Source organism: Benincasa hispida, chromosome 11, assembly GCF_027475165.1.
Source record: "Benincasa hispida cultivar pf3 chromosome 11, pf3_genome.v1.1, whole genome shotgun sequence".
NCBI classification, from domain to species: Eukaryota; Viridiplantae; Streptophyta; class Magnoliopsida; order Cucurbitales; family Cucurbitaceae; genus Benincasa; species Benincasa hispida.
Genome location: NC_143488.1, coordinates 62,671,456 through 62,743,544, shown reverse-complemented (window position 1 = coordinate 62,743,544; position 72,089 = coordinate 62,671,456). Strand labels below are relative to the sequence as shown.

At 36.4% G+C, this 72,089-nt stretch overlaps 1 protein-coding gene and 1 pseudogene across 1 annotated transcript; both read left to right on the top strand.

The window, feature by feature from the left end:
• The first annotated feature begins 12,392 nt into the window (after window positions 1–12,392).
• On the top strand, window positions 12,393–14,972 carry LOC120091711 (putative receptor protein kinase ZmPK1). The gene has a single exon (XM_039049823.2). It carries the CDS (start codon window positions 12,424–12,426, stop codon window positions 14,836–14,838), a length of 2,415 nt encoding a protein of 804 aa, XP_038905751.1. The 5' UTR covers window positions 12,393–12,423; the 3' UTR covers window positions 14,839–14,972.
• Window positions 14,973–15,595: 623 nt separating this feature from the next.
• LOC150032796 (uncharacterized) lies at window positions 15,596–69,385 on the top strand (annotated as a pseudogene).
• Window positions 69,386–72,089: the final 2,704 nt, after the last annotated feature.

Sequence of the window (72,089 nt, the reverse complement as noted above, 5' to 3'; positions counted from 1 at the left end):
GAATTTAAAATTCTAAATGACCAATTGCACGGTTCCTTGACAACGACGGAAATTTGTTTGGTGCTAAAAATAAGTATTGTTAATTCTATCTAACTCAAAACAAATGAAATTTATAAAACACGCACAACTATTAATACTAACACATAGTAATAGTGGAACCACAAGGTCGATCCACAGAGAACCTCCATTAATTGGCAAAATTGAACTTTGAATTCGAAAAGATAACAATTGGGGGGATGGGGTTGTTGATTGTAAAGAAACTAACTAAAATCAAAGTAAATGTAAGAATTTATAGGAAACTTTTTAGTAATGAGAGAAATGAGATAGATTATGTAATAAATTTTAATAGGAAAATGAAAATTGGGGAATTTGGTAGATTTAGCAAATTCTATCACGGACTTACCAAAATTCATGCACTTAAGTTGTTCCATTGTTCATTATAGAAGTACCCTAATGCCCTAATTAGACAATTAAACGATTAGCTCTAATTTAGTTCTTAATTGCTTCCTAAAGACATTCCACAATTAGTCCCTAAATTGCATAAACTCATGGGTTTTCTTAACTATGACAATTCTTGGAATCAAAAGACTAAAAGTTCAAGATTGATTGTATGAATGTTCTGAATTAGTATGTTCTTTAAAGAAAATAGGAAAAGAAGTCCAAGTTTTTATCAAGATTACTAATCCTTGCAACCTAATTATAATTTTGTTATAGAACCATGTAATTTTGCATACAAAAATTGATCAAAATTGAGTTGTCAATTCATTTTTAAACAATTTTATTTAAAATCTCTGCAAGAACATTCAATGACAAGTAATTACATGAAAGAATTCAAAGAAAAGTCTTAAGAAAATGCTAATCTACATAATTCCCAAGAAAAAGACTTACGTACTCATGGAGATGTAAATTCTTCAAGATATCCATTAAGAATTGCATAATTGGTACAAAGAATAGCTCTTAGTGTTAGTGGGAATTAAAAATCTCTAGAAAAAAAATGAAGTTCTTTCTCTTTTTGTTAAGTCTGAAACTGAAGAATTTATATTGAAGAGGGTTGCAGCGTTGCGACCCTACGATTGTGGAGTCCCACGTTGGCTTACGTAAGTGCGCGCGTGTTTTTATTTTTCCGTTACCTTCTGAAACATTGCAATGCTGCATGGAGCACAATGATGCTGCCATGTTTTGCAACAAAATGTAGCATTCTGTCTTGCAGCATGGAGTAACGTTGGGTTGTGTTATTTTGGGAGCGTTACGACGCTCTAAGCATTGCTGAAGTGTGTTGATTGCTTTAGCTAAGGGGTAGATTGGTAATTTGGCTTTGATCTTCTTCTTAAGTGATTTTTTTGGTCTATTTTGACTCAATTTAGCTCCATATTTGTTGTGATGACTCCATTGTTGTCGGGATTGAATTTTATCTATAAAATATACATTTTAAGCAAAGATATGAAGTAGAATTAAGGGAATTAACATAGAAAACATAGCTTTTTTTAAGACCTAACAATGGCCCTATTTTATTTGCTCATGAAAGATAATCTTTTTCAGATCCTTATTTGTATAAAAGTGTTGTTGGTGCACTTCAATATGCCACTATTACTCGCTCAAAGATTTCTTACTGTGTGAATAAAGCATGTCAATTCAAGCATTCTCCTACTCTTCACATTGGCAATTAGTTAAATGAATATTACGATATTTGAAAGGAACCTTGTCTCATGGTATGTTTCTTCGTGCTCTATAGGAGTTGAATTTGTATAACTGAAGAATGTTACGATTTCCATATATATATATTTATTTATTTATTTATTTGTTTGTTTGTTTACTTACTTATCCTCCAGATAAAAATGTGTTAAGATGAAAATGAACAATAACTATCTAGTTATATAGAAACATATATTTCAATAATCACTTAATTTAGATGGTAAGTAAATATATCAAAATAATAAGCCCCAAAAAATTTTAAGCTTTCATAAAAGTCTAGGAATAAAATTGTTGGGAATCAAATATGACTCTTTGGTTGCACATGAAAATGCTATCAGAATTTTTGGATAATAAATTAACTTTGTATTTAATTTATAAAATTAGTTATGGACACCTCTATAAAATTTTAATAGATTAATTGATAAATAATAAATTCAATTCAAAATTTTGAGCAAAATTAATTATTTAACTACCAAATAATAATATTAATCAAATTATTAATTACTAGTGTTTATAAAATGAGTAACTTATAATTAAAGTTATTTGATTATATAATTTAATGTATCAATTTGATGAATTTATATAATTATAATGTATTAATTGATAAAACAATCAAAACCGGTTTGAAAAATAAATATAATATCTTGTGATAAAAAATGAATATATTAATCAATGATAAACTAATTATAATTATTAAAAATAATCTCATAAAATATTAATCATAATGATAATTAATTAATTACATAATATTGATGCATCCGTTCTTTACCATTTATTATATAATTAATTAATTTATGAATATGGAATAATTAAATTCAAATATTGTAATTTAAAATTGGAATATAATTTTCTAAATTATAAATTTAATATTCATATATTAAATAATTTTAATAATATAAAATAAAAGAATAAATTCACATGTCAAAAGATGAAAGAGAGTGCGCGTCAAGGAAATTCACGCTTTTGGATGGATATGATCCATGGATATAAGGAATGCATGAGAATAGTTTATTTCCATACCTAAAGCTTCAAAATTTATACAAAAAGGGATGGGTATCCCTTACCCATTTCCACCCTTATTCTCATCCCATTTTCCTCAATCCAAATATCCCATAAAAAATTCTTAAAATTCATTTTTATAACGTGGATATTTTAGAACCAAGAAGGCTAAAAATCTTTGTTACTCTGTTATTTTCTGATTTAATTATTTTGTTCGAAGGTATTAAAAGAAACATGGTTCTCAAAACTAATAAAAAACAAGATGACATGTATCTTATAAAGATAAATTACCATCTGAATCAAAATGATTTTTTTTTCTTTTTTTACCAAACTATAGTTGTGTTTTGTACCAAACCCTAGCTTTGAATTGACAGTAACAATCTATTTTATAAATAATTTGAGATCTCCTTATTCATGTGGGATCAACCAAATTTCATCATTCCTAATTTTTATATTTCTGGTCTGTTGTTCCAAGTTTTTTTCCCTAAAAAAATCATTGATTTATTTATTTTGAATGGAATTGGTATAGTCTATTGATGGAATGAATAACACGCTATTTTTTTTTTTTTTTTTTTTAAAAAAAGGAGAATAACACACTATTATATTTTGCTTATTATTGATTCATCATTTTATTGAATATGATTCAGTTCATATTATAATATTATTAAGAACTTTTCTCAAGCATTCAATAATTTGTGCTACATACAAGTGTCAATAATTAATATTCAATAAAGAAAAGTGGATTTTGTCATTTGTATCTCTTTCAAATGAGAACTCCAATTCTAATTAAGAGGTTTGAATATAATTTCTAATTCTTATTTATTGAAAATTCTATTTTAGCTGTCATATCCTTTGAATATGTCACTCGCCAAAAAAAAAAAAAAAAAAAAAAACCTTTGACTGTTGACTTTGAAAGCCATATCTGGTCTCATGGATGGGGGAAGAAGTGAATCAAACCAATTCATATAAAAGATAAATTATGTTGTTATCATTAGGATTATAAATAATGATCATTTATAGTAAATATTAGAGATAATTACTATAGAACTAATTTTGTGGGGATAACAAATTAACTTATCATCTGAAAAATTAAAATGTTAAACCAATAAGTGATTGAGATTTTGAAAGAAAATAATTCATGTGAGGGAATATATAAATAATTTTCTTTACCATTATGCCACTTGAATAACAAGAATAACATAACCTCTTTTTCTTTATCTTAATTTCATTTTTTTTTTTGTTTCTATAGAATTGTTTGTTTATATATACACGTTAGAAACAATTTTGAAATCTTAATTGGATGCTAACTATGTGGGTGTGGTTTTTAATTTTTGAAAATTGCTTTGGTTTAATTACCTTAAAAAAAACAAGAAAGAAAACCTCCCAATTTCTTAGACATCTTTTTATTAAAGATTTACATTTTTAGTCCTATTATAAAAATAAAAACTATTTATTTAGTGTTAAAAATATAAAATATAACAGCGAAATCAACCTTTACTTTTTCTGTTATAGTTCATTTGCAACTACTCTATAAACATCCTAGATATAAAGGATCATTCAACACTAAAAGTGTGTAAAATATTTGAGAAAGAAAGGAGAAACTTATATGAATCTGTAATATCTACAAGAAATACCTAATTTCAGCTCCTCTCGTGGATGTAAGCCTTGAGTTGTCGAACGACGTAAAGATCTTGTGTTCTTCTTCTACTTTCCTTCACTGCATGTGTGATTCGAGTAGTACCATCATCATCATCTTCTTCTTTAAGCTACACATAAACACTAAACTTTTCCTCTCTTTTCCCTTACGTCTGTAAATTCTGAACTAAACAAAGAAAATAAATTTGATATTGATTGATTTTCAATCAGTAAAGAATTGAGTTGTAAAGAGTGATCTTGACCATCAATGTGTCAAGCTAGATTGTTATCAATGTGGTTTTTCTCTCTACCATTTGTTTCCTTTCATACCATTAATCATGTTTTATCCTCAACTTTGGGCTTTAGTGGAAAGTGGAAAGGCCCAACAAGTGGTATCAGAGCCTGCAAGAATAAGAAAGATTCATCAAGAATTCAAGAAAGTTTATCGTGGAGGATTGTAAGCATGCAAGAAGGCAAGAAAATGGTTGTTGCATGGTATGACATAGAGAAATTTGATAGAAAAGAAGATTTTAGTCTATGGAATGCCAAAATCAGAGTTGTATTGGGGAACAGAAGGCTCATAAGGCTCTTGAAGATCCCTCTAAACTCCCCACTACTGTAACAGAAGATGATAGGTAAAATATGGAGTTGATTGTACATGGAACTCTTGTTTTGAATCTTGCAAACAGTGTACTTAGACAAGTAATTGATTAAGACACTGCTTTTAAAATGTGAACAAAGCTAAATGAGTTGTATGAATTTAAACACCTTCCTAATAAACTTTTCTTGAGGGAAAGATTCTTTACATTCAAAATGAATTCATCCAAGACTTTGATAGAAAACCTTGATGAGTTCAAAAAGATTACAGTTGAGTTTAAAACTCAATGTGACACTATTAGGATAGATAATGAAGCTTTTGTGCTTCTAAACTCACTTGTAGAAGTATTCAAAGATCTGAAAACAACCCTAAAGTATGGAGAGATTCAGTCACCATGGACATTATCATTTCAGCACTCAAAATCAAAGAGATGGAATTAATGTCAAATAAAGAAGAGAACCTAGTGTAGAGGGATTATTTGTGAAAGGCAAAAGCAAACATTACAATAAAGAAAAGGAAAAACAAAGACTGCAAAACTCTAAAATAAAGAGAAGTCTAAGATTAGATGCAAATATTGCAAAAAGATAAGACATCTAATCAAAAACTGCAAAACTCTAAAATGGAAAAATGAGCTGAAACAAAAATATGAATCTGAAAAACAAGTCAACACAATCAGGAGAAGCCTCAATAGGGGAAGATTCATTTTCTACTCAGATGCCTTAACCACCTCAAACCAAAAGGAAGAAACTGAAAAGAACCAACAAAGAATCTTGATTGGGTACTTGATTTATGATGCTCCCTTCATATAACCCCTAATAATGTCTGGTTCAACACTTACAAAGAAATGGATGGAGGCTCAGTCTACATGGATAATAATTACTCATGTCCTATATTTGGCATTGGCTCGATTTCCCTAAAATTAGAAGATGGGTCAATAAAGCTACTCATAAATGCCAGACATATGCCCAATTTAAAAAGGAATTTGATCTTATTGGGTATGCTTGACTCAATTGACTGTGAATACTATAAGGTTTTGAAGGATTCTAAACTAGTCTTCAGAGGGGTAAAAATAAATGGTGTATAAGTTAAAGGAGTTCAAAAATTGTAGTATACTTTAGTTGTAACATCCAAAGAACCTAATGAATGAGACCTTTGGCACAAATACTTTCACACATAAGTGCCAAAGGCCTTCAAGGAATCCTACCTAAGGAGGTTCATCAAGACCTATCCTTCTGTGAACATTGTGTAATAGTGAAGTCTACAAGACATAGTTTACTAAGGCTCAGCATACAACTAAAGAAATCCTTAGCTATGTGCACTCTGACCTATGGGGTCCCTCACCTTTCCAATCCTTGAATGGTGCAAGGTATTTTCTGACCTTTTTTTATGATTTCTTCAGAAAATCTAGATTTATTTTCTTAAAAGTAATGACATTGTTGTTGAGAAATTTAAAGAATCGAAGATCATGGTTGAGAAACAAACAAGCTGTCAAATTAAATGTCTTAGGATAGATAATGGGCTTGAGTTTTGTGCAGAAGAATTCAATGTTTTTTATAGATAGTAAGGAATAGTCAGACACAGAACGATGAGGTATACACCTCAACAAAATAGGGTGGGAAAGAGGCTAAACAGAACTATACTTGAAAGAGTGAGAAGTCTCCTATCTGATGCTATCCTATCAGAGAAGTTTTGAGCTGAAGCAACCTCCTATACAGTTTACACACTAAATAGATGCCCCCATACCTCACTAGATTTACTTACTCCTGAAGAAAAATGGACCAAACACCCACTTAATCTAAGTAACCTAAGGGTTTTTAGGTGCAATGGTTTTGTACACCAGAATAAAAGAAAACTGAATGTCCTAGCAGTCAAATGCATGTTTTTGGGGTTCACTGAAGGAGTGAAAGGCTTCAGGGTTTGGCATCCTATTGAGAAAAGGTATGTAATTAGCAAAGATGTCATCTTTATGGAAACAAAAATGTTTATGCAAAAAACTAATACTCCTAAAGAAACACCTCAAGAACTGATAGAAAAAATTGAGGTGGAGCATTCACATATACTTGTATCAATTACCTCTAGCTCAAATCCTGAAGATACAAGTGGCCATATGTCTCAACATGAAGAAAAAGAAGAAGAGGCAGCCACAGATACTGAGCAAGAGGGACCAGACCTAAGGGACTATTCCTTGGTTAGAGACAGGCAAAGAAGGACAATAGTACCACCTATTAGGTATCTGGGCTATATTAACTTAGCATTGAATGCTTCAAAATAGGTAAGTGATTAAGAACTCTATACTTTTGAAGAAGAAGTGAGTTGTGCAATGCTAGAAAGTGGATATAAGCTATGAATGATAAAATAAAGTCCTAGATGAAAAATGAGACTTGTGACTTAGTTCCTCTATCTAAGGGGTGCAAACCTATAGCATCAAAGTGGGTGCACAAGTTTAAAGAAGGCATCCCTAATGTTCAAGAACCTAGGTTTAAAGCTAGGTTGGTTGCTAAGGGGTTTACACAAAAATAGGGAGTTGACTACAATGAGATATTCTCTCATGTTTTAAATAAACCTCTATCAGACTAATTCTATTCATACTAGCTCAACAAAACCTAGAGCTTGACCAACTTGATGTAACAATAGCTTTTCTTCATGGTTACCTAGAAGAAACTGTATATATGTGTCAACCTAAAGGCTATCAAGTCAAGGGGAAAGAAGATCAGTACTACCTACTTAAAAGGTCCATCTATGGACTAAAGCAGTCACCTAGGTGCTGAAACAGGAGGTTTGATGAGTTTGTGTAGAAGACTGACTTCCTAAAGAGTTTCTATGATAGCTGTATTTACATCAATACTAAGACACTTGCTAATCCTGCCTATCTACTTCTATATGTAGATGATATACTACTATCAGGTAGTACTAAAGAGGATTTGAAACAAGTTAAAGACCTCCTAAAATCAGAGTTTGAAATGAAAGACATGGGGAATGCAAACAAAATATTTGGTATTGATATTAAAAGAAATAGAGCAGATCACAAGCTATACATTAATCAAACCAAGTATTGTGAGAAATTGATATAGAAGTTCTATATGAAAGAAACAAAAATAGTTTGCACACCCATTGCATACATTTCAAATTATCAGCAGCGAATTCACCCAAAGAAACAGAGATTGATCATAAAAAAACTAATGTCAACAGTACCTTACTCCAAGCCAGTGGGAAGTCTTATGTATTTGATGATCTCTACAAGACCAGCCATAACCTATGCGACTAGTTTGGTTAGTAGGTACATGGCCAACTTAGGTAAGAGACGTTGGAAGGCCACCAAATGAATTCTAAGGTACCTAAAGGGTACTATGGGAGCTAAACTTCTATACCAACAAGCCATATTGATACAAAACCAGAGTTATTTGGCTTTGTTGATTTAGACTATGCAGAGGATCTCGAGAGGAGAAGGTCACTATCAGTGTATATCTACCTATATAGAAATTGTGTCCTTAGCTGGAAAGCCTCATTGCAATCAATGGTAGCTCTTTCTACCACTGAAGCAGAGTTTATTGCTCTATCAGAAGCTATGGAAGAAGGCCTATGGCTAAAGGTTCTACTTCAAGACTTCGGTATAAAACAGACAATAGTAAAAATCTATTGCGATAATCAGAGTACTATACATCTATCTAGACATTCACAGTATCATAATCGTACCGAACATATAGATGTAAAATATCAGTTTATCAGAGATCAAATAGAATAAAAGAAGATTAAAGTTCTCAAGGTACATACCTCCGACAACGCCTCTGATATGCTAACTAAAGCAGTCACTCAGCTCAAACTCTATAAATGCCTTGACATAATTGGGTTTTAGCTTCCAAAGAAGGGATAGAAACAAGAAATTAACAAAGGGAGCTGGTTTAAAGTAAACGTTAATTTCAAGGTGGAGATTTGTTAGAAAAATAAAATAAAACAGTGAAATCAACCTTTACTTTTTCTATTATAGTTCGTTTACAACTACTCTATAAACATCCTATATTAATGGATCATTCAACATCAAAAGTGTGTAGAACATTAGGGAAAGAAAGGAGAGACTTATCTTAATCTATACTCTCTACAAGAAATACCTAATTCTAGCTCCTCTCATAGATGTAGGCCTTAAGTTGCTAAAGCATGTAAAGATCTTGTGTTCTTCTTCTACTTTCCTTCACTGCATGTGTGATTCGAGTAGTACCATCATCACCATATTCTCCTCTAAGCTACACAGAAACACTCAACTTTTCCTTCCTTTTCCCTCACGTCTATAAATTCTGAACTAAACAAAGAAAAGAAAATTGATATTGATTAATTTTCAGTCAGTAAAGAAATGAGTTGTAAAGAGTGATCTTGACCATCAACGCGTCAAGCTAAATTGTTATCAACGTGGTTTTTCTCTCCCCCATTTATTTCCTTTCAGACCATTAATCCTGTTTTATATTCTGCTTTAGGCCTCACTGGAAAGTAGAAGGCTCAACGCTTAGGTCCCGTTTGATAACGATTTGATTTTCGAGTTTTTGTCTCTAAAAATCAAGCCTATTTCTACCTCCAAATTTCTTTATTTGTTATGTATTTTTTTTATCAATAGGTTAAAAAACCAAACCAAATTTTGAAAACCAAAAAGGTAGCTTTTAAAAACTTGTTTTGGCTAAGATTTTAACCATTGTACCAAGATGCAAAATCATGGTAAGAAATGGAGAGAAAATATGTTTAATTTTTAAAAATCAAAAATAAAAAACAAAATGGTGTTATCAAACTGGGCTTTTTTTTATTATTAATTTTTTTTTTTTATAGTTTTCAAAACTTGTCATGAATTTTGAAAACACTCATAAGATGTAAACAACAAAGCAAATAAGCCAATAAATGGAATGAGAGTTTATATGTTTCATTTTAAAAAGTTAAAAACCAAATACCAAATGTTGTCAAAGAGTCCTAAAAAATGTAGGTCCTATTTTATAATCTTTTAGTTTTTGAAAATTAAGTCTATAAAGTATAAATGTCTATTCAATTTCTAAATTTTTTTATTTACCTTTTTTACTAATATTTTAAAAATGAAGCCAAGTTTTGAAAACTTAAAAAAAATAGTTTTAAAAAAATTTGTTTTTGTTTTTGTTTTTGGTTAAGAATTTAATTGAAATATGCAAATCATAAAAAGAAATTGAGAGAAAATAGACTTAAATTTTCAAACATCAAAAGTTAAGGGACTGTTCGGAGTGTTTAGTTAGTTATTATTATCTATGTTTGAGTGCATGCTACTTCAATCTTCGTAAAAAATATTAAACAATATAACAAATATAGATTTAAAATAAAAATAATATTTTAATGATAGATTATAATAGTTGAAAATACGAAATATTATAATGAAGAAAGGGTCTAAACACCCTTTAAAAAGATTCATCTCACACTTTTTAATTAACAAAATATTAATTTACTAATAATTAATTTACTTATTGGCCCCTCTGCTTTGGCACTTAACAAGGTGAATTATGATAACGGCCTTGTTTGGACTACGAAGTGGGCATTGGTATGACAAAAATGGTGAAGCTATGCTTGTAATGAGAGTCATTTTTCTATGATGGGTCTGGTGAAACTCGCTGATAACAATTATTGTCATATTTTATAGTCTTTTCATAGCTCTTGAGACTAGTATTTCTCTCCACTGGAATGAAACCGATTTCAAAATTCTCTAAAATCTTCTATTTGAGAATATCGGATTTGGGTAGGAGGTTCAAGCTTTCGTTGATGTCATTGGTAATTTCCTTCTTTGTGGTTCTATATATGGCTTTCTTTGGATAAATCGCGAGAGTAATCCTATTGTTCATTATTTAGTTACTCATGCTCGTAGGTTTTGATATTCATTGTGTGGCTTAAAAACAATCCTCTATGAACGTAATTTGCTCTTCTTTTTGATTCCCGACGACTTGGAGCTCTTTTGTTTTCGTTTTCCCTACTAAAAAAAATACCCAGTCAATTTAATTTTAAAAAATCAAGATCAAAACTCCATAAACTATCCATTTATTTTCTAAAGATTTGACCAAAATTTCCAACTTGTTTTTAAGCATAGATTACATAATAAAAAATAATTAAGAAAACTCATAGATGATTTAAATTATATAATAAAAATCAATCAAGTGGATCATAGTTGTTCTTATTTCTATGTCAAAAAAGAAAAAAAAAAAATCATATTTCCAATCATCCACACATTTGACTTGTGCATGGTTTAATTTTTCAAATATTTAAGTTTGAAAATAAGTCATTTTAAAAAAATTGAAACGTTTGATAACAACTTAAAATAGATTTTGAAACACTTTTAATGGGTATTTAAAATCTTTTTATTTTTTAAAAAAAGTATAAATAAAAATGAGTTTTTTTATAAACAGTTTTTTTCTCATCAATACAAACCTTAATTTGATCAAAATTTCTCTATTTATGATTTAAATTTTTATTCTCTAATTATATTTCATCTCTAAACAAAGAAAGAGAAACATATATCTCTGTTTGGGAATGTTAAAAGTTAAAAAAATTTTAACCCTCTTGGATTCTCATGGATAAGTTCATTACTATCACGAGCCTAGATCGCGTCCCAAGTTACGAGTATCATTTGCAATTGATATTTAATTAAGTACATATTTACTGTCTAATTAGTAGGCAGTTCATCCACTCATTCAATACAAAATTGCTTATTGAAAATAATTTAATTTGCTGATTATAACTGGACTATAAGTAGAAAGTTTCTTAACAAATTTTTTAGAACATTGTAAACCTGTTCAACTTTATACATCCCAATATTTTATTTAATTCTTTTTAGTATGTAGAATAAGAAAACGAATCAGACAACCATACAAATTTGTTACAAAAAAGTCTCGAAAATTAAAATTAGTCCATCACTTTATATATATTTGTAATTAAAGTTAAAAAAAAAAACTTTTATGGTCCCTAAATTCTCATGAATATAACAATTTAGTCTCAAACTTTGATTTGTGGTACTTCTACTTTAATTTAGTTCATGAATTTGGTATGTAACACTTTAATCTTCTACTTTTAAAGTTGTAACGAACTAGTTTTTATCGGCCATAATTTTATTTTTATCAAAATTAAATATCACTATGTAAACTTTGTAAATGTCATTGGGTCTCTATAAAATTAAACTTGAAAGTAGAAGGGTTCATTATTACATACTAAGTTGAATGTCTAAATGCACTAATTACTAACTTGGAAACCAAAGTTTATGTACTTAAAACTATCAATCTCTCCACCGATCGCTCTCAATAGAAATCTTTCCAAATACGAAAATTTCTGGAAAGTCAGCCATTAGTGGCAGTAGCCTGGCTCATGTTTGACATGATTTTTGTCCTAACTTTTGGCGTTTCCTTCCGGTCATTGACCAGAAAAATCAAACTCCAGAGTCTGGCACTCATAAATACTTGTATAATAATGCTAAATCTTTGTTCACAACAGAACAATCAAACTTCACAATTCTCAGAATGTTGGCTTCTCATTTGTTGCTTTGTCTACTAATTGCTGCATTCTCCTCTGTTTATGCAGCTCCATCATTAACGGGACTGCGGAGGCTGGCTTCAGGAAACTCCATATCCGTGGACGACGCAAACCAGTTCCTCATTTCTCCAAATGGAACCTTTTCATCTGGGTTTTATCGTGTAGGGAACAATTCCTATTGTTTCTCAATATGGTTCACAAATAGCTTCGATAAAACTGTCGTATGGATGGCTAACAGAGACAAACCCGTTAATGGACGACAGTCTCGATTGACCCTCAATTTCGATTCCAATTTGGTTTTGACCGATGCCGACGACACCGTCGTTTGGTCAACCGACACAACTTCCGACGGCGAAATTGAGCTTCGACTTCTCGAAACTGGAAATCTCGTGGTGATGAATCAATCCCAACATTTCATTTGGCAGAGCTTCGACTTCCCCACCGATACTCTTCTTCCAACTCAACGTTTTCTCAAAACATCAACTTTGATCTCAATGAGAAGTCCAGCCACATATTTATCAGGCTTTTATTACTTCAAATTCAACGATGACAACGTTCTGAATCTCATTTTCAACGGCCCTTCACTCTCTAGTATCTATTGGCCTTATACTTTGGTACTCGTATTCGTGAACGGCCGAACTCCTTACAATAGCTCCAGAATTGCAATTCTAGACGAGACGGGAAGCTTTAGATCGAGTGACAAATTCGAATTCAATGCTACAGATTATGGGGTTGGTCCAAAGAGGAGATTAACAATGGATTATGATGGGATTTTGAGATTATACAGCCTTGATGAATCGACCGGAAACTGGAAGATCACGTGGCTTCCGGGTGGGAGAATCGATGCGTGTATGGTTCATGGGTTATGTGGAGATTATGGAATTTGTGAATATAATCCAATTCCAACTTGTACTTGTCCACCTGGTTTTTCAAGAAACGATCCTTCAGATTGGACAAAAGGGTGTAAATCCCCTTTTAATTTCACCTGTGATTCCAATTCTAATTCTTCCAAGGGAGTGGATTTCATTCCTCTTCCTAATACGGATTACTTCGGCTATGATTGGGGTTATGCCTCAGGCGTGTCCATTGAAATATGCAAGAACATTTGCCTTAGTAATTGCGAGTGCTCTGGTTTTGGATATGCAATGGATGGATCAGCACAATGTTATCCCAAAACCGCTCTCCGTAATGGGTATCGAAAGCCCGACACGGCGGTGCAAATGTTTATGAAGGTTCCAAAGGGTTTAGGAAGAAGCTGGTTGGAGCAAAATTCTTCAAGTGAATTGAATTGTTCGAATTCAGAGCTTGTTCTGAACACTCATATGTATGGGGAAAAGGGCGATAAGTTCCGATATATGGGTTTGTTAATAGGATTGGTAGTGACTGTTGGAGCGAGTGAGCTTATTTTCATTGGTTTTGGATGGTGGTTTATTTTTCGAAAGCGGGTGAATGAAGAATTGGTTAATATGGGTTACATTGTATTAGCCATGGGGTTCAAAAGATTCTCGTATGAGGAAATGAAAAGAGCCACAAAAAATTTCAAGCAAGAGATTGGAAAAGGAGGATTTGGTACTGTTTACAAAGGAGAATTGGAAGATGGAAGAGTTGTGGCTGTGAAGAGATTAGAAGGCGTTTTACAAGGTGATGCAGAGTTTTGGGCAGAGGTTAGTATAATTGGAAAGATAAACCACAAAAACTTAGTGAAATTATGGGGTTTTTGCGCTGAGAAACACCATAAAATGTTGGTATATGAGTATGTAGAAAATGGATCATTGGACAAACATTTGTTCTCGGATGATTCAATTGAAGAAGTAACGTTGGGGTTGGAACAAAGATACGAAATTGCAGTTGGAACAGCAAAGGGTTTGTCGTATTTGCATGAAGAATGTCTTGAATGGGTTCTTCATTGCGATATCAAGCCTCAAAACATACTTCTTGATGAGGGTTTGGAAGCGAAAGTTGCGGATTTTGGAATGTCGAAGCTTTTTGGAGAAATTAATGAAAGTGGGTTTTCAAAGGTGCGTGGGACAAGAGGGTATTTAGCTCCGGAATGGATGATGAATCTTAAGATTGATGCAAAGGCAGATGTTTATAGTTATGGGATTGTTGTATTGGAGCTGATTAGTGGGAAAAATGCATCTAATTTTCAATGGTCGGGCAATGAAGAAGAAGGGGAATGTACGGATTTAGTGAAGTGGATAATGAAGAGGATTGAAAAAGGTGAGGTTAAGAAAGTGGTGGATCAGAGATTGAATGTGGAAGATGGAGAGCAAAAGAAAAAGATGGAAATATTGTTGAAAGTGGCCGTTGAATGTGTAGGAGAAGATCGAAATTCGAGACCTGCAATGAGTCAAATTGTAGAGCTTCTTACTTGCTACGAACGAGATGTTGTTTGTAATTGAAAAATGTTATCCTTACGCACAATAATATTGGCATCCCAAGTTTATGGATATATTAAAAATATGAATATCCATGAATATTGTTGTAAATTAAAAAATATATATTTAAATTGATAGTTATGTTGTTAACATTTAAATTTAATTCACTACAAGAAAAGGAGGGTTTTTCATTTTAAGCTATAGAATAGAAAGAGAAAAAAAAAAAAAGGCAGAGGCAGGAGATAGGAAAAAGGGATAGGCGGGTCTTGAGAAGTGTCCTCCCTTCTTCTTCATTTTAATTATTCCATTTGGTTTCTCCCTCGTTTCTTTCAATTTTCTTCCTCCTTCCCCCGTTTGTCTTCTTTTTCTCTTGCTCTTCTTCCTTCACTTCTTTATCTATAACCAAACACCATCTCAAGATTCTCAAGCTCGTTTGAAAAGAAAACGCTCTTCATCCTCGTCCAATCACTCATCTTCTCCTCGTTCTAAAGAAATCCAAGTGCCAATTCGCAAATCTCATCCGACATGTTCTTGAGTTAGGGTTTCTTGTTCTCTATTAATAACCCACAATAAGTTTTTTGTTTTTCGAGTGTTGATTCTGGTGTATGCCTGTTGGTTTCAAGTAATTTGACTTGATGCCCTTTAACACCCACGAACTTGGTTGATCTGCTAGAAACTAGTGTTGGGGCACCATCCAAAGTGGAAGATGAAGACCCACAAGATCGGTGGTAGAAAAGAAAATTGGCAGTGAAATCCATATATTTGCACAAGCAGGACTGCAATGGCAAAGCACGACTCCTATAAGGGTGATTGTTGATTCTGACTATTGCTTAATGTTGGGTTATACTATCTTGTGTAGGCACAATTAATCAAGATCAATCCCGAGTTGGTGAAGAAATGGTTGAGGAAAACTCTGTTTCTTTGGGGTAAAGCTCTCTCTATTTTTCTCTCTTATTTGATAAGCACTATCAAATCCTCGATGTGTATATACTCCTTACTCGATGAGTTTCTGCTTGTTACTCGATGGATTTTTGTCTTCTTTCCTCGTTGAGTTTTTGTTCTTTCCTCGATGGAACTCGACGAGTATTAATCTTTTATCTACCCTACTCGATGAGTATTAATCTTTACTCGATGCAACTTGATGAGAGAAATTCTTGACTCGATGCTACTCGATGAGAGAAATTCGTGACTCGATGCAACTCGATGAGAGAAATTCTTTACTTGTTATAACTTGATACTCGATGAGAGAAAACATTGTGATTTAATTATAAGATTTATTTTTTCATTGATTTGCAGAGAAACAGCTGAAGATTGAAGAAGATAAAGAGAAGAAGATGGAATATGCAGAGTTATGTGGTTCGACCAATAAGCCTACGTCCATGGTAAGATTCTCTTTCTTTCTCACTTGAAGATTGCTTACAGCAGTTGTTGTTTACAGAAAAATAGAAAGTATGATGATGCTCTCTCTCTCTTTTTTGGTTCTGATCAATGGTATCTATAACACATACCATCTGATCGTTACAAGATAAAATTTGTTATGTAAACTAAACTAGTTGAAATGGTATTTGAGTCACTATTTATACAAATTCTCCACCTTTACTCTAATGCCTGCAATCTTTTATCTTCTTGATTCTGACTATTCTATTTACCCTGTGTCTGGAAGTTCGAAACCAACTTTTCTAGACATTTGATTAATTTAAGTTTTGATACTGGTTTTGTCAACATTATTTGCCGTGTTCTCTAATGTGTGAAATTTTATGATTTCTATTTCTCCTGTCTCAACTTTGTCTCTGATGAAATGATACTTTATATCAATATGTTTTATTTGAAAGAGTAAAACAACATGCAGCGGAAATATCAAGGATCCATAAGTTTTCTAATTCACTAATTTTAGCAAAAACTAAAGCATGCTCTTCTCAAAAAGTGAGTTTTCTGAACATACCTTTGATAAACTCTCTAAGAAAACGCCTGTTCAGCTGCTGTCTTCATTTGTTATCAATGTGAACCATCTCAAAGCCTTCCTTACTATACTTTTGGAGTTTTAGGCAGAGTTGTAGGACTCAAGAACAACTTAAAGATGTGAAGAAACCAGAGAAACTCGCAGCAACACAACTGAATAAGACAGCTTCTTCAGAAAAAATTATCTCAAAATTCTTTGATTATTCTACTCTCCAACAACTCCAATCTTCTTTATATATATTTGATGAACATGCAAAGAGATGGAGTGCATGGCTTACAGCTCATGCTTAGAGAATCAAAGTCAAGAAGATAGTGCATTTTGTGAGAGCATAAAGATGATGGTAATAGAAAATACCCATTTTCCATTTTTATGCAACTTGCAAACGATTTTTTATTTACTTTTTAAAACAAAAAATGATATTCAATCATTTTAATTCAAAATTTTATTTTCTTAAATTAATTTAATATCAAATATTAAATTAATTTTTGCACAATAATCATCTTTATATATTTAAATCATATTTAAATATTTATTCTCTTGTTCCGTTTAATTTGAACGTTTCAAATTAATCTCTCAAGCTATCCTAAAGCTTATCCATTTACTAGCCAGTAGGGGGACCTTGTGGCCTACAGATCATGGGCTCCAACAATTCAAGATTAATCGGCTAAACTCATTAGTCCGATCTAATCCCCATTCGTTAACTAGAGGGACACTCCACTATAGCCCATAGTTGAACTCCCCTCATTGTAGATATATTATGTCCACTTAATAACCATAATCGGTAAGTTGATCCTTCACAGGTTGTTCGTAATCACAGTTAGGTCAAAAATACCGTTTTATCCCTGTGACTACATCTTGTTCCTTAAGTTCATATTCATCCTCTAATGAATAATTCTGATTCGTAATCTCTTTGAATCAAATCCTTTCTCTATCATGAGAAGGTGGGGTCTCGATTGTTCAAGACCTGGAGTCAATACTTAAGAGAACAACCTATCTGCTAACCCTAAATAGGGTAGGAGTGAATTTCATCTTGCAAGGTTATGTCCCAAGCTATTCATCCAGTTTTATCCCAAAATGGTAAGCTTATTGAGCAGTTCTGTTAGACTACTCTCAAAGGATAATCTCGAACAAACAGGAGTTCATAGCTAACTTAGGATTAAGATCGAGTTAACCTAGGTTATATAATAAATGAAAGAGTCAGTTTTAACAGTAAACGGTCGTTATAAAGAAAAGTGACTATTTTCGTGGTCCAGTCTATATGCAAACTCATTGCATAGGATGCCCCTACTCTCATGTCTCAACATGAACGATTTGTGGATCACATCGTTTGTAGCACCTTACAACTTCTTGTAACAACTACAGAGTGGGCCACATCCAATAGTATTACTAGGATGAGATATCTAATTTCATCCATATACTTATTAGACCATTTAGGCTATATACTGTCAACTTAATCCTGTTTATGTCACTACATAAAGTTATAACATTCAGACTATAGCCAAGGATGCATTTATTGGATTTTGATAATAAGATGCAAAATCAACAAGTCATTGTTATTGATTAAATAGAATGTTTAACACGAACTGCGAGTTCTAGGACATTCCCAACATTGTTCTAGTGTGGTATTGTGGATTTCAGGATAAATGTATAGCACTTTGGTTGCCACAGTAGAGTCTTACCACTGTTTGACTTAATCCAAAGTCTTTCAACAATCCCTTACGCCACAATGCCTCTTTAAATGCTTCAGTTAATGCCATATACTTAGCTTCTATTGTAGATAAAGCTAATATAGGTTGTAATGTGGCTTTCTAGCTAATTAGATTAGGACCATAAAGAAATAGATAGCCTGTTAGGGACCTCTTTTCGTCTAAATCACCAACATAGTCAACACCCCATATCCATATAGCTCTAAGTTTGGTACAACTGATTTTTGGTAGACAAGTCTTGAGTTTTTAGACTAAACTAAGTATCTTAGGATCCATTTAGTGGCCTCCCAGTATCTTTTACCTGGGTTAGACATATACCTACTAACAAGACTAGATGAGTATGAGAGATTAGGCTTGGTAGAAATCATTAAATACATTAGGCTTCTGACTGCCTAACTATAGGGTATAATTGACATTTGTTTTTATGTTCTAAATCAGAATCTTTAGAAGAGTTGACTAAGGATAACTTGAAATGCTGAGCAATAGGCAAGCTTACAGGTTTTGCATCACTTAGGTTGAACCTTTTTAGGATCTTCTCACAATAGTTAATTGGTTGATGCTTAAGATAGACTTCTCCCTGTTCCTTAGGATTTCAATCATTAGAACTTTGCTTCCTTCTCCCAAGTCCTTCATGTCAAACTCTCTTTTTAGGAGGTTTTTAACATGAGTTAAGTCTTCCATTGATTTAACTGCCAGTAACATATCATCCACATATATGAGTAAGTAAACCTTGTCCTTGTATGAACTTGTAGTTACATAAACACATATGTCATAGGAACTTCTTTTGAATCCAATGCTAGATATATAGTCATTGAACCTTCTATACTAGCATCTAGGTGATTGTTTCAGCCCATAGACTGACTTGTTGAGTAAGCAATAGAGATTCTCTTTCTCTTTAACTTCCAATTCCTTAGGTTGCATCATGTAGATTGTCACTTCTAGATGTCCATGAAGGAAGGCCATTTTCACATCTAATTGATATAATTCTAAGTTATTTTGAGCAACCAAGGATAAGAGAAGCTTTATAGAAGTTTTTTTTTTTTTTTTTTACAACTTGAGAGAAAATCTTTAAGTAGTCTATTCCTTCCCTTTGTGTAAACCTCTTTGCAACCAATCTTGCCTTATACCTATGTTTTTTATCACATGATGCACCTTCTTTGAGTTTGAAAACCCATTTTGAAGCTACTGGTTTATAAACCTTAGGCAAAGGAACTAAAGACCAAGTATCATTCACATTTAGTGAATGCATTTCCTTATTCATGGTTTCTATCCAATTCCTCGCATTAGAACAACTTGTTGCTTCTTCAAAAGTTCTAGGTTCTTGGTCAGTAGGAGCCACAACAACATTTAGAACCAAATTCATATAGTTCATTTCAGTATACCTTGCTGGAGGAGTAATGGTTCTCCTTTGTCTATCCCTCGCTAAGACATACTGACCCAAGTCTAGCTGCCGATTAACAGTCTCTTGTTCCCCTTCTTCTTTCTCAACTTTTTCTATGTCACTAGGTAAGTTAGGTTTTGTTGGTTGCTTAGTAGTTAACTCCACCTCAATTCCTATGCTAGATGTCTCAGCTTCATCCTCAAGCCTCTTATTCTTTAGCATAAACATCTCATCTTCTCTAAAGGTGATGTCTTTACTAATTATGAACTTCCTCTCTACTGATGCCACATTTTATAGGATTGTATCAGCAACAGCGGAAGCACTAGGATCATCTAAGTATGCTCTTGCAGAAAACAAGTGAGTTTCAAGACATACCTCTTGTAGAACTTCTTCAAAGCTCATTCTTCAGCTGTTATCTTCTCCAAATATTGTTGCAGATCACCTCAAGATCTTCCCTACTATTCTCTTGGTACTCTAGATTGAGTTGTGGGACTCAAAACAAGCTTGAATGAAGGGATGAAGAAGAAAAGCTCACAGTAGCAATCTTAATGAAGACCCTTTTCTTTAACCCGAATTTTCTCTGAAATTCTTTATAGATTGCATACTTGAATTTCACTCCAATTTCTTCATTATATTGTAGATCAACATGCAAAGGAACGAGTTGCATGAGTTGCAGCTCATGCTTGGAGAAGACAAGGCAAAGAAAAATGCTTTTTGTGTGAGCTACTTAGGTGATAGATAATGTTTTGTTTTTTCTTTTCAATTTTATCTCAAAAATCAAAACTTGATTTCAAAATTCATTTTGATTTTAAAAATGAAAAATAAAATTAATTTGTTTAAATACAACTTAATTGATCTAATATCAAATATTAAATTAATTTTTACACAAATCCATCTTTAGATATTTAAATCATATTTAAAAATATATAAACTCTCCTATTCCGTTTAATTTTCAAATTAAATATAATTATATTTCATATAATTATTAATTTTCTTAATTCTAATTTCAACGTTTCAAATTAACTTATCACGCTATTCTAGAGCTAGTCTGTTACGAGCTAGTAAGGGGACCTCATGGACCTACAAATCATGGGCTCCAACGATCTGATATTAATTGGCTAAACTCATTAGACAAGATTAATCCCCATTTGTTAACTAATGGGTCATTCCACTAAAGCCCATAGTTGCATTCCCCTCACTGTAGATATATTATGTCCACATGATTTAAACATAATCAGCAAGTCGACCCTTCACAAGTTGTTCGTAATAACGGCTGGGTCAAATATCTGTTTTACCCCCGAGATTACGTCTTATTCCTCAAGTCCCTACTGATCCTTTAATGAACAACTGGTTTGTGATGCAATCACTAAATCAAACTCTCTCAGCCCAATGAGACGGTAGGGCCTCTTGTTCAAGATCTGGATTCAGTACTTGAGAGAACAACCTTTCTTTTATCTCTAAATTGGGTAAGCGTGAACTTCGTCTTGCACCCTATGTCCCTAACTATCTATCTGGTCTTACCCTTCAAATGGAAGTCTTATGGAGCCAGCACTGTTGAGTCAACCCTCACCTATGAAAATCTAAGGGCAACCCCGAATAAACAAAAGTTCATAGTTAGCTCAGGATTAAGATCGAGTTACCTAGGTCATCTAGGTGAAATAGTCAGTCTTATACAGTAAACAACATTATAAAGTAAGATTGACTTATTTCTTGGTCCTAATCTTATATAAACTCATTGCATAGAATGCCCCAACTCCTCATGTCATAACATGTATGAATTAGGATCACAACGTATGTAGCACTTTATAACTCTTTATAACAACTACAGAATAGGTCGCATCCAATGGTGTTACCAGAATAAGGTACCCAACCTTATTCATGTACCATAGATCATTTTGACTATTTACTCGAACCTGGTCCACTATTATGTCTTCACATAAAGTTCAAATACTCATACAATAGTCATGGGTTTTAGTTTATTGGATTTAGACTTTCATACAATTTATGAAATCAATAATAAGTATATTAATTATAGAAAATGTTTATCATTTTACAAACTATGAGTTTTAGGACATAAAACCCAACACATTTTAAATCTTTTGACTCCCTCTGTAAAGCCTACAAACATGCACTTAGCAGCCCTGACCTTCAACTTTCCTTTATTTTCATGAACAAACCCTACACACTAAAAAATATTAAGGTTATCTAGGTTAGGAGGATGATTAGTCCACTTCTTCTCAAGAGTAAACAACTCTATAGATGTGTGAGAGCACCTATTCAAGGTGTAAACAGTGTAAGCTACAGCTTGTGCCCAAATGTTTTCACTTAGGATATCATCAGAAAGCAAATATCTTACCCTTTCCATTATAGTTTTGTTTAACCTCTCAGCAACCCTATTCTTTTGAGATGTGTACCTCATAGTCCTATGCCTAGTTATACCATTATTAGTACAGTATTTGTCAAAGTCCTCACTACAAAATTCAAGCCCATTGTCAGTTCTAAAGTATTTTAACCTTGTAGATGTTTGGGTTTCTATCATAGCTAATTCTTTAAAACTTCCCAAAGACTTGGTCCTTAGTTTTAAGGAAGTATATCCAACTTTTCCTGGTAAAATTCATCTATTAAAGTTAGAAAATACCTTGAGCCACTAAGTCTTGGTGTAGGGGATGGTTCCCATAAGTCAGAATGAACATAGTCCAGTATTCCTTTAATGGTATGCTGAGATTTTGTGAAGCTCTGTTTGGTAGCTTTCCCTAAAATACAAAGTTCACAAAAGGAAAGATGCTCACTGATCCCTTTAGGCAGTATACCCTATTTAGACAGTGTTTGCATCCTTTTTACACTGATATGGGATAGTCTTTTGTGCCACAAGTCTGCCTCTGTCAAGTTTGCTGTTGAAACAACGTAGGCACTAGTCATCATCTCTACTCCTTTTACTATATAGAGATCATTGACTTTTCACCAACTAAAAATACCTTAGAATACTTAATCATTTCTAGGATTCCATCCTTTCCTCTGCACTCACACCCAATAGAGTCAAGCATACCCAATATTGGGAATGGTGCCCTAAATCTCCTTATAGTCTCGTAGTTTGTAAACTCTATATGAACATATTGTTATTAATAAAATAAGTGTTATTTTATAAGCATTTATTCAATCCAACCAATAAACTAATATCCAAGGTTATTTTATGTAAATTTAAACAAGTATGTAGAACATACATATGGATCTTGTTTAAATAATAACCTAAATGGTCTATAGTAGATGGATAAGATTGGGTACTTTATCTTGGTGACACTACGGATACATTCTGCTTTATAGGTGTTACAAGTGTTGTAAAGTACTACAAATGATCTGATCCTGATCATTAATCTGGAGACATGCAAGTGGAGGTATACTATACAAAGAGTTTGTATAAGACCAAACCACAAAATGGTTAGTCTCTTTATATAACACCGTTGATAATAGAGACTCATATTTCACTAGCATGACCATGGTGACATGACCTGGATCCTAAGTGAGTTGGGTACTCCTGCTCATGAAGGCGGGCCTTTGATTTGTATGGGTGAAAATGGCTAGATTGCCAACTCAACAAGCCTACCATTTTGGGAATTCGTCTGATTGGGGAGTTGGGAACTCAGCTTCACAAGATGAAATTCACTTCTTCCCCGATCCAGTGGTAAGTGATAACGGGCAGAAATGCACGTTATCATAGTGCTAAGTTATTAAACAATGTTGGATTGTGTTGATGAAAAATGATAAATTGCGTCCATTAAGCATAAATTCTATAATATTACGGTCGCATGCATCAGCACATTGGAACTATTGATTTTTATATTTTTTTTGTTCAGAATATGCGTTAACGAAATGCAAAGAATGCGATCATAGGAATACATCGGTCGAGCGCAACTTCACCGAAAGACTTTGTGTTGATCATGCTCACAAACATCCACCCAAGAAGAATCACCGCAACATGGTGAATGCATCCAGACGAAAGGACAATTAAGATCGATGGGACAGAAAGCTGACGACAGTCGAATCCAAATTAAGTTGACAGCCGATAATGATCACAAAGTACATCCAGCTTTATCGGTGACAACTATCCGGCGCATCAGTCAGGAATCAAAGCTGTCCCATCTGTACAACCAGGAAAGAGAAGCTTCCTTTCACCTTTGATGCCCTATATATACCAAGTGCATTATTCAAAAAAGGGATTAAGCAGTCGATTACTCCATCACTTTATAAGTTCACACCTCTGTTCATAGTTTTCTTTTCCATTTCACGGTGGAGCAAGAGAAGAGTGGTGACGCCAGAGATCGTCCAAGGCAGCTCGAGAGAGAACCTTGAGGTGTAAGAGTAGAGAGTGGGTTGACTCTCACGAAAGTGAGAATATCTTTAGAGCATGAGTAGAACAGTGTAACACCTGGTGGCAAGAAATTGCTCCAGGCTCTTTACTATACTGCTTCATCTTTCATCTATTCAATGGAAGTTCTATTTCACATCTGCTCACTCTTCTAAATACGTATGAGTAGCTAAACTAGTTGAATGGGTTGTGAAGAACTAAGCTAACATGATCTAGGAAGTTCATTGCTTGTGATTGTCTTGTTTTATGCTATGCGAAACATCCCTTTAGAGTTGCTCGAAAGAGAATCTAAAGAAAGAACCTAATGTCTCGAGAGAGCTAGGTTAGAATCTGACTTGAAATAGCAAGATTAGGCCTGCATAAACAAGAAATAGGGACCTAGAGATAAGCTCTATTTGTCAACTTGCATCGCATGCATCCTAGGAATAGGAATGATATTATTGTGAATGTCATATTGTCATTGCATAAATAGAAATAGAGGTTTATGTGTAAACCCTGTAGACTTATCGCATATTTATCGCATGCGTTCTAGCCTTAGAAGCCGTGGCATTCACACCGAGAGGTGGTTTACCATTGTATGCATGTTGCATGATCGCATAGCATGAACGCAACCTAGGGAGTGTTAGCCGAAACCCTTCTCAACCTGTTCACCGCATATTCATCGTATTTCCCATTGCCAACACTTTTCGAACTCTGCTGCATTTATGATTATTTTCATTAACGGAACAACAACTCAACACTTATTTATTTAATCGGTTACCACAAGTTTTCATAAAAATCTCTAATGCAACTATTTTCACAAGTCTCTGTGTTCGACCCTGGACTTACCAGAAAACTCAGAGGAATTTACACTTGGATTCCGCTAGGGAAACTTGAGTGCACAATGCTATCCATCAACACATATCATCCACATTTTCCACACTTAATAAAATAACGCATCAAGTTTTTAGCGCCGTTGCCGAGGACTACCGCAAAATAGTTGTAAATGGTAGTTTGTGTGAATTCTTTGCAAAACTCTTAATCTCTGGCGAACTACAACCCAGAGATTGAGAGAACATTTCGAAGGAGACTAAGGAACCGCCAACAGCAACCACAATCCGATAAAGAAGAGATGGTGGAGCCGCCTAGGAATGAAGCACCAAACAACAACAATGTCATTGCAAATCCAATTCTATTGGCCAATAATCGCAATAGGCTCATTAGGGACTATGCATTGTCAAACCTCTATGATTTCTCTCCGGGAATCATGAGGCCTACCTTATACGAAAGTAGATTTGAAATGAAACTAATGATGCTGCAAATGATCCAGGCTGCAGGTCAATTCGGAGGAAGGCGTGGCGAGGATCCGCATGCCCACCTCCGAAGTTTTATTGAAATCTGCAATACTTTTGTGTTCCCGAACATCTCTGTTGAGGAGGTTCGACTAACGTTGTTTCCATTTTCTCTTATCAGGCTAGGAAATGGGCCTACTCGCTCGAACCAGGACAGATCACTTCTTGGGAGCAAGTGGTGAATAAGTTTATGAAGAAGTATTTTCCACCCATAGAGAATGCAAGACAAAGAAAGCTTATTACTAATTTTGAACAAGATATAGTCGAATAACTCAACGATGCCTGGGTGAGGTTTAAAAGGCTGATCCGAGATTGTCTTCATAATGGGCTGCCAGACTGCCTTCAAATGGAAATTTTCATCCACAGTTTGAATCCTGCTTCGCAGATCACTGCCAATGCGGCAGCAGCTGGTGGTCTGCTTGACAAAACTTATGATGAGGCGAAGAATATCCTGGATCGCATCTTCAGGAATCGTGAAGACTGGAGGGAGAGCAACCAGAGATTAAGACTCGAAAATTCTGACGCAAATAACAGTGCTATTGTTTCATTGCAAAACCAAATGACCACAATGATGAATTTGATTCAAGGAATGACGATCAGCAGCCCAACACCGCAAGGTGGGCAAATCAACGCAATAAGTCAAAAAACCACAAGGTGTGCGACTTGCAGTGATGGGCATACGATGGAAGATTGTCCATAAAATCCACAGTCTGTATATTTTGAAAAGAACAACCTATTTTCCAATACCTACAACCCTGGGTGGAAAAACTACCCAAACTTTGCTTGGAAGAATCAATAACAAAATTTTCAATCTGTGGCACAAAAAGAAGGCCACCAGGGTTCTTTCAATGCAGCAACGGTCAACAGAGCAACCAAGCAAGTAGCTCACAACAACTACCGCAATCTTCTTCCCTGAAGGCCTATTGAAGCAATATATAGAGAAAAATGAGTCGGTGCTTCAAAGTCAGGCTACATCCATCCGTAACCTTGAATTGCAAATGGGCCAGATTTCAAATGAGCTCAAAAGTAGACCACAAAGGGCACTACCAAGTTCAACCGAGCTTCAATGCAACCCAGGGGGTTCAGGTAAGAAGCAATGTCAGATTGGGACATTGCGTAGTGGAAAGACTATGGAGGGAGAAAAGAAGGAGCAGAACAGATCAACCTCCATCGCAGTTGAACCTGAGATTGCGGCAACGCAAGAAGAAGAAAAAGAAAATGAAGTAGTAGAACCTGAGGTTGCGTCAACCTCATAGTCAAATGAAAGGGGAACCGTGAAAGTCCAGTTACCACCTTTCCCTCAGAGGCTAAAGAAGAAGAAAAACGAAGAGGTACGGTACCAATGCTTCTTATCTATGTTAAAGCAATTACATGTTAACATTCCTTTCAGTGAAGCGATTGAAGAAATGCCTGCCTATACCAAGTTTCTGAAGGACATGGTAACCAAGAAAAGAGACGCTAGAAAATTTGCCACGGTGGCACTAACGCAAAGTTCCAAATCTATTATCCCACCGAAGATGAGCGATCCTGGGAGCTTTACTATTCCTTGCTCCATAGGAGGACTCTATATTGAGCAAGCCCTATGTGACTTGGGGGCCAGCATAAATTTGATGCCACTGTCAATCTTTCGACAACTAAATGTGGGGCAACTTGTGCCCACATCCGTGACTCTCCAACTGGCTGACAGACCTCTGGTCATCTAGAGGGTAAAGTGAAGGACGTGCTGATCATGATTGATAAATTTATTTTGCCAGCTGATTTCATCATCCTAGATTATGAGGCCGATAAAAATGTGCCCATCATTTTGGGGCGACCTTTCCTATCAACGGGTCGTGCTCAAATTGATATGCACAAGGGCGAGATCACTTTGAGCATTAACGGACAGAAGCTCAAATTTAATATAATTCGTGCCATGAAATTTCCTAATGAGGAAGACCTGCCAGATTCGGTAGATGACTTGAATTCGATTGAAGAAGAAAAGTTTGATGAAGAGTATGCAGAAGAGGATGCCGACGCATCCATAGCTGCCTATAATGTGATCATAGAAAAACAAAAAAAAACAAGGAAGAAGAACCGATCGCAACGCAAGAAGAAGAGTCGAATGAAGAAAGAAAAATAACGCAACCTTCTCTCGTGGAGCCACCAACCCTTGAACTAAAAACCCTACCAACACATCTGAAGTACACATTTCTGAGGCATAATGAGAAGCTGCCAGTAATAATTTCCTCTGCGCTAACGCAGATCAAGAGAATGCATTGATAAGTATTCACAAAAAGCATGTGCGAGCAATCGCCTCGTGTACTGCATGCACCACATTCGTCTTGAGGAAGACCACAAAGCAACCATTAAAAATCAACGCAGACTTAACCCTGCGATGAAAGAGGTCGTCAAAAAGGAGATTATCAAGTGGTTGGATGCGGGCATTGTCTATCCCATTGTAGATAGCACGTGGGTCAGCCCCGTGCAATGTGTGCCGAAGAAGGGCGGAATGACGGTAGTCCCCAATGAGAACAATGAATTAATATCGCAGAGGACCATTACTGGATGGCGCATCTGTATGGACTACCAAAATTTGAATGCGGCCACAAAGAAAGATCATTTCCCTCTGCCATTCATCGATCAAATGCTGGATAGATTGACAGGGAATGATTTTTACTGTTTCTTGGATGGATACGTCGGGTACAACCAGATTATGATAGCTATTGAAGACCAAGACAAGACCACATTCACCTGCCCATATGGGACATTCGCTTTCCGCTGCATGTCATTCGATCTCTGCAATGTGCCAAGCACGTTCCAAAGGTGCATGATGGCAATCTTTTCAGATTATCTTGAGGACTTAGTAGAAATATTTATGGATGACTTCTCCGTTTATGGGAACACTTATCAAATCTGCCTGGCCAATTTGGAGAAAATTCTAAAAAGATGTGAAGAGACGAACCTGGTGCTTAATTGGGAAAAATGTCACTTCATGGTGACAGAGGGTATAGTGTTGGGGCACAAGATCTCTCGAGAAGGGTTAGAGGTGGACAAAGCAAAGATCGATGCAATTGAAAAGCTTCCACCTCCAACCAACGTAAAGGCAGTGCGAAGCTTCTTGGGGCATGCTAGATTCTACAGATGATTCGTTAAAGAATTTTCTAAGATAGCAAGACCATTGAGTGCGTTGCTAGAGGCAAACAGAAAGTTTGAATTTGACAACAATTGCCTCAACGCATTTCGAATTTTAAAGGATGTGCTGATTACCGCACCCGTCTTAATTACGCCGGATTGGACACTATCGTTCGAAATCATGTGCGACGCAAGGGGTATGTGATGGGAGCTACATTAGCGCAAAAGAAGAAAACAATTTTGCACCCCATTGCATATGCGAGTAAAACTCTGAACCCTGCTCAAATTAATTATACCACCACTGAAAAAGAGCTTCTGGCTGTGATTTTTGAATTGGAAAAATTTCGGGCATACTTGTTAGGAACCAAGGTATTCATTCATACTGATCACTCGGCAATCAAATATTTGATGACAAAGAGTGACGCAAAGCCGAGATTGATCAGATGGGTTCTCCTCCTTCAAGAATTTGATATCGAGATAATTGATCGAAAGGGGACAAAGAATCAAGTTGCGGATCACTTGTCCAGAATGGACAATCCCGAGGTTGACCACAAGGAATCTGAAGTGAGTGTCGTGTTTCCAGATGAGCAGCTATTTCACCTAGAAGAACTGCCCTGGTATGCGGACATCGTTAATTATTTAGTCTATGAAAAATTTCTTGAAACTTACACTTACCATCAATGGAAGAAGCTCAAGAATGAATGCAGATACTACTATTGGGATGAGCCGAATCTGTATAAAAGAGGTGCATACCAAATCATTCGATTATGCGTACCAGATGTTGCTCAACAACGCATATTGTCATAGTGCCACGATTCACCTTATGGAGGGTAATTTAGAGGACAACGTACTGTGGCCAAAGTTTTACAAAGTGGATTCTTTTGGCCTTCATTATTCAAGGATGCTGCTGACTACGCAATGAAATGTGATCGGTGTCAATACACTGGCAACATTTCCTGGAAGAACACAATGTCGATGAATACTATCCTAGAGCTAGAATTATTCGACGTAGGGGGGATTGATTTTATGGGACCATTCCCTCCTTCAAACAGTAAGCACTATATTTTATTAGCCATTGACTATGCCTCCAAGTGGGTAGAAGCAGTTGCATGCGCCGCAATTGATGTGGCAGTAGTCTCCCAGTTCCTAAAAAAAATATTTTCACGCATTTTGGCACTCTCCGTGCTATCATAAGTGATGAAGGATCACACTTTGTCAACCACAATATAAAGGAACCGCTGCGCACGTACAATATCCTCCACAAAGTGGCCACCGCATACCATCCACAAACAAATGGCCAAGCTAAAGTGTCCAATCGGGAAATTAAATTGATACTTGAGAAGGTAGTCAAACCTTCACGAAAGGATTGGGTAATGAAGCTTGATGATGCGTTATGGGCATACTGAACTGCATTTAAAACACCTATAGGAATGTCTCCCTATGCTTGGTATTCGACTAAGCATGTCACTTGCCCTTGGAGCTGGAATATAAAGCATTGTGGGCGGTCAAGAAGCTAAATTTCGATTTAAAGAAAGCAGGGAAAGCGCGGAGAATGCAATTAGTCGAGATAGAAGAATGGAGGACCAACGCATATGAAAATTCGAAAATTTATAAGGAGCGCACCAACCGCTGGCATGATCAACGCATATGCGGCAAAAACCTCCAAGTCGGGCAGAAAGTCTTTCTTTTCAATTCACATCTGCGACTCTTCCCGAGAAAGCTAAAGTCTCGTTGGTCCAAACCGTTCATAATTCGACAAGTACTTCCACATGGCGCGGCGAAATTATCAAATGACGATGGTACCAACATATTCAAAGTCAATGGGCAGCAAGTAAAAGCAAACCATGGAGAAGACTGGCATCACCAAGTTGACTCCATGGAACTAAGAAACTTTGAATAAAGAAGGAAGTAGGTGGTCCCTGCGTTGTCACATGATCGCAAATTCTCAGGGATGCAAGTTTTGGAATACTTCAAGTCTTCAACTCTTTTTTCCACTACTCAGAATCTTCACTATCTTTTCAGTTTTCAGTTCTACAAAAAAAAAAAAGGCCTTTTCTTTTGATTAAAATAATTTGACCCTCTCTTTGTTTTCCTTACAACGATCGAGGCACTGGATTGCAGGAACGTACGCAAAGCAACACTGATCTTATTCCATCACCGCAACCCAACGAAGAATGATCACCGCAAGGTGGATGCGTCAATACAATGCTGGCGACAGCGCTAAATTTGGGGGTGTACCTTTCCTTATCTTTATTTCAAATTTTGCACTATCACATCGCATTTCGCTTTTCAAAGTTTTATCACCTCATCCTTCTTGATTACCGCAACCATTTAACAAGTAGATAAATTTAGTAGTTTACCGCATTCTGTTTCTTTTCCAAGTAAGATTTCAATGATGAAAAATATGCTTCTATTTCTTTCGTATATATTAAAGTCAACTTAATCTTAAGATAGTCACCTCATAAAATATTTCTAGAAGTTAGGGGTTTGCTAGCTTTCTTTCAAACTCACTTTACAACGCATTTTAGAACATCGCATAACTTATTTTAATCTTTTGGAAATGGGGACATTGCCGCATTTTAAATTTGGGGGTGATGTATTTATTTTCGACCTTTCTATTTTCGGTTCTAAAAAAAAGAAAACATTTGTGAGAATAACAACTCCACTGTCAACGCAAAGGGGAAGCCCATGTTGATAAGAGTTAAGTTGTGAAAATCATTTACCCGTAGTTGGATGTCTACATGACACATGTGAGAGCAAGCCAAAATGAAAGTAAGTTACCAAGATCAACGCATAAATCAATGACCGTAACTCCAATGCCAAATCGGTATGAGTTTAGTCTGAGAAAGAGTGCATTGCTCGTAGTTAGAGGTCTGCATGAAACCCATAGGGGCAAGCCAAAACGAAGGCAAGGCACTCGGATTAGCGCAAGGTCAGAAAATTTTCTTTATGAAATAAATCATGCGATGTTCGGAATTTAAGTCCTTTTGAAAGTTAAACTTGCAGTCCCTAGGTCTTAGAAATATTTTAAGAGTTGACTTGAATAAGACTTAAGAAAATTCTAGTATATAGGATTTGAATGAAGTATTCTTGAGAAATCTAGGAAAATAACTTTGTGGTGGACTTGCTAAAGGAATCTTTAGCTTATGCTTGAGGACAAACATTGTTTAAATTTGGGGGTGTGATAATGGGCAGAAATGCACGTTATTAGAGTGCTAATTTATTAAACAATGTTGGATTGCGTTGATGAAAAATGATAAATTGCGTCCATTAAGCATAAATTCTATAATATTGCGGTTGCATGCATCAGCCATTGGAACTATTGATTTTTGTATTTTTTTTGTGCAGAATATGCGTTAACGCAATGCAAAGAATGCGATCATAGGAATACATCGGTCGAGCGCAACTTCACCGCAAGACTTTGCATTGATCGTGCTCGCAAACGTCCACCCAAGAAGAATCACCACAACATGATGGATGCATCCAGATGAAAGGACAATTAAGATCGATGAGACAGAAACCTGACGGTAGTCGGATCCCAATTAAGTTGGCAACTGATAACGGTCACAAAGTATATCCAGCTTTATCGATGACAACTATCCGGCACATCAGTCACGAATTAAAGTTGTCCCATCTGTACAACTAGGAGAGAGAAGCCGCCTTTCACCTTTGATACCCTATAAATACCAAGTGCATTCTTCAAAGAAGGGGTTAAGCAGTCGATTACTCTATCACTTTATAAGTTCACACCTCTGTTCATAGTTTTCTTTTCCATTTCACGGCAGAGCTAGAGAAGAGTGGTGACGCCGGAGATCGTCCAAGGTGGCTCGAGAGAGAACCTTGAGGTGTAAGAGCAGAGAGTGGGTTGACTCTCACGAAAGTGAGAATATCTTTAGAGCATGAGTAGAACAGTGTAACACCTGGTGGCAAGAAATTGCTCGAAGCTCTTTACTATACTTGCATTGTATTTCCGTACTTCAACTTTTATCTATTCAATGGAAGTTCTATTTTTACATCTACTCACTCTTCTAAATACGCATGAGTAGCTAAACTAGTTGAATGGGTTGAGAAGAACTAAGCGAACATGATCTAAGAAGTTCATTGCTTGCGATTGTCTTGTTTTATGCTGTGCGAAACATCCCTTTAGAGTTTCAAGAGAGATAATCTAAAGAAAGAACCTAATGTCTCGAGAGAGCTAGGTTAGAATCTGACTTGAACGAGAAAGATTAGGCTTGCATAAACAAGAAATAGGGACTTTGAGATAAGCTCTGTTTGTCAACTTGCATCGCATGCATCTTAGGAATAGGAATGATATTATGCAGTCGCATATTTGTGTGAATGTCATATTGTCATTGCATAAATAGAAATAGAGGTTTATGTGTAAACCCTGTAGACTTATTGCATATTTATCGCATGCATTCTAGCCTTAGAAGCCGTGGCATTCACTCCGAGAGGTGGTTTACTATTGTATGCATGTTTCATGATCACAAGGCATGAACGCTACCTAGGGAGTGTTAGCTGAAACCCTTCTCAACCCATTCACTGCATATTCATCGTATTTTCCGTTGCCAACACTTTTCGAACTCTGCAGTATTTATGATTATTTTCATTAACGGAACAACAAGTCAACACTTATTTATTTAATCGGTTACCACAAGTTTTCATAAAAATCTCTAACGCAACTATTTTCACAAGTCTCTGTGTTCGACCCTGGACTTACCAGGAAACTCAGAGGAATTTACACTTGGATTCCGCTAGGGAAACTTGAGTGCACAATGCTATCCATCAACACATATCATCCACATTTTCTACACTTAATAAAATAATGCATCGATTAGTAGATAAATTTCTCCCTTAAGAGCTGATTTTTGGTCTTGAACATAGTGGTCACACCCTCTCGTGAGAAGAGAGGACTCCGTGATAGTGGGACTATGACTTATTGTTTATTAGAGGAATCAATTGTACTTAAGAAGTTAGATGTAACTACAGGAGAAAAGCAGTAAATTGGCCCAGCTGTACTTACGAGCGATTTGTGAAGGGTCATCGGTTTGTTCATTAGTTATATCCAATGAACATAGAAATATATCTGTAGTGCGAAGAATGCAGCTATTGGTCTTTAGTAGAGTGTCCGACAGTTAATGGATGGTGAATATCGTGATTAAAAAGTTTAGTCAATTATTCACGTACTGTTGGAGTTCAAGCTACAGGTTCATAAAGTCCCCTTGGTAGCTCAACGGATTTAAGTTGAGAATTAGATTTTGGGTTAGTTTGAAGTGTTCAAATTAACAAAAGGAAATTTTATTATATATGATATAATTAAATTGATTCAATTATATATGATATAATTGATGTAATGTATTTGATACATTATTTGATTGGTGGAATTAATATAATATGATTTATATTAAATGCCATAAAATAGGAAAAGAATTATGGTTTATATGGTGCATGTGATGCAATATTTAGACTATAGGTTATAAATATAATATGATAAGATTTATTGTATTTATTTATAATTTATTAATTATATGATCATTAATATTTATTTTTCTAAATAATCGACCTTGGTGGGTTGTTATACACGGTTTATGGTAACTGTGAGATAAAAGAAAAAATTGTTTTTCAAGTCATTTAGTCGAATCGTCTCACAAAAATTAAATATCGAGTAAAAGGTGTTTTACTACATGATAGCTTAACAGAGTCTATACGATCGAGTATCAAGTCTATACGATAAACTTCTTCCTCTATATGATTGTTGTTCGCTTACTCGATCGCATATTCGATCGTTTACTTTCTCCATTCCTTTATCCAAAATCATTTAGAGCCCACATCGAGAATACCAAGGTAATCTTATGGTGGTGTCGAGTTTTGTTTGAGGATTGAGTTTAACTCACTGGTGATTGAGGATTTTCCAATTGCTCATTGAGTTCGTGCTATTGGATGCATTGGTGATTGATCGAGGGAAATACGTGAAGAAATGGTTTTTCAAAGGTATTTTTACTCGATCCTTTGTATTTGATTTAAGAAGCATGTTGTAATTTATCTTTAATGCATAATTTTTTTGGTTTGATTGTAAATGTTTATGTTCTTTCACAATGGAGTTTGGAACGATTCGCTTCCACTCAGTAGTCCTCTGGTTTTAAAGTTCTTTTAATTGATATCAGAGCCAAGTTGTTTTGATATTCAAAATTCCATTGTTGTATTGAATTTCATTTACAGACTTGGTGGGTTTTAAGTGATCTATAATGCATTCAAGTGTTAGATGTATTTGTGGATGTTGATTGATGGATGATTTCGAGATAATTGCATTTGTTTAAAGCTTTCTTTACATTTAAAAAAGTTAATTTGTAAGGGCCCCTGTATTCAAGTTTTTATTTTGTTTGAGTCGTTTGTGATGAAGTTTCAGACGCATGGAGATGTTGTTTTCTTTGAGGAAGAAGACCAGTCGTTGGTCGCATCATGTGGCTTAAGCTAAACGATCGTTTAGATTTGGCTATGTGATCTTGTAGAAAAGTTCTACTCGATCGTGTAGTATTTGCTAAACGATCGCATAGCACTCAGCGATCAAGTAAGGAGTTTACTTGATCGTGTTGCGTTGGCTACTCGATCGTGAGGACCACTCAACGCATGGCACGCACGCTAACGATCGTGTAGGCTAGCATGCTTATCGTATAGTCACTAGCTACACGAACATTTGGTACACGATACTCGACACCTGCTCCTCAATCATTTAGACAATCATGCTCATCACATAGTCATTGTCTGCTCGATCGCATAGCATGCATTACTCAATGTACATTGCACGATCGTGTGGCCTTCATGCTCTTCGCATAGTCCAAAGGCATGCGATCCACGCTACACGATCATTTATACTTGATAGGTGTTACTCGACGATCTAAAGGAGATGCTACACGATCAAGAGACGAGGCTTCGCCTGCAGTTGAAGAACCAATTCGCCTGTTTGAACCGGTTGACTCGATGTTTTTTGTAATAGTTCGCTTTTCTTTCTGGTTTTGAGGCTAATTATCCTGGTCCATCAATCTTTTAAATTTGTAAAAATGCGATTAGAAATTAGATTAATCTTTTAAATCAGTTTAATAGGATTAAATTGATTTTAATAAAAGATTAAATTTGTAAAAAATCTATTTATAAGGGACCTTTTATCTAAGGTGGGTTTTGGCTAGGATGGGGTATTTAAGCTGACTAAAACGGAACACCCCTATCTGGGAACTTACGTGGAAAAGTGAATAAGATAGATTTGCTATAAGCATGCAATTGTTGATTAATATTTATTAAAGTGTTTAATGAATGTTGATAAAAATTATTTAACTTTCCAGAGTAAGTGTTACTTGTGGGCAAACTTAAATAGTCACTTAGTAAAAATAATTAGCCGTATTTTTCTAAGTAAATTAAACCCTAGGTTGTTAAAATACTCAGTGGGAGGAAAAGATATATATGATATGTCAATTCCACTCACGTTTCTCCCTTAATGTTCACACCGTGAGAATGCTTGGCCTCGTGGTGCCCTGGGAGCTTCCCCCTTTGGATGGTGTTTGCATGGGTCAATATCAAGGTTAATGGAGAGAGTATTTATACTAAGTGGGAGAAGGATGTATGTTAGCATGTCTTGCAGTCTCTTTCATTGGTTTGCATCATGAGACATTCTTGCACGACCTCGTGGAACCTGGGAGCATCCCCCTTCGGATGGTTTGTGTAGTTAGTCAATATCACGGCAAATCTAGAAATGGATAGGGTCACTCTGGTTTGTGCAGTTAGTCAATATCACGGCAAACTCCAGAAATAGAACCCTGTTGGACATGGTTTGATCTACGATGAGTTATGCTCATCTTCCAGCCTCGTTTTGGGGTTATGCAGTTGATACTGCAGTTTACATTTTGAACAATGTTCCCTAAAAGAGTGTTTCTGAACCACTTTTTGAGTTATGAAGAGGCCATAAAGATAGTTTACACCACTTCAGGATTTGGGGATGTCCAACCCACGTGCTTGTGGCTAGCCCTAAACAGTTGGAACCTCATTCGAAAGTATGCCTATTTGTAGGTTACCCCAAAGAAACGAGAGGTGGATATTTCTACGATTCAAGTGAAAATAAGGTGTTTGTATCGCCAAATGCTACCTTCTTGGAAGAAAACCACATGAGGGATTATAAGCCACGAAGTAAACTTGTTTTAAATGAGATTTCTAATGAGACTGCTGAGACTTCAACAAGAGTTATTGACCAGGCTGATAAATCAACAAGAGTTGTTGATGTCAGTTCATAGTCAACCATCTCAAAAGTTGAGATTGCCTCGACGTAGTGGGAGGGTTGTGAAACCACCTTTATGCTACATGGGTTTAACAGAAGCCTAAAACATCATATCTGATGATGGAGTTGAGGATCCATTTTCTTATAAGCAAACAATGGAAGATGTTGACAAAGATGAATGAATTAAAGCCATGAATCAAGAAATGGAGCCTATGTACTTCAATTATATCTGGGAGCTTGTAGATCAACCTGACGGGGGTAAAACCTATAAGTTGTAAATGGGTATACAAGAGAAAAAGAGATGTAGATGGAAAGGTACAAACCTTTATGAAGGAATTCTTAATATAGAGAACCAATGAGTGGAAGCGGATCGTTCCAAATCCCATTGTGAAAGAACATCAAAAATTACAATCTGACACAGAATAGCTATGCACCAAGTCTAAACTACAACATGCTATAAAGGAAAATACAAAAGATCGAGTCGACAATACCTTTGAAGAACCTTTTCTTCACGTGTCCCTCGATCAATCAACAAAGCGTTCAACAGCACGAATGCAACACGAACAAACCAGAAAAATGCACGAACTGGTAGAACCTCGAACACAATCGAACTCGATCTTCGACCCTCGAATGGAAACTTGACACTACCACGAGGCTACCTTGGTATTCTCAGTGTGAGAATCTAAGAGGTGTGAGCTCTGTATGGATTTGGTAGAGGGAAGAAGGAACTAGACGATTGGGTAAACGATCGAGTAAGTGAGAGAAGGAAGTAGTCTATCATATAGACCTGGATACTCGATCGTTTAGCAAACGAGTCACTATTGTATATGTAAACTCAAACGGTCGTTTACTCTCTCAATCAAGCTATCGTATATCTTGATTCTTCTTGCGCGTGTAATTAGTGTTCTCTCAAAATGAAAAAATCATTTTTCATTTTATCCTACCGGTTACCATAAACTGTCCATAACCACTAAATCGGCTATTTGAGAAAATTGAAATCAATTATCATATAATTAATTTATTATAAATAAATATAATAACTAATTTATCATATTATATTTATAACCTATAGTTTTAATATCACATCTCATGCAATATATAAACCATAGTTCTTTTTCTTTTTTATGGCATTTAATATAAATCATATTTATATTAATTCCTCCAATTAACGTATCTAATACATCAAATCAATTATATCATATATAATTGAACTAATTTAATTATATCATATATTATCAAATTCCCTCTTGTTAATTTGAACACTTCAAACTAACCCAAAAACTGATTCTCAACATGAATCCATTGAGCTACCAAGGGGACCTTATGGTTCTATAGCTTGAAGCTCCAATGGTATGTGAATAACTGACTAAACTCTTTAATCACGATATTCACCATCCGTTAACTGTCAGCACTCCACTAAAGACCGATAGCTGCACTCTTCGCACTACAAATATATTTATGTGTCCATTAGATATAACCAATCAATAGTACCTTTCACAATCGTTCGTAAGTACAGATGTGCCAATTTACCATTTTCCCCATAGTTACATCTAACTCCTTAAGTACCACTACTTCCTCTAATGAACAACACATCATAGTCTCACTATGAGTAAACTCTTCTGGGGCCAAGAGAAGGTGTGGCGCTACATTGTTCAAGCACCAGAATCAGCCCTTATGGGAGTAATTTATCTACTTACCCCTACTCTAGGGAAGGAATGAATGTCTATTGTATAGACGATGCCCAATCATTTAACAAATGTTATGCAATCATTTAGCAAAAGCTGCACAATCATTTACCTAATGGCTAGTTGAGTGAACTATCGTATAGTGTCACTCCATGATCATATAGTCTCTTCTTCAACTATCGTTTAGTAAATCTAATTCACTGGACAGCCACCGTGAGTAATTTTTCGAGAATAGAAACTCTCAATTAAATTCCTTTGAATTTAGGAAAACCATTTTTCTTTTTATCTCACAGTTACCATGAAACCACCAATAACCTCCCACTCAATTGGTTATTAGAGAAAAAGAGATAATTATCCAATAATTAATATTATTATAAATATATATATGATAACCAACTTACCATAGTATATTTATAACCTATAGTTTTAATATTTCATCTCATGAAACATATAAACCATAGCTCTTTTTCTATTTTATGGTACTTAATGTAAATCTCATTTATATTAATCCTCCACTTGATGTATCTCATACATTACATCAATCATATCATATATAATCGAATTACCTCTTGTCAATTTGAATATTTCAAATCAACACCAAGAACTGATCTCAACTTGAATCCATTGAGCTACCAAGTGGACCTTATGAACCTGTAACTCGAAGCTCCAACGGTACGTGAATAACTGACTAAACTCTTTAGTCACAGGATCCACCATCCGTTAACTACCTGGCACTCCACTAAAGACCGACAGTTGAACTCTCTTTACTATAGGTATATTATGTGTCCATATCAACCAATCAACAATATGATAACCCTTCACAGATCGCTCGTAAGTATAGCTAGGACAATAACCATTATGCCCCTATAGTTACATCTAACTCCTTAAGTACCACTGATCCCTCTAATGAACATAAGTCATAGTCCTACTATGACCGAGTCCTCTCTTCCAACAAGAAGTTGTGGCCACTATGTTCAAGCCCCAGAATCAGCCTTTGAGGGAGCAATCTATCTACTTACCACTGCTTCAGGGAAGGAGTGAATTCCATCTTGTGTAACTAAGTTCCCAGTTCCCAAATTAGACAAATCCCCAAAAAGGTAGACATTTTGAGTTGGCAATCTAGCAACTCTCAACCATACTAATCAAAGGACCGCCCTCAAAGGTAGGAGTTCCCAAATCACTCAGGATTGAGGTCATGTCACCTACAGTCATTTAGGTGAGATGTTAGTCGTAGGTGAGATGTAAGTTCAGTATCAATGCATTATATACAGAGACGATTCATCTCATGGTCCGGTCTTATACAAACCCTTTGTATAGGACACCCTCGCTCGCATGTTTCTACATGAATGGTTAGAATCTACCATCTATAGTAGTTTACAACACTTACAAACCTCTACAATGTAGGCCGTATCCGTAGTGTCACCAAGATCAAGTATCCCTCCTTAATCCTTATACTACAAACCTATTTAGGTTATCACTTAAGGCATGATCCACTTGTAAATCTCATATACATGCTTAAGTTTAGATACAATAACCATGGAGCTTTGTTTATTAGATATGAGTAAATGCCAGAAAAATAACTCTTATTTTATTCATAACAATGTGTACATATTACAAACTACAAGACTCCGGGAGAACTAGGACACCAATCCCAACAAAATGGACGTCAAGACTACCTTTTTGAATGGTAATCTTAAGGAGACCATCTACATGGTTCGGCCAGAAGGATCTATTGAACAAGATCAAGAGCAAAAGATTTGCAAGCTTAATCAGTCCATTTATAGACTGAAATAAGCATCTAGATCTTGAAATATAAAATTGACTGCGATCAAATCTTATGGCTTTGATCATAATGTTTATGAGCCTTGTGTTTACAAGAAAATCATCAACAGCTCGGTAGCTTTCCTTGTGCTGTATGTGGATGATATCCTACTCATTGGGAATGATGTAGGTTTTCTGATCGATGTTAAGAGCTGGCTAGCCACCCAATTCAAAATGAAAGATTTGGGAGAGGTGTAGTTTGCTCTACTGATCCAAGTCAAAAGGAATCTTTGGCCTTCTCTCAGGCATTGTACATTAACAAAATGTTTGTCATGATGAAAAATTAGCCGTCAAAGACTTGATGCTAAAATTATGTGGACGCAATATACGATGCATGTCTTAAGGTATGCATTGATACTCATGCGTTGGTGGTCATGTATTGGAGTGAACTATGCGTTAACGAATGTTATGCGATGACCATGCGTTACCGTCACAAGTTTTCTTGCGCTCACGCCATGTATAACGTGAACACAAGTTTCTCAGGTGATCCGAGGTCGAACTCAGGGACTTGTAATTAAATGTTATGCAATGGATAAATAAAAGAATGATGAGGGAGGGGGAGTTAAGCTACCACCTACTCCTACTCCTAACTAACAGACAACGCAATGAGAAGTATGAATGAGAGGTAGAGATACAACAACTGTTGACGTGAAGTAAATTGATGGAAAATAGATAAAATGTGAGGATGTCTTCATCACAACCCTTAAGATTGGCCGCAAGGGCAACCTTAGCCAATGCAAGCTATGCAATAATTCTACACACACTTGAGCCTAACTCTAGGATGTATGCGATGTGTATGCGAAATGTCGGGATGACCGCATACCGCCACCATATCCTACTTCTTGGACGCATGCAATATCCTCTCCGTCGGGTGCATACGCTGTGTAATAGCAAACGGAGCTTATCCTAAGTTCCCCATTCTTGCTTATGCATTCCAATCCGCTGTCTCGAGTCTTAGATTTGGTTTTTAGACTACTCTTCCAAGTATGCCTAAATGATGAATGATGCACTCATAAGACAATAAACTTGGCTGACGTAAGATTATTCCTATCTCTAGTGAATACTTCCTTACAAGTTAGTTGTTGCTGACTTTACTCATAGACAAGCGTTGCATCTGCCTATAGACAGGCATCTACAGCTTCATACTAAGCAAATAAGGTTTTCTCACACAACGCACACCTTCCATTGGTTTCCTACATGCTTCATATCTCTAATCCACAACTTCATACTAAGCAAATAAGGTTTGCTACACACTCGCATAACGTATTCAAGTATATGTGATATAGTAGTTGGTTTTCAGTTTAGAGATAACTTTAATATTTAAATGTGATTTAAATATCAATAATATGAATACGTTCATATTCGAAAGCTCGGAAATAATGGAATTGGTCAAAGATGTAAAAAGTCAAAGAGTTGACTTTTGAATTTGAAAAGTCAAACTTTGACCAACCTTATATTCAAATGTGATTTGAATTTCGAGAAAATGAATGCGGATTCATGCTCGGGAAGTCAAAATTAGTCAACACAGGAAAAATCATAAAAAGTCAAAATGTTGATTTTTTTGTCAAAGTTTGACTTTGACCAAATGACTATTTTGCCCTTTGACTAAAGTTAGTGGAAAATCCAAACTTTTGTTGAATATTCCCACTAACAAAATAGTGAGCTAGGTGTTGGCTTATAGTGGAGACATTAAGCCAGGTGTTGGGTTTTTATGGATTTGTTTCATGCAATTGTTGCATGACTTTTTTCTATAAATTGGGCTTTCAATTATGGATGAAAGACTTTTGGCCATTTTTCCAAAATTGTTTTCTAAATTTGGGCCGGAAAAATCACTACTTTGTGAAAAAAAGAAAAACCCAAACCTAACCTAAGATTCATTCTTATTTTCCATCTCTCTCTCTCTCTCTCTGTTTTCTTCATACATCAGGTCCCACAACTCGGTTCTGAGTCCAGAGGATAGTAGGTCAACTTTTATGGTGATTCGGAGAGTTGGGGTCAAGGTTTAATGACGAAAAGCATTTTTCGGGAGCTACAAAGGTTGTATCCCTTTTAATTTACTGTTTTTTCCTCTTTTTTGCATGTTAAATTAAAAACAATTAGAGTGTAATTAGATCCTTATTCAGCTGCGTATGTCTCATGTTCCATCATGTGGTATCAGAGTATGCTTTAATTACGCTCAATTGCTTTTGGTGTGTTTTTTCCCTTTCTATTTAAGTGTTGAATGAAATATGGACTAAAGTGGATTTATTATGATTTTGACATTATTTTTCTTTAAATTTCTTGTGGAAATTTGTAATTGCTCATATGTTTATGAACATTAATGTGTGTAAAAAGGTCTGTAAATTTGTTAGAGTCATTAGACTTGAAATTAGGCTGTAATTTCTTGATTCCGGGAGAGAGGACAACAGCAAAGTTGAAGAATTTTTTTATCACAGACCCGAATTTGGCCACCAGACCCGAGACAAGCTCCTAGACCCGACCTGAATTTCTCGCACGTGCGTCTGACTTCGCACGCCTGCCTTGCCCGAGATCTGACCTGGTTTTGAGCAACTCATGGCTCCAGCTGTCGACGAGCGCTCCAACCTGTTCCACAATCCGTCCGCTTCGAAGCAGCCTCGCCCGTGCGCCCACTCCGCTCGCGACCCGCGCGCCATGTGCTGACCTGGTTTGCTGCGCGCCCGCGATTTTCATCGACCCGACCTACCCCGTACCTTCGTTGACTGTGCCAGGCTTTGTTGACCAGCCTGTCCAAACGGTCTAAATCGGTTTGTTTGACCTGGTTGAGCCAGTTTGACCGGTTCAACTTGGTTTTTGGAGTTTTTGGGCCGGTTCGAGTGGTTTCTGAGCAATTCCAGATGGTTCAAAGTGTTTGAAGCCGGTTCTGGGAAGCTGGTTGCTGATTTGTTTAATAAATTAGCTATTTGTTTGTTTTTAATGCCAAAATCGGTCCACTTTAGTGTTGTTTACCTATTATGTATGTGATGTATAATGTTGTTTGATTATGTGTGCATATAGTATGCCATATAGTTTTAAAACCCCAACATAGGAAAAGCATGTGACATGCATTTGTTATATCTTATAAGTATTATAAAATATATACTATGCATGCTTAGTTTTAATATAAGTATTATATTAAAGCATGTTTGATTGAAGGAAGCATGTTATAGATGAATGTTCTAGGGTTATAATTGTTATAATTTATTTTATAATTATTATAAAATAACCTAGACTTCTAAAATCTATAAAAAAGATAAGATGCATGCTCATTTAGGGTTAACCATCGAGCAATCCTAATTTTCATGAAAATAGGTCGATATCTTGTAAAACTGAAGTTACAAAAAAACTCACCCGATAAGATCTTAGCAAAAAGTCAGATAAGATGACTAAGGTTGAAGGTTTTTAAGTTGACGGTTCATGAGACACCTACTACCTGGAGATCAAGCCGGCGTCTGAGTTAGGTTAAACTGGTTTTATGAGCATGCGTGAGCGATGTGAGGTAATAAAATTTGTTTATCACCTAGACATCATATGTTAAAAATCCAGTATAAAAGTTATACTTGGATGGATCACCTAGACTTAGGATGTTTAGTTAACCGAAATGTATCGCTAAGTATTTTATACCCTAACTGTCTAGAACACTTCAGCTGAAGAGAAGTAATGTACTTTTAGCTCTAGCATCCCTAAGAGTTCACACTGTGAGATTCATGCTTGGCTTTGGGCCACCCTGGGAGCGAACTCTATTCGGAGAGTGTTTGCATGAGTCTATACTAAGGTGAATAGGGGAAGTTGTTCATAGTAAGTGGGAGAAGGAAGTGTGTCAGCACATCCTACGGTCTCTTCCGTTAGGTCGCACAATGAGATTCCTATAATGCGCCTGCATGTCTGCCCTAGAGCGACCTAACCAATCGGAGGGTTGTATTATAGGATTCAGAACTCCGCGAACTCTAGAAATTGATAGGGTCTCTCAGGTCTGTTTTCATTCTTGTCTTTTCAACTTCGGGAGCATAATGATTCCGATCTTTGAGGTTTGAAAATGGAGGGTCACACTTACGAGAATTACTAAGTGTTAGTAAATTCTTGACCAAAGTAACGATAACTGAGTTACTATAGGAATAAGAGTTATTCTGGTGATAGTATTTAGTCAAGATATTCTTGGTTCAACGGAGGAATAGTCGATCACCACTCGATGGAGGTTATTCTAGACCATTGAAATATCGTTGCAAAATATAATAATGAATGGTACATTATTAGTTTTTTTTTTTTTCTAAAGTTGATTGGATTTAAAAGATTAATGTTTTTTTTACTAAAATGATATGTCTTTTTCAATAATTCAACTCTTAGCTTCCGAGAAACTAAATGATGACAACTACTCAACATGGAAAACAAATTTGAATTCAACACAAGTAATAGATAACCTAAGATTTGTCTTAACTGAGGAATGTCCTCAGGCCCCTGCCTCGAATGAAGCACAAGGTAAATATGATTTACTAGTTGCTGAAACATGTTTAGTGGAGTATGATACCTCAACCTGGATATTGGATTCAGGAGCCACTAATCATATTTGCTTCTCTTTCCAGGAAACTAGTTCCAAGAAAAAGCTTGAAGAAGGAGAGATCACCATTAAGGTTGGAACATGAGAGGTTGTCTCGGCCGAAGCAGTGGGAGACTTGAAGTTGTTTTTCAACAATAGATATATCATACTTAAAGATGTTTTGTATGCTCCTAAAATGAGACAGAATTTAATATCTATCACATGTATATTAGAAGAAATGTATAAAATATCTTTTGAAGTTAATGAAGCGTTCATTTTCAGAAAATGTATTCAAATTTATTCTGTTATACTTGAAAACAACTTATATAAGTTAAGACCAACTAAAGCAAAAATTGTCTTAAAAACTGAGATGTTTATAACAGCCGAAACTCAGAATAAATGACAAAAAGTTTCTTCTAATGCCTATCTATGGCACTTAAGACTTGGCCACATAAATCTCAAAAGGATTGAGAGATTGGTTAAGAATGGACTCCTAGATCAATTAGAAGAAAATTCTTTACCTCCATATGAGTCTTGTCTTGAGGGAAAAATGAATAAGAGATCTTTTATTGGAAGAGGTCTCAGAGCCACAATACCCTTAGAGCTCGTACATTCGGACCTCTGTGGACCGATGAATGTCAAAGCTCGAGGTGGGTATGAATATTTCATCAGTTTTATTGATGATTATTCAAGGTATGGTCATATTTATCTATTGCATCAAAAGTCTGATTCTTTTGAAAAGTTCAAAGAATATAAGGCTGAGGTTGAAAACCAGTTAAGTAAAAAAATTAGGACACTACGATCAGATCAAGGTGAGGAGTACATGGACTTAAGATTCCAGGACCATATGATAGAACACAGAATCAAGTCACAACTCTCTGCATCTAATATGCCTCAGCACAACGGTGTATCTGAAAGAAGAAACAGACCTTGTTGGACATGGTTCACTCAATGATGAGCTTTGCTGAGTTACCTGATTCCTTTTGGGGACATGTATTAGAGACTGCTATCTATATTTTGAATAACGTTCCCTCTAAAAAGTGTTTCAAAAACACCTTATGAGATATGAAAAGGGCATAAAGGCAGTTTACATCACTTTAGGATTTAGGGATGCCCAACATACGTGTTGGTGCAAAATCCTAAAAAATTGGAACGTCGTTCAAAACTATGCCTACTTGTAGGTTATCCAAAAGAAACAAAAGAGGGTTTATTTTACAATCCTCAAGAGAATAAGGTATTTGTATCGACAAATGCCACAATTTTAGAGGAAGACCATATAAGAAGTCATCAACCTCGTAATAGACTAGTATTGAATGAAATTTCCAAAAATGCTACAGATAGAGCTAGTTCATCTACTAAAGTAGTAGATAAAACTAGTACATCTGGTTAGTCACATCCTTCTCAAGAGTTGAGAATGCCTCGACGTAGTGGGAGGGTTGTTCATTAGCCTGACCGTTACTTGAGTTTAACAGAAACACAAGTCGTCATACCTGATGACGACATAGAAGATCCATCAACCTATAAACAAGCGATAAAAGATGTGGACTGTGATCAGTGGGTCAAAGCAATAGACCTCAAAATGGAGTCTATGTACTTCAATTCTGTCTGAAAACTTATAGATCAACCAAATGATGTAAAACCAATTGGTTGTAAGTGGATCTACAAGAGAAAACAAGACCAAGCCGGCAAAGTACAAACTTTTAAGGCTCGACTTGTAGCAAAGGGTTATACTCAGAGAGAGGGAGTGGACTATGAAGAAACTTTCTCTCCCGTTGCCATGCTTAAGTCGATTAGAATACTCTTATCCATTACCACTTTTTATGACTATGAAATTTGGAAGATGGATGTCAAGACAGCCTTTCTAAACGGCGATCTTGAAAAGAGTATCTATATGGCTCAACCAGAGGGGTTTATGACACAGGGTCAAGAACAAAAGGTTTGTAAGCTTCAAAAATCCATTTATGGATTGAAACAAGCTTCTAGATCTTGGAATATAAGATTTCATACTGCGATCAAATCTTATGGCTTTGTACAGAATGTTGACGAGCCTTATGTTTACAAGAAGATCGTCAATTCTACTATAGCGTTCTTAGTTTTATATGTTGACAATATTGTACTCATTGGGAATGAAGTAGGTTTCCTAACTGACATCAAGAAATGGTTAGCAATGTAGTTCTAAATGAAAGATTTAGGAAATGCGCAGTATGTTCTAGGGATTCAGATTATTCGGAACCGCAAGAACAGAACATTAGCCATGTCTCAAGCAACTTATATAGACAAAATGTTGTCTCGGTATAAGATGCAAAATTCCAAAAGAGGTCTGTTACCTTACAGATATGGAATTCATTTGTCAAAGGATCAATGTCCTAAGACACCTCAAGAGGTTGAGGATATGAGACGCATTCCCTATGCTTCCGCAGTAGAGGGCCTGATGTATGCAATGTTATGTACTAGACCTGACATATGCTACACAGTAGGGATAGTCAGTAGGTATCAGTCTAATCCTAGATATGATTATTGGACTGCCATTAAAAATATCCTCAAGTATCTTAGGAGAACGAGGAACTACATGCTTGTGTATGGTACTAAGGATTTGATCCTTACTAGATACACTGACTCTGATTTTCAAACCAATAAAGATGCAAGAAAATCTACATCGGGATCAGTGTTCATTCTGAATGGAGGAGTAGTGGTGTGGAAAAGTGTGAAGCAAAATTGTATTGCGGACTCCACAATGGAAGCTGAATATGTAGCTGCTTGTGAAGCAACAAAGGAAGCAGTATGGTTGAGGAAACTCTTGACAGATTTGAAAGTCATTCCAAATATGTGTCTGCCTATCACCCTATATTGTGATAATAGTGGTGCAGTTGCAAATTCAAAAGAACCAAGAAGCCACAAGCGTGACAAGCATATTGAGCGCAAATACCATCCGATCCGGGAAATTGTACATCGTGGAGACGTTGTAGTAACCCAGATATCTTCTGAGAAAAAACATTGGTGATCCTTTTACAAAGGCCCTCACGGCTAAAGTGTTTGAAGGTCACCTATAGAGTATAGGTCTACGAAGTTTGTAAACTAGGACAAGTGGGAGGACTTTTGGGTATATGCCCTAGTTTATTGTATTCATATGTTTATTGTACTCATATATTTCTCACTTAAATTCAACATTGTGATACTTCACTAGGAGTTTTAGTCCAAGTGGGAGTTTGTTGTATTTTATGTCCTAAAACTCATAGCTTGTAAATTAATAAACATATTCTGTTTTGTTTTTCGATAAAGTTGTTATTGAAATTGTTATCTTGAATCCAATAAACTAAGGTCCTGAGGCTATTTAATGTAGTTTGAACTTTATGTAGTGACATAAAGGTGGATCAAGTTCAAATATATAACCAAAATGGTCTATAGTATATGAATAATGTTGGGCGCCTTGTTCTGGGGACACTTGGATGCGGCCCACTTTATAGTTAGTACAAACAATGTGATCCTGAATCGTTCATATAGAGATATGTGAGTAGGGGCATCCTATTAAATGAGTTTGCATAAGACTGAACCATGAAATAGTCACTTTTTATATTCTAAATGTCGTTTTATGTATAAAACTGACTATTTCATTAATTGATGACCTAGGTAACTTAATCTTAATCCTGACCAAACTATGAACTCCTGTTCACTTGGGATTATCCTTAGATCTGCATAGGTGAGGGAAACTCATTATCGCTGGCCCAATAAGCCTCCCATTTTAGGGGTAAAATCAGGTGGATAGCTGGGAACATAGGGTGCAAGACGGAATTCACTCCTACCCGTTATAGGAATAGTAGATAGGTTGTTCCCTTTAGTACTGAATCCAGGTCTTGAACAAGGGGCCCCACCCTCTCCTTGGCCCGAGAGGGGTTCGGTTTATAGGTTCGACCTTAAACAAATTGTTCATTAGAGAATCAGTGGAACTTAAGGAACAAGATGTAGTCTTAGGGGTAAAACGGTTTTTATGATCCAGTCGTGATTACGAACAACCTGTGAAGGATTAGCTTACTAATCATGGTTATATCAAATGTACACATATATCTATAATGAGGGGAGTGCAACTACAGAACTATAGTGGAATGATCCATTAGTTAACGAATGTTGATTAGCTCCGTCTAAAGAGTTTGGCCAGCTAATCTCGGATCGTTGGAGCCCATGATCTATAGGTCCATTAAGTTCCCCTTCTAGCTCATATGGAATAAACTTAGAACAGTATGGTAAAATGATTCGAGTTGTTCGAATTAGGTGAAGAGAGAGAAACCGACAAGTATATGTGATATAGTAGTCGGTTTTCAGTTTAGAGATACAACTTTAATATTTAAATGTGATTTAAATATCAAGAATATGAATACGTTCATATTCGGAAACTCGAAAATAATGGAAATGGTCAAAGATGTAAAAAGTCAAAGAGTTGACTTTTGACTTTGAAAAGTCAAACTTTGACTGACCTTATATTCAAATATGATTTGAATTTTGAGAAAATGAATGTGGATTCATGCTCGGGAGATCAAAATTAGTCAACACGGAAAAAATCATAAAAAGTCAAAATGTTGACTTTTTTGTCAAAGTTTGACTTTGACCAAATGACTATGTTGCCCTTTGACCAAAGTTAGTGGGAAATCCAAACTTCTGTTGGATAATTTCACTAACAAAATAGTGGGCTAGGTGTTGGCTTATAGTGGAGACATTAAGCCCACTAAGATAGTGGATTATAGGTGTTGGGTTTTTATGGATTTGTTTCATGTAATTGTTGCATGACTTTTTTCTATAAATTGGGCTTTCAATTATGGATGAAAGACTTTTGGCCATTTTTCCAAAAAAATTTTCTAAATTTGGGCTGGAAAAATCACTACTTTGTGAAAAAAGAAAAACCCAAACCTAACTCAAGATTCATTCTTATTTTCCATCTTTTCTCTCTCTCGGTTTTCTTCATCCATCGAGTCCCACAACCCGGTTCTGAGTCCAGAGGATAGTAGGTCAACTCTAGTGGTGGTTCGGAAGAGTTTGGGTCGAGATTCAACGAGGAAAAGCATTTTTCGGTAGCTACAAAAATTGTACCCTACCCTTTTAATTTACTGTTTTTTCCTCTTTTTTGCATGCTAATTTCCTTTAAATTAAAAGCAATTAGAGTGTAATTAGATCCTTATTCCGTTGCGTATGTCTCGTGTTCCATCAGGTCAATGCTCACTCTAAATGGAGGAGGCTATAGTATGATGAAGCATCAAGCAAGGATGCATCGCGGACTCCATTATGTCTTTGTCAAAGAGTTTATATACGATCGAACCATAAAATGATTAGTCACTTTATATAACATCGTTGATAATAGAGACTTACATTTCACTAGGATAACCATAGGTGACATGACCTGAATCCTGAGTGAGTTGGGAACTTTTGCTCAGTAAGGCGATCCTTTGATTTTTATGGGTGAGAATGGCCAGATTGCCAACTCAACAAGCCTACCATTTTAGGGATTCGTCTGATTGGTGTGTTGAGAACTCAGCTTCACAAGACGAAATTCACTCATTCCCTGATGCGGGAGTAAGTACATAAATTGCTCTCTTAAGGGCGAATTCTAGGTCTTGAACATAATGGTCACACCCTTTCTTGAGAAAAGAGGACTCAGTCATAGTGGGTCTATGACTTATTGTTCATTAGAGAAATCAATGGTACTTTAGGAGTTAGATGTAACTACTAGGGCAAAACGGTAAATTAGCCCAGATGTACTTACAAGCGATTTGTGAAGGGTCATCGCACTATTGATTAGTTATATCCACTGGACATAGAAATATATCTTTAGTGCGAGGAGTGCAGCTGTCAGTCTTTAGAGGAATGTCTGACAGTTAATAGATGGTGGATATCGTGATTAAAGAGTTTAGTCAGTTATTCACGTACCGTTGGAGCTTCAAGCTACAGGTCTATAAGGTCCCCTTGGTAGCTCAATGGATTCAAGTTGAGAATCAGAATTTTGGTTAGTTTGAAGTGTTCAAATTAACAAGAGGAATTTGATTATATATGATATAATTAAATTGATTAAATTGATATAATTTATGTTATGTATTTGATACATATTTGATTGGAGGAATTAATATAAATATGATTTATATTAAATTCCATAAAATAGGAAAAGAACTATGGTTTATATATTGCATATGATGCAATATTAAAACTATAGTTTATGAATATAATATAATAAGTTAATTATTGTATTTATTTATAATTGATTAATTATATGATAATTAATATTTCTTTTTCTAAATAACCAAGCTCGGTGGGTGGTTATACACGGTTTATGGTAACTGTTAGATAAAAGAAAAAATTGTTTTTCAAATCATTTAGTCGAATCGTCTCACAAAAATTAACTATCGAGTAAAAGGTGTTTTACTACACGATAGCTTAACAGAGTCTAACGATCGAGTATCAAGTTTATATGATAGACTTCTTCCTCTATGCGATTAAGTATCAAGTCTATACGATAGACTTCTTCCTCTATACGATTGTTCATCACTTACTCAATCGCATACTCGATCATTTACTTCCTCCATTCTTCTATCCAAAATCATACAGAGCCCACAACTCCTGGATTCTCAATCCGAGAATACCAAGGTAATCTTTGTTGGGATTGGTGTCCTAATTCTCCCGGAGTCTCATTGTTTTTTAAAGATATACATTGTTTGATGAATAAAATAAATGTTATTTAATTCTGGCATTTACTCATATCCAATAAACAAAGCTCCATGGTTGTCTTATGTAAGCTTAAGCATGTATATGTGATATACAAGTGGATCATGCCTTAAGTGACAACCTAAATAGGTATGTAGTATAAGGATTAAGGTGGGATACCTGATCTTGGTGACACTATGGATACGGCCCGCTTTGTAGAGCTTTGCAAGTGTTGTAAACTACTACAGATGGTAGATCTTAACCATTCATGTGGAGACATGCGAGTGGGGGTGTCCTATAAAAAGAGTTTGTATAAGTCGTGGACCACGAAATGACTAAACTTTGTATATAATGTCGTTGATACTAGAGACTTACATCTCACCTAAACGACCATAGGTGACATGACCTCAATCTTGAGTGTTCTGGGAACTCCTGTCTTTGAGGGCAGTCCTTTGATTAGTATGGGTGAGAGTGTCCAGATTGCCAACTAAACATGCCTACCTTTTTAGCGAATTGTCTGAACTAGGAGCTGGGAACTCAATCCACAAGATGGAATTCACTTCTTTCCCGAAACAGAAATAAGTAGGGAGATTGGTCCTTTAAGGGTTGATTCTGGGGCTTGAACATAGTGGCCACACTTCTTTGGAAGGGAGGATTCAGTCATAGTAGGACTATGACTTAGGTTTATTAGAGGAATCAATGGTACTTAAGGAGTTAGATGTAACTATAGGGGCATAATGGTTATTGGTTGAGTTGTACTTACGAGCGATCTGTGAAGGGTTGTCTCACTTCTGATTGGTTAAGATGGACACATAATATATCTGTGGTAAGGAGAGTTCAGCTGTCGGCCTATAGTGGAGTGTCTGGCAATAAGCGGATAGTGGATCTCGTGACTAAAGAGTTTAGTTAGTTATTCAAGTACCATTGAAGCTTTGAGCTACAGGTCCATAAGGTTCCCTTGGTAGCTCAATGGATTCAATTGAAGATCAGTTCGTGGTGTTGATTTGAAATGTTCAAATTGACAAAAGGTATTTTGATTATATGTGATATAATCGGTATGATGTATGAGATACATCTAGTGGAGGATTAATGTAAATGAGATTACATTAAGTACCATGGAGTAGAAAAAGAACTATGGTTTATATGTTTCGTGAGATGAAATATTAAAACTATAGCTTATAATATAATATGATAAGTTGGTTATCATTTATATTTATAATAATATTAATTATTGGATAATTAAATCTTTTTCTTTAATAACTAATTGAGTAGGAGGTTATTGGTGGTTCATAGTAACGATGAGATAAAAGGAAAATTGTTTTCCTAATTTTAGTAAGTTTTGGCAAAAGTAATTTTGAGATTTCTCTTGGGAAAAAAACATCTCACGGAAGCTTGTCAAGTAAATACAGATTTACTAAACGATAGCTTGAAAAAGGTAGACGATCGTGTAATGTTTGTAGGCAACAGACACGGTACTAAGCGATGAGCTAAACGATCGCTTAGCTTTTACTAGACGATCGCTTAGCTTTTGCTAAACTATTGGGTAGATACCTATGCGATAGGTTACTGTCTTCTCCCACTTGCCAAATCGTGTACGCGATTATTCATTCCTCCTTCGTCTGCCTCATTCCAAGTCCACACAGAGCCCACCCTCTGGATTTTCACACTGAGAAAACCAAGGTACCCTTCTTGGTGGTGTCTTACTCAACTCGACACTGTCGAGGCCCTGTGGAGGCTGTTCGTGATCTTGCTAAAGTGTTTGACCAAGGCGATCGCTAAGATCGGGTGCATGGTGTACGTGCTGCAGAGCGGTCATGTGTCGAGCGTTCGAGGTTACTGAGTTCGAGCATTCGTGATCAAGAATCGGGGAGACAAGTCGACAAACGTTCGTAGTTTTTCTCCTTGTTTCTTGTTGTATCATGCTGTAATTCCTATAGATTGCATAACTGTATGTTTTATTTACGACTGTAATTTGTAATTTTCATACATGATTGTAATTTGGAATGATCTATTTTCCGCTGCTCATGGAAATCTCGAATTCGATTTCCTTCAATTGATATCAGAGCCAGGTTGTTCTGATATTCCAAATTACAACTCTGTTTTGAACTTCATTTGACAGTTGCAATGGGTTTCTACATTTGTGGTTAATTATTTTTTGCATTTGTGGTTGAGTTGATGAATGTTTCGAGTTTAACTACCTTTTAGTTAAAGCTTTCTGTAATTATAAAGTGTTAATTTGTAAAGGCCCCTGTGTTTTTGGGCATAATTGACTTTCCAATCGAGTTTGTAATTCAAAGGGTTTGAGTTAGTCGAGTCATTCGTGTTGATGCTTCGAAGCATGGAGATGCGGTTCTCAATGAAGAAGAAGACCAAGCATTTGTCGTATTATGTAGCCTCAGGTAAACGATCGTTGGGATTTAACTAAGCGATCGTTTAGATTTTTCTAGACGATCGTCTAGTACTTTCTAAACGATTTTTTAGCTAATGCTAAGCGATGGGTTAAATCGTTTACTCTACCATGTAGCGTTGGTTGTCCGATCGCGTAGGCGCTTAAGGTAGACGATCGTAGTGGGAGCATGTGATGCTCATCGTCGGTTGCCCGATCGTGTAATTAGCAAGCTTCATCACTTAGTTACTACCTACACGATCGTTCGTATAAGATACGAAGGTGCTAGTTAAGCGATCACTTAGACAATAGTGCTTCACGGTATCGTAGTCATTTAGACAATCGCGGAAGGCGGGCATTGTGTAGAGCGCGCTAAGCAATCAGTACCTCAGGCTTCATCACATAGTAAAAGGTACACGATCGTTTAGATTTTTCTGAACGATCGTGGAGTATTTGCTAAACGATCATTTAGCTCTGGGACTGTTGGTAAGCGATAGATCAAAGCATTTGTTTTATCATGTAGACGATCGCGGGGAGTTTAGTTCACAATGGTTGGAGACGCGATGCTTTATCCGAGTGGTTCAAGACCCGATTCCCCTGTTTGAACCGAAGACTCCTTGACTTTGTAATAGTTAGCTTTCCTTTTTTGGTTTTAATCTTGCAGATCCATTTACTAAGGCCCTCACGGAGTTTTGGTCCGAGTGGGAGTTTTTTGGGTATAACGTCCTAAAACTCATGGTTTGTATTATTAAACATATTGTATACATAATAAAGATGTTATTGAGATTATTTCAATAAAATTGTTATTGATATTGTAAATTGCATTGATAATTTCCTAATCTAATAAACTAATGAACCCATGGCTATAGAATGAATACTTAAACTTTGTGTAGAGACATAAAAGAGGATCAAGTTTGAGTATATAACCAAAATAATCTATACGTATATGGATAGGGCTGGGTACCTTATTCTGAGGATACTATTGGATGCAGTGTTGGGTTTTATGTTCTAAAACTCGTGGTTTGTAAATAATAAAACTTATTATGCAAATTCAATAAGTTATTATTGAATATATGAATTTCTTATTTCGTTTTAGAAATAAATCCATTAAACTAAAAGATCCATAACTATTACATGAGTACTTGAACTTTATGTTGAGATAATAAAATGGATCAGGTTCGAGTAAATAGTCAAAATAATATATAGTATATGGATAGGGTTGGGTGCCTTATTCTTGTAACGCTATTGGATGCAGCCCACTTTGTAGTTGTTACAAGTAGTTGTAAAGTGCTACAAACGATGTGATCCTAATTTGTACATGTTATGACATGAGGAGTGGGGGCGTCCTGGGTTTGTACAAGATCGGACCACGAAATTAGTCACTCTTACTTTATAACGTTGTTTATTATGTAATACTGACTATTTCAAAGTGACGACCTAGGTAACTTGACCTTAATCCTAAGTTAACTATGAACTCTTGTTTATTCGAGATTATCTTTAGATTTGCATAGGTGAGGGTTGGCTTAACAGCGCCGGCTCAATAAACCTCTATTTCAGGGGCAAGAATGGGTAGATAGCTGAGAACATAGGGTACAAAATGGAATTTATTCCTACCCGCTTTCAAGGATAATAGAGAGGTTGTTCCCTTAAGTGCTGACTCCAGGTCTTATACAAGGGGCCCCACCCTCTCATTGGCTCAAGAGGAACTTGGTTTGCCAATCAGATCACAAACCAATTGTTCATTAGACGATTAGTGGGATTTAAGGAGCAAGAAGTAATCTCAGGGGTAAAACAGACATTTGACCTAGCCGATATTACGAACAACCTGTGACGGGTTAACTTACTAATCATGGTTATATCGAGTGTACATAATATATCTACAGTGAGAGGAGTGCAACTATGAGCTTTAGTGAAGTGACCCATTAGTTAACGAATGAGGGTTAATTTAGTGTAAACAGTTTAACCAATTACTCTCGGATCATTGGAGCCCATGATTTGTAGGTCCACGAGGTCCCCCTACTAGCTCGTAAATGGATTAGCCTTAAAGTAGCGTGATAAGTTAATTTGAAACGTTCAAATTAGAACTAAGAGAATTAGTAATTATATGTGTTATAATTACCCATTTAATTTTGGATAAACGGAATTGGAGAATCAATTAATATTTAAATATTATTTAAATACTAAATTCATGAATAGGGATTCATGATGGTGGAATTTGTGTAAAATTAATTTAATATTTGATATTAAATTAATTAGAATTAATTAAATTAATTAATTAATTAATTATTGTTAATTTTATTAGAAAAATAATTAATGAATTAATTTTGTAAAATTAATAAAAATTTCAATTTTAAAAACAAAATTTATTTTGAAAATCAATTTGAAAAATCATTAAATTGAAAAACACGAAATTGAAAAAAAGAGAACTCCACTTTTATAACCATATAGCTCACTCATTTCCCACCTTCTTCTTGAATTAATCTCCAAGCATGAGCTACTCCTCATGCAGCTATCTACTTTGCATGATCGTCTTGCAATAAATAGAGGAGATTGTGCTGAGAATCGAGCGTGCAAAAACTGAGATACTTGTTGAGTTTTGCTGAAAACTTGAGAGGTTGAAGAAGGTGTTCTTCAAGTTGCATCAGTGGGTTCTTCTCCAAGTTCCCTTCATTCAAGCTTATTTTAAGTCCCACAACTCAATCTAAGGCTCCAAGAGAATAGTAGGGAAGGCATTGAGGTGGTTCACAAGAAGATTTGGAGAAGATTTACAGCTGAATTCGAGTTTTAAGTGGTTCTACAAAGGTAAGTCTTGAAACCCTCTTATTATTATATGAGCATGCTTTATTTATAGCTAAAATTAATGAATTAGAATGTTTATTGATCCTTGTTGCTTCCGCTGCATGCTAATATACTCTAATATGCAGTCCACCTTGTATATTGATACAAATGATGTGATCTCGAAATCGTTCAAGTGGAGACATGTGAGTGGGGGTGTTCTATGCAAAAGATGTTTGCATAAGACATGACCATGAAATAATCACTTTTTCTTTATAACGTCGTTTATTGTTAAAAAAACTGATTATTTCAAACTAGATGACCTTAAGTAACTCGATCTCAATCTTGAGCTAACTATGAACTCCTGTTTATTCGAGATTATCCTTGGATTTGCATAGGTGAGGGTTGGCTTAACAGGGCGAGCTCAATAAGCCCCTCATTTTAGGGATAATAGAGGATAGATAGCTGGGGACATAGTCCTGCAAGATGGAATTCAAACCTGCCTGCTTTAGGGTAGTAGATAGGTTATTCCCTTAAATACCAACTCCTATCTTGAACAAAGGGGCCTGCCCTCTCCGTGGCTGAGAGGGACTCGGTTTATTGGTAGGACCATAAACAAATTGTTTATTAGTGAATCAGTGGAGACTTAAGGAGCAAGATTATTACAGGGGTAAAATGGTAACTTTGATCTAGATGTAAATACGAACGACCTGTGAAGAATTGACTTACTAATTATGGTTAAATCAAGTGGATCATGACTTTGAAGAGGATTTATAAAGATATTGTCTTCAAAAGGTTAGTATGACTAAAAATCTTAATCCCTCTTCATTTTATTTATTATAGCACGTTGTAATTTTTGTTAAAATGCATAATGTCGATCTTTGTATTGCTAATATTATGTGAAACTAAAAATTGGGACTGATCCCCACTTTCGCATCTGACCTCACAGTTCTTCAATATAGGCTCACTAAGATATATGCTCGAGCTTTTTCGCTTGCCCAAACCCATCATTCGTATGCCTCCCGAACACTTTGGGTGGCATTGGCTGGTGGGACTTGAGGACATTCCTCAACCAGGACAAAACGTAGGTCATTGATGATTAGAACTTTATTGATTGTTTTTTTCCAAGTGTTGGGTTGTGTTTCCTAAAACTCGCAGTTTGTAATGTTAAACATATTCTATTATCAATAAAGAGGATATTGACGTTTATTCAATAAAACTGTTATTGAATATGTGAATTGCACTTGTAAAGTCTAAATCCAATAAACTAAAGATCCATGACTATTATTTGAATATTTGAACTTTATATGGAGACATAAGAGTGGATCAAGTTCAGTAAATAGCTAAAACGGTCTATAGTATATAAATAAGGTTCGGAACCTTATTCTTGTAACACTATCGAATGCGACCCACTTTGTAGTTGTTACAATTGGTTGTAAAGTGCTACAAACGAAGTGATCCTGATTCATTCATGTATTGACATGAGAAATGGGGGCATCCTATACAATGAGTTTGCATAAGATCGGACCAAGAATTAAGTCACTCTTACTTTATAACGTTGTTTACTTTTTAAGACTGACTATTTCAAAGCGATGGCTTAGGTAACTTGATCTTAATCCTCAGCTAACTATGAACTCCTGTTTATTCGGGACTATCCTTAGATTTGCATGGGTGCGAGTTGGCTCAACAATGCCGACTCAATAACCCTCCCATTTCAAAGGTAAGACTCAGTAGATAACTGGGGACATAGGGTGCAAGACGGAATTCATTCCTACTCGCTTTTAAGAACAGTAGAGAGGTTGTTCTCTTAAGTGCTGACTCTGAGTCTTGAACAAGAGGCCCACTCTCTCATTGGCCTGAGAGGGACTCAGTTTAGTGATTGGATCACAAACCAATTGTTCATGAGAGAATCAATGGGATTGAAGGAGCAAGATGTAATCTCAGGGGTAAAACAACTTTTGACCCAACCGTTATTACAAACAATCTGTGAAGGGTTAATTATTGATCATAGTTATATCGAGTGGACATAATATATCTACAGTGAGGGGAGTGCAATTACTGAGCTTTTGTGGAGTGACCCGGTAGTTAACGAAAGGAATTAGGTTAAAGAGTTTAGTCGGTTAATTGCGGATCGTTGGAGCTCATGATCTGTAGGTCCATGAGGTCCCTTTACTTGCTCATATCAAAGTAAACCTTAGAATAATGTGACGAACGAATTTGAAGTGTTATTCGATTTTTGAAGCAAAGCGATAAATATATACGATATATTTAACCTAATGTTTAATTGTTAATGAAACATAAAGAGAAAGAAAATAGGAGATATTTAAATAAGATTTAAATATCAAGATTATGAATAGTGATTCATATTCATTGGGATTCTGGCTGGATTTAATATTAAATTAAATTAATTAAATTTTTTAATTAATTATTTAATATTAATTTAATTTTAAAATTGATTATTATAATTAATTTTGAAATTAAATGAAATTGGTCGAAATTGCATTAAAAGTCAAATTGTTGACTTTGACTTGAAAGTCAAAAAGTCAAATTTTTTTACTTTGAACTTTGAGAGTCAAATTTTGACCAAGTTAGTGGAAAGATCCAACATCTGTGAGTGAGAAATGCAAACTTTTGCATGGCTAAGTGTTGTCTTCATTTGAAGACACTTGTCCCACTAAATCTCACTTTGAGTTAATGAATTTTTTAGTGTTAAATTCTCATCAAATTCAAAGTTGCATGTTTTGCATGTACTGGCCTTTAAAAGATAGAGTTTCTTGTTTTTTTAGAACTCTTGGCCAAAATGGAAATTTATGGGAATTGTGTGATAATCTCATAAATGTTTTCTTTGAAATATTTAGCTTTTTCCTCTCCAAATTAGTCACTCACCAAATCCCACCATCCCGTTCTAAGGTCAGAGAATAGTCGGAAAGATTCTCGTGGTGGTTTACGAACCGTTCGTGAGGAGATTGTAGCTGATTTGGAGAAGACTAAAGACTACGAAGGTTGTATTTCTACTTTGCCTTTATTCTTATTTTAATTACATGCTTATTTTTTAAATTAACCTAATTAGAGTACTTTAGATTCATTTTTCTTCCGCTGCGCATGTGTTCGTTCCATCATCAAGTTACGTAATCATCGCCATTTAATTTGTCAACAACAAATATATTAAGTGTAGCAGAAGTCATATTGAATATTGCTGAAACATACAATTTATTTATATTAGTTAAACAAGCATGACCCAATTTGAAAAACCAATCAATTTAGCAAAATAATTTAATGCACCCTATGTGACATCTATTTTGCAATGATGCTTCAGTGGGCAGGGTAAAAGCCACTGTAGGGTGAACCATTACCCCTTCACGAAATTGAGACTATCTCAACCATTACACCATAACAACTTCTACAATTATTAGTTACCATTGTTTGGTCCATAAAATTGTTAACTAGCTTAACATTTTTTTTATAACTGTAACCCCTTATTTTAGATTATCGATTTTTGCCCAATGACCCAACCATAGGGAAAACCGACTGGGGCAAAAACTAAAACAATCTTATCCATTTATGGAGTTTGAGTAAAAAGTCTTGCAAATGTCATCCGTTGGGGGACACAATCAAATGTGCCTCAACGCCGAGCATGAAAGTTTACTCTAAACTAATGAGAGAGACTGTGGGATGTGTTGACACACATCCCATTCCCACTTTCTATAAACACTCTCTCCATACACCTTGTTATTGACCTATACCGAAGGATCTCATACTGAGAGTTCCATGAGCGTATTCAGATCGCTCCGATCACAGTGACCGAAATATAAAAGATATACATTTAAAAAATACAATTATGCACATTAATATAATTATCGACATGCTCAGAACAAAAAGAATAACAGGGAAAGGGTTCCATACCAGTTGAAGACTCTCTTCGAACTTCTGAACCTTAACGTAGCGGATCCCTCCAATAGATCTACCAACACCCGGCAGGAACGTCGATTACAACAGCACGATCAATACGAACAAAAACACTGCAGCGGGGACGACACCACCACTAATGAACCTCGAGTATTCTCGGAGTGAAAACCCAAAGAGTGGATTTTGATGAATTTGGTAGAGGGTAGAGAATAACGAGTCGTGTAGACGATAAGCAAGTGGAAGATAATACAGTGCTATCGTATAGCAGGAATGCTTATCACATAGAGGAGCTACATGATCGTGTATGAAAAGTTGAACGATTGTTTAGAAAAAACGTATACGATCGTTCAGAGAAATCTTAAAGTAGACGATCACTTAGACGGAAGAGCTACTATCGTATAGGCTCTCGGGCGATCCTTTTCACGAATTCTTTTGGGCGGTCGAAAATAATGAAATCACCCTCCAAAATGAAAACTTCTTTTCACTTTTAACCTATCGGTTACCATAACCGACGATGCCCACTACCCACGTCCAAACGTAAAAAAAATTGGTTAATTATCATATAATTAATCAATTAATTAATAAATAAATATAATCATATTATATTTATATCCTATAGTTTGATATCACACATCTACTATAGTATTTTCTCTTCTGCTTGATATAAATTATATTTATATCTAATTTCCTCCAAAATAATGTATCTCGTACATTTAGCCAATTATATCATATATAATTAACCAATCCAGTTATATCATATATAATTGAACTTCCTTTTGTCAATTTGAACATTTCAAATTAACACAAACACTGGTTCTTGACTTTATCCAAGCTACCCAGGGGACCTAATGGACCTGTGGCTCGAAGCTCCAACGATACGTGAATAGCTGACTAAACTCTTTAGCCACGAGATCTACCATCTGTTAGCTGTCAGTGATTCCACTAAAGACTAACAGCTGAACTCTTCTTACTACAAATATATTTATGTGTTCATTGGATATAACCAATCATGAGTACGATGACCCTTCACAGATGCTCATAAGTACAATTAGGCCAATTTACCGTTTTGCCCTTGTAGTTACATCCCACTCCTTAAGTACCACTGATTCCTCTAATGAACAATAAAACATAGTCCAACTATATGTGAACACCTCTCAGGCCAAGAGAAAGTGTGTGGCGCCACATCGTTCAAGGCCCGTAATCCCCCTTAAGGGAGCCATATATCTACTTACCCGTGCCTCAGGGAAGGAGTGAATTTCATCTTGTGTAGCTGAGTTCCCAGCTCCCAAATTAGACGAATCCCCAAAATGGTAGGTTTGAATCAGCGACCTGGCCACTCACACCCATACAAATCAAAGGACCGCCATCAATGACAGAAAGTTCCCAACTCACTCAGGATTGAGGTCATGTTACCTATGGTCATCCTAGTGAAGTGAAGTCTCTGTCATGAACGGTGTTATATAACGAGACGTTAACACTTCGTGGTAGTCTTATACAAACTCTTTGTATAGGACGCCCCTGCTCGCATGTCCCCAACACAAATGATTAGGATCAGACCATGTGTGACAAGTCACAACACTTGTGACCATTCCACAAAGCGGGCCGCATCCATAGCATTACAAGGATAAGGTTTCCCTCCTTTATCCATTTACTACAGACCATTTTGGTTATCACTCAAGACATGATCCACTTGTATGTCACCACATACATGCTTGAGTCACATACAGATAACCCAGGGATTTTATGTTTATTGGTTTGTGGAAAAGCAAACAAAATAATTAACGAGCAAAATACAAGATGTGAAGTAAATATCTTATATTTGTAAGATTGTATCACACGCAACGGAAGAACAAGGATCATCTAAGCATTCAAATTCACTAATTTTGGCATAATATAAAGCATGCTTCTACAGAAAAAATGGGTTTCAAGACATACCTCTTGAAGAACTTCTTCAAAGCTCCATCTCCAGCTGCAATCTTCTCCATATCTTGTTGTAGACCACCTCTAGATCTTCCCTACTATTCTCTTGGTTCTCTAGATTGAGTTGTGGAACTCAAAACAAACTTGAATCAAGGAATGAAGGAGAAAAGCTCACTACTGCAACAAGGTTGAAGAATCATTCTTCAAACCGGTTTGTCTCTCAAAAATCTTTTAATTCCATCCTCGATTTTCACTCCAATCTTCTCATTATATTGCAGATCAACATGCAAAGAGAAGAGTTACATGTGTGCAGCTCATGCTTGGAGAAGAAAAGGCCAAAATGGTTGCTTCATGAGTGAGCTAGTTAAGTGATGGATAATGGAAATATCCATTTTTCCATTTAAATGTGTTTTTTGTTTTCTTTTTCAATTTTATCTAAAAATCAAATTTTGATTTAATAAATCTATTTGATTTTAAAAAATGAAAAATTAATTTATTAATAAATAAAACTTAATTAATTTAATATCAAATATTAAATTAATTTTAACACATATCCATCTTTATATATTTAAATCATATTTAAATATATAAATTCTCCTATATCGTATAATTTAAAAATTAAACATAATTATATCTCATATAATTATTAATTCCTTTAATTCTAATTTGAACGTTTCAAATTAACTTATCACGCTCTTCTAAAGCTAGTCCGTTGCAAGCTAGTAGGGGGACCTCGTGGACCTATAGATCATGGGCTCCAACGATCCGAGATTAATTGGCTAAACTCATTAGACCAAATTAATCTCCATTCGTTAACTGATGGGTCATTCCATTAAAGCCCATAGTTGCACTCCCCTCACTATAGATATATTATGTCCACATGATTTAACCATATTCAGCAAGTCGACCCTTCACAGGTTGTTCGTAATAACGGCTGGGTCAAATATCTGTTTTACCCCCGAGATTACGTCTTATTCCTCAAGTCCTTACTGATCCTCTAATGAATAATTGGTTTGTGATCCAATCACCAAACCAAACTCTCTCAGCCGAGTGAGAGGGTGGGGCCCCTTGTTCCAGACCTGGATTTAGTACTTGAGAGAACAATCTTTCTTCTATCCCTAAATCGGGTAGATGTGAACTTCATCTTGCAAGGCTATGTCCCCAGCTATTCATCCGGTCTTATCCCCAAAATGGTAAGCTTGTTTTGCATGTTGTTGGACTACTCTCACCATTTGCAGATCAAAGGATAATCCCGCACAAACGGGAGTTCATAGCTAGCTCAACATTAGGATTGAGTTAACCTAAGTCATCTAGATGAAATAATCAGTCTTAAACAGTAAACAACATTATAAAGTAAGAGTGACTTATTTCTTGGTCCTGATCTTACACAAACTCATTGCATAGGACGCCCCCACTCCTCATAACATGTACGAATTAGGATCACATCGTATGTAGCACTTTACAACGCTTTGTAACAACTACAGAGTAGACTGCATCCAATGGTGTTACCAGAATAAGGTACCCGACCTCATTCATGTACCATAGATCATTTTGACTATTTACTCGAACCCGATCCACTCTTATATCTCCACATAAAGTTCAAGTACTCATACAATAGTCATGGATCTTAGTTTATTGGATTTAGACTTTCATATAATTTATGAGATCAATAACAAGTATATTGATAATAGAAAATGTTTATCACTTTACAAACAATATTAACAACACAAATGTTCATACATATTGTTTAAAAACTACAGGACACGAGACTTTAGGGCATCAACCCCAACAATCTCCCACTTTTCCTAAAGAGAAGTGGGTTGTACAATAAACTTAGTACAAAACAATAAATTAGGGCATAAAAGTCCGGTACGAGAAAATCTCCCACTTGCCCTAGTCCAACCGCGAGCGATTCGGTAGACCCATGCTCCGTAGGTGACCCTCAAACACTGTAGCCGTGAGATCTTTTGTAAACGGATCAGCAACATTGTGCTCCGAAGCGATCTGCGTGACGATCACGTCCCCTCGATGCACTATCTCACTGATTAGATGATACTTCCGCTCTATGTGTTTGCCGCACCGGTGACTCCTTGGCTCTTTGTAGTTCGCCACTGCCCTACTATTATCACAATAAAGGGTAATGGGCCTACACATATCTAGAACAACTTCCAGGCCTGTCAAGAACTTCCTGAGCCAGACGACCTCCTTAGCAGCTTCGCAAGCCGTTACGTACTCCACCTCCATAGTGGAGTCAGCAATGCACCCCTGCTTAGTGCTTCGCCACACTACAGCTTCTTTGTTAAGAGTAAAGACAGACCCTGATGTGGACTTGCAAGACTTCTTATCAGTCTGAAAGTCAGAATCCGTGTATCTTATAAGGATCAAATCCCTCGAACCATACACGAGCATGTAGTCCCTCGTTCTCTGAATATACTTTAGGATGTTCTTCACTGCGGTCCAATGACCCTGGTGATAACTTGTAGAAATACAGTTATTTATGCTGCCTTATCTAGGTAATGAGGCCAAAAGAGAGTAAATATGCATCGATTGTATGAAAATTAGCTCAGAAATACCATAATTATAAATTATCGCAAATACACCCACTACATTATTAAGATGGTAGAAGAGGATATTTTTACTCTCTTTTGCAGGAAATCAAGTCACCACTTGCGATCAAAGCTCAACGAGAAACTGAACAACGCATCTCTGTCACATTGCACCCGTTAAACCACAATGAAGAGATGATTAACGCAATGACGGCGTAATGCGACAGTAAATCCCGAGATGAATTTCAACCGCATGTGGTAATAAAAACAACCCCGCATGCAAGCAACCGATCGAAAGATACAGCTGAGCGACGCAAATGTGGAGGATTGTGACACGTGTACAACTAACCGTTGTGCAGATTTGATGGTTGGATTCCATAACAGAAGGAATATTTATTCTTCCATCTTCGGAATTTTCATAACAAGAAGTGGGGTCCACAAGCCAAGAGTCAAAGCTTTGCACCTATAAATACCTCCATAGAATTCAGAGAAGATATACTTGATACGAGGGCTAATTGATGCTAGATTGTTGAGAGAAAGGCTGAACTGAGTACTGATCGGAAGAAATCCGGGAAGAAAAGAGACAAGGCCGAGAGGTGAGTCTCAGTGCAATTCTACCAAATCCCCGTCGTGAAGCTCTGTGCTTAGATCCCTGTTACCAGTTGAGCAAGCCTTAGTGGGAAGCTCATCCTTTCGCACGATCCATCCACATCGACAAGCAAATCTCCATCCAGATCGGCACTAAGACGTTGCCGCTTATTTGTATTTGTTTCAAACTCTATTCATCAACTGTATTTCTTCTTCTTAATCTCTTCATTCACAAATCATGTATCAACGCTAAGTAGTGTTATTGAATATCTCGATCAATTCCATTTCCACTTCTCTGTCTATTTCTGTTCCTCCATTAATCGTTTTCTCCATGAAGTTTTCTTAATCCCTTGGTAATTAATATGAATTAAACGAGTAACTTAATCTGTGATAAAGAGATAAATGCGTTTAGCTAAGGCATGCTAGACAACATCCTCACCTGTACGAGCAGAAGTGAAGATGCCATTCTGATCTGTCGAGACAAGGTTAGAAGAATGCGTTAACTAAAGCGAGTAGTACTTCCAGAGATGGAACCAACCTTGCGTTCATTACGTTCGTCCCTGTTTCACCACAGAGATGTGGGAACGCGACCGATCATCGAGAGGTGTACGCCAAGTGAAAAGCAGAACAGTACTTATATCTTTAACGCAATTTAGGAACTTACACTATTTATATTAATTATCTTTTCTCTTTCTGCTTCAAAGATAAGACTTACCACCGCATAACACGATCTTTGTAGATTCCTCACAGCCAGCCTTGAGCTCAGTATCTTGTATCATGAAACATGTATCTTGTATCATCTTAGCTTAGATTTACTTTATCGCAATTTATTTTTTTTATCGCATTTTTACCGCTTTATTTTACTTTATCGCATGTTTAGTTACTTGTACACAAAAATCTTTTATAAATTGAAAAACCCCTGCTCGCATATATCACAAACATAATGCAATAACCTCAAACAGTCCCTGTGTTCGACCTCGGATCACACCGAGAAACTTGCGGTGAAATTATACTTGGACTTGCATCATACAAAAAATTGCATTATAAGTTTATGGCGCTGTTGTCGGGGACTGGGTAACGGTTTATTATTTGAGTATGTTTGTGGTGTTTTGCAGGACAGATCTCTTTGTACTGGCTATTCAAGCGAAGAGCAGTTTGATGACTTACGAGTGCTGGAATGACCCAGAAATTTTAAGTAGACCCAGAGATCAAGTGTATTATTCGCGTACAAGCACATCAGGGCCGAATTAAGTGGTGAAAAAGCATGGCTAATAATAACGAGGCTCCCATAGGGAATAAAAGGGAAAATGGGCCAGCGCAAGGCTCCATATTTCTTACTACTGATCATGACGTCCCAATGAGAGACTATGCGGCGCCAGATTTCTATAACTTCTTACCAAGAATTGTAAGACAAACGGTTGAGGAGAATAAAAGCGTTGAAATAAAGCCAATTACGCTGCAGATTATTCAAAATATGGGTCAATTTGAAGGAGTACAAAGAGAAAACCCACATGTGCATTTGACGAATTTTGTAGACATGTGCAGCGCATTCTCCATGCCTGATGTGACTCAAGAAAGACTTAGGTTATATCTTTTCCCATACACACTGCGGGATGAAGCAAAGAGGTGGGCTCAGTCATTAGAGCTGAATGAGACTAAAGCATGGGAACATTTGGTTGATAGGTTCATGAATAGATTCTTCCCTCCAGCCGTCAACACAAGGAGACGGAGGGATGTGTTGAATTTTGAGCAAAAGGTTATGAAACCTTGAGCATCGCATGGGTGCAGTTTCGACAGTTAGTGAAGAGTTGTCCGCATATCGAGATTCCTGATAGTATTCTGATGGAAACCTTTCACAATGTCTTAGACCAATCAATGCAAGCAGTTGTCGATGCCTCCGCAGAAGAAGGATTAATGAATAGATCATATACGGAAGCAAAGAATATCTTGGATTGCATCTCGCGACATTCTGATGAATGGATTGATACTAGGCTTGAGGTAAGAGGTCTAGAGTAAGAAAGAGAAGAAAGTGCCGATGTGTCAACTGATACAATGAGCGCACTGGTCGATCAAATGACCACAATGACCTCACTTCTCCAGACGGTGGCTAACCAACAGAGAACTCTCTCCCACAGATCAGTACAAGTTAATGTGTTGACTCACGTGGCCGCAATGAATTGTGTTCAATGTGGAGAGGGACATCCAGTAGAAGACTGCCCATGGAATCAACAACCCGTATATTCTGTCTATGATGAATCGTTTGGCAACATCTACAACCCTTGTTGATGGGATCACAACCAGGGGGTCCATAGTTTTTATCAGAACAGTTATCGAGGGGATAGAGGCAACCCTCCGATCTTTATTACTCCGGACTGTAACCTAGGTAATTCTCAAGGTATACCACCCTGTGACCAATCGTTCTTATATGATACCTCTTGCAGCACCTTGTCTCTGGAGTCATCGTTAAAACATTACATTGAAAAGAGCGAGGCAATGAGACAATCGCATGCTGACTCCCTTAAAGAACTAGAAGAGCATATAGATTAGCTTACAAGGGAAGTAAAGAAGAAAGTGCCTGCTACGCGACACAGCAACTCAGAAGCATCGAGGCAGTGAGGTAAAGAACAATGTCACGCAGTGACATTGAGAAGTGGCAAAACAACAACCCCTATGCCATCAGTACCAGATGCGAAAACAACACAGTAGATTTGACTGTTGATGATGACTGATCAACTAATAGTGGAAAAAATACCAGTTCGGACGTAAGTTCACCTACAAAAGATGAAGCTCCTCAAGACTTGGATTCTCAATCAACGCAGCCTCCAGATAATGAAACACAACAAGAATAGGACCTCAATAAATAGCCAATGCAACAAGAAGTAAGGTGGGATCCTCCACCTTTCCCATCCAGACTGAAGAAGAAAGATGATAGTAAGCAATTTCAGAGGTTATTGGACGTTCTCCAACAGCTACACATTAACATTCCCTTAATAGAAGCACTAGAGTAGATGCCGAGTTATGTAAAATTTCTCAAGGATATCCTTGTCAATAAAAGAAAGATCGGGGAAAATGAAACAGTTGCACTAACATATGAATGCACTGCACTGTTTCAAAATAATATCCCCACTAAAATGAAGAACCCTGGGAGTTTTACATTGCCCTGCACGATAGGAGGGAAGATGGTCGGGAACGCACTATGCGATTTAGAGGCAAGCATAAATCTAATGCCCTTGTCGATTTTTAAGAAGCTGGATATCGGCAACGCAAGACCAACCACGGTCACATTACAGTTGGTCGATAGATCAATAAAGCATCCTGAGAGCAAGATAGAGGATGTACTTGTGTAAGTGGACAAGTTTATCTTTCCAGCAGATTTTGTCATATTGAATTACGAAGCTAACAGAGAATTCTCTATCATCTTGGGTCGCTCATTTCTCGCAACAGGGCGAGCCCTGATCGATGTGCAAAAAGGGGAATTGACCATCAGGGTCAATGATCAAGAAGTAAAATTCAACGTGTTCAATGCGTTGGAGTACCGAGTTGACATGGAAGACTGTCAATATATTGAGGAACTGCGGGAAGAACATTGGCACGAACCCCTGAAGAAGCTAGAGTAAGAAGATCTTGAAATTGGTGTAATATTGGAGGAGGACTACGCCGCAATTCATACTGAATCAAATTTTGAACCGCTCAAGATATCTGAACAGACATCACAACGCATTAAGCCATCTTTGGAAGAACCACCTGTGCTGGAGTTAAAGTCGTTGCCCGCGCACCTTAAGTATGCTTACTTAGGAAGTAACAACAGGTTAGCGGTTATCATTTTCGCATCACTGAGTAAGAAGAAAAAAGATGCGCTCATACAGATCCTAAGAAATAACGCAAAGGCCTTAGGATGCACCTTGGCGGACATTAGAGGAATCAATCCCTCGTATTGTATGCACAAGATTTGTCTTGAAGAAGGAAAGACAGGATGAGTAGAAAGGCAACAACGCTTGAACCCGGCTATGAGAGAGGTCGTAAAGAAGGAAATATTGAAGTGGCTGGACGCAAGAGTCATCTACCCGATATCTGATAGTAGCTGGGTGAGCTCAGTGTAGTGTGTTCCAATGAAAGGAGGGATGATAGTTGTCACTAATGACAAGAATGAATTAATCCCCACAAGAGCGACTACGGGGTGGAGAATTTGCATGGATTATCGCAAGTTAAACTTGGCCACTAAAAACGACCACTTTCCACTCTCGTTCATTGATCAGATGCTAGACAGACTTGCGGGGAATGAATTTTTCTGTTTTCTTGATGGCTATTCAGGGTACAATCAAATCGCAATTGCGCCGGAAGATCAAGATAAGACAATATTCACGTGCCCATTTGGTACGTTTTCATTCCGACGCATGCCATTTGGACACTGCAATGCACCAGGCATTTTCCAACGATGCATGATGGCAATATTTTCAAATTACTTGGAGGAGTTAGTCGAGGTATTCATGGATGATTTTTCAATCGTCAACAATAATTACGACTCTTGTTTATCTAACCTGGAAAAGGTCTTGAAGAGATGCGTGGCAACAAATCTTGTTTTGAACTGGGAAAAATGCCACTTTATGGTGGAAGAAGGAATAATTCTAGGTCACAAAATCTCTAAATAAGGATTGGAAGTTGATTAGGCAAAAATTGATGCAATTTCCAAGTTACCCCCACTAGTGAACGTCTAAACACTTAAGAGCTTTCTGGGACATGCTGGGTTTTATAGAAGATTTATTCACAACTTCTCCCAGATCGTAAGTCCCCTAAGTGCACTCCTTGAAGTTGACCGAGAATATAATTTTGATGATGCGTGCACCAAAGTATTCAACACATTGAAAGATGTGCTCATCACCGCATCTATTCTGGTGGCGCTGGACTGGACGCAACCATTTGCGTTGATGTGCGACGCTAGCGAATATGCTGTGGGCGCAGTATTAAGTCAGCGCAAGGACAAATTATTGCATCCTATATATTATGCGAGTAAAACATTGAATGATCCGTAGGAGAACTATACAACCATAGAGAAGGAAATGCTCGTAGTGGTATTTGCACTGGAAAAATTCCGACAATACTTAATCGGAAAAAACGTTGTGGTGTATACGGATCACTCTGCGATCAAGTATTTGATGACAAAGAAGGATGCAAAAACAAGGCTTATACGGTGGGTATTGGTATTGCAAGAGTTTGACCTAGAGATCAAAGACCGGAAGGGCACCGAGAACCAAGTTGCGGATCATTTGTCAAGATTGGAGAATTGCGAGGTTCAAGGTAAAGAAAAAGATATTGAAGAAAGATTCCCTGATGAGCTTCTGATGGCAGTAGGCATTAATGTTCCCTGGTATGTGGACATCGTGAATTTCATTGCTTGCGGTCAAATACCAGATGACTATACTTACCAGAAGAAGAAGAAGTTAAGGCATGATGTCAAATTTTATTTTTGGGACGACCCATTCCTATATCGACTTGGTCCTGATCATATATTACGTCGATGCATTCCTGAGCACGAAGTCAAGCACATTCTGGAGATGTGTCATGAGTCCCCTTATGGAGGACACTTTGGGGGGCAGTGGACTGCCGCAAAGGTTCTACAGTGTGGCTATTTTTGGCCAACACTGTTCAAGGATGCCCAAGCCCATGTTGTACAATGCGACAGATATCAGAGAACTGGGAATATGTCAAAGAGAAATGAAATGCCATTGACATCAATCTTAGAAGTAGAATTATTTGATGTTTGGGAAATTGACTTCATGGGCCCATTTCCACCATCAAAAGGTCATCACTATATCCTGGTCGCGGTTGATTATGTATCAAAATGGGTTGAGGCTATCGCATGTGCCAAGAATGATGCTGCCATAGTGGCAAAGTTTCTTAAGAAGAATACTTTTGCTCGATATGGGATACCACGGGCCTTAATCAGTGATGAAGGCTCTCACTTTATCAACCGCATAATTGTCAACCTGTTGACTATTTAACGTCAGCCATCGAGTTGCGACTGTTTATCACCCACAGACTAATGGACAAGTAGAGATTTCTAACTGAGAGTTCAAAACTATCTTGGAGAAGGTAGTCATTACTTCCAGGAAGGATTAATCACCCAAGCTTGAGAAAGCACTGTGGGCATACAAGACTGCCTATAAGACACCAATTGGCATGTCCCCATATGCCCTGGTCTTTGGAAAAGCTTATCATCTACCGCTCGAGTTGGAACATAAGGCGATGTGGGCATGCAAGAAGTTGAAGTTTGATTTAGCAAGTGCAGGGAAAGTCTGGAAGCTACAATTGAATCAGTTGGTC

Bases quoted from the DNA above. Each gene is read 5' to 3' on its own strand.
- LOC120091711 (XM_039049823.2), top strand. From the start codon at position 12,424: ATGTTGGCTTCTCATTTGTTGCTTTGTCTACTAATTGCTGCATTCTCC.